This window comes from Lampris incognitus, chromosome 4 (assembly GCF_029633865.1).
Source record: "Lampris incognitus isolate fLamInc1 chromosome 4, fLamInc1.hap2, whole genome shotgun sequence".
Lineage (NCBI taxonomy): Eukaryota > Metazoa > Chordata > Actinopteri > Lampriformes > Lampridae > Lampris > Lampris incognitus.
In genome coordinates, this window is record NC_079214.1 from 5,011,151 (window position 1) to 5,083,239 (window position 72,089).

A 72,089-nucleotide genomic window follows, 5' to 3' on the forward strand; every position below is an offset into this window, starting at 1 on the left:
ACACTGGAGAGACAGCCTCCCCCAGCATAACACACTGGAGAGACAGCCCCCCCCCAGCATAACACACTGGAGAGACAGCCCCCCCCCCCAGCATAACACACTGGAGAGACAGCCCCCCCCCCCTCCAGCATAACACACAGGAGAGACAGCCCCCCCCCCCAGCATAACACACTGGAGAGACAGCCCCCTCCAGCATAACACACTGGAGAGACAGCCCCCCCCCCTCCAGCATAACACACTGGAGAGACAGCCCCCCCCCCCCCCCCCCAGGATAACACACTGGAGAGACAGCCCCCCCCCCCAGCATAACACACTGGAGAGACAGCCCCCCCCAGCATAACACACTGGAGAGACAGCCCCCCCCAGCATAACACACTGGAGAGACAGCCCCCCCCCTCCAGCATAACACACTGGAGAGACAGCCCCCCCCTCCAGCATATGACACTGGAGAGACAGCCCCCCCCCCTCCAGCATAACACACTGGAGAGACAGCCCCCCCCCCCCCCCCCCCAGGATAACACACTGGAGAGACGAGGTATAAAATGTCATCATCATGGAGTAAACCACAGCAGGACTGCAGCTGAAAACACACAGGTTTGCTGAAAGATGGTCAGCATCAATACAGGCAAGGCCACAACTTTAGTCACCTCTTTTTTCCCCCACTGTATTTATTTGTATTTTTGGTCATATTGCACTTGTTTCTTTTCCCTTTTTCTTCTTCTCAGGAGTAAGCATGTGCTATACATGTGTATGTAGCGTGTAAATTATTGTTAAAACAAGTGTAATTGTATACACATATCTCCTTCAAGTTGTAAGCTCTTTGTGTTGTGTTGAATAAATATGCTGCATAAAATATCAGTTCTAAAAAAAAAAAGGCGTTCATCTATCACCAATCCCACTTATAAACAGCCCATTTGTGCAAAACCGATGTTTGATTATTCCAAATATTTACTATCAACAAAGTACACACGAGTGGAGGCCAAAAGCCATACAAATATGCAACAGCTGTCAAAAAACTACATTTGTCCTTCATTTGTATTTTCCTTTGATTTTTTTTTTTTCATTGAAAGCGGGGCTTTGCATGAACAAGCGAGTCAATCAAAATCCACAGGTCATTTTATAATCCTTCCTGGCTGTAATATCAGCGGGCAGTAAAGCCTATTCTGCAGTCCTGCTCCCACTTAGAGGTTTTTATGATCTATCAATCACCTGGAGAAAGCTGGAGAGCAGGAGTCTCTGCCAGGGGAGGTCTGACCCGCGGCCTGGCGTGACATTCAAGAAAGGAGTGCCGCTCACCCAAGAAATCCCATTACAGCAAAGTATGATGGATACCTGCACTGCAAAAGCTCATATGTGTGGTGACATATAATTTGTTATAATTTGTAAAAGTGGCATGACCACAATCACCTTTATTGCCTGTTTCACTTTTTCAAAACTCCCGTCGCTCACACACACACACACACACACACACACACACACACACACACACACACACACACACACACACACACACACAAATCTGGCATATCCTGCACATCTTCATAGAGTATCCAGCAAAAACTGTCACTACACACATGTGTGAAGTTGGTATGTAAAGTCAGATATTTAATATAATGTAATATTTCTGCTATCCCTGCTCTTCTGTTATCACTGTCATCAACAGACCAGAAAAAAGGTAAGAATCAACTTTTTTGCTGTGTTAATATGCAAAACAGGGCATCTGGGTGGCATAGTGGTCTATTCCGTTGCCTACCAACACAGGGATCGCTGGTTCGAATCCCCGTGTTACCTCTGGCTTGATCGGGTGTCCCACTAGAGACAATTGGCCATGGTCTGCGGGTAGGAAGCCGGATGTGGGTATGTGTCCTGGTCACTGCACTAGCGCCTCCTCTGGTCGGTCAGGGTGCCTGTTTGGGGGGGGCACCGGGGGGAATAGCGTGATCCTCCCACGTGCTACGCTCCCCTGGAGAAACTCCTCACTGTCAGGTGAAAAGAAGCGGCTGGTGACTCCACATGTATGGGAGGAGGCATGTGGTAGTCTGCAGCCCTCCCCGGACCAGCAGAGGGGGTGGAGCAGCGACCAGGAGGGCTCGGAAGAGTGGGGTCATTGGCCAAGTACAGCAGGGGAGTAAAAGGGAAAAAATTAAATAAATATGCAAAAGAGAGGCGCACAGTGACACTTCTCACCCGGTAGTAAGAATCTAGGTAGGCTGTGTGGGTGTATGCACACACAACGGTGGACTGCTACACCTCTCTTGTATATCAAAAAGACAGCATCTCGTTGATAATGATCATTATTATTTGGACACCTTACCTGCAGATCACCTCCTATTTTTTCCCATCCAAGGAACTCTCCTCCGGCATTATAGACAGCAGCGAGCAGCTTCATCCCGGTGTTCTAGAAAACAACCAGAATGACAAATACTCTTTATGATTTCTGTGCCACATTACCTCTGCTTTAAGGTTTGAGTTCTCCTAATGTGTCCTCGCACTTCCATGCAAGAGTCTTTGTATGGAAATACACTTGTAAGGCAGCTTACAAGTTTATTTGACTTGTAAGGCAGCTTACAAGTTTATTTGACTTGTAAGGTGCTTTACAAGTCAAATAAACTTGACTTGTAAGGCACCTTACAAGTCAAGTTTATTTGTATAGGCCAAAAGAACACGGCAGTCCCCAAAAGGCTTTTTACACCCTGCTGAGTTTGTGAAGGTGTACTTCATTTGGACTTACAGAAGGCAATAAGATCATTAAAGACAGAATATAAGACTGTAAGAGAATATTTTAGCAAAGGTAGATTCGACATTTTTTTTTTTTACAAAAAAAACAACAAAAAAAAACAAGCTGATGACATTATAAACCCCACAGAATTTTGCCTGCTTCTGGCAGAAAAAAGTAATACACCAAGTATCTTGACTTTGATGGAAAACTGTGGAAGAATGACTTTACTGTACTGTGACAGATTATTGGTTGAGAGGTACTTCAGAGCAGTACTTCTCAACCAATAGGAATGTAAAGAACAAGAATCCTGTACCAACTGTACTTCAGGCAACACGATCAATAAGGGTGGGTGATATTGACAAAAATCAAAAACCCCTATTTTTGACTGAATACCTCAGTATTGTTAACGTGAGGAGTGTGGGTGTCTAGTGGTGCTTCCATAAGATATTTACACGTCCGTAACTACTGATAAATCTTATTTGTGATCCGCATATTTGATTTGGGCGGCACGGTGGCGCAGTGGTTAGCACGGTCGCCTCACAGCAGGAAGGTCCTGGGTTCGAGCCCCGGGGTAATCCAACCTTTGGGGGTCGTCCCGGGTCGTCCTCTGTGTGGAGTTTGCATGTTCTCCCTGTGTATGCGTGGGTTTCCTCCCACAGTCCAAAGACATGTAGGTCAGGTGACTCGGCCGTACTACATTGTCCCTAGGTGTGAATGTGTGTGTGTGTGTGTGTCGCCCCTGTGTGAAGGCCTGGCAGTCTGTCCAGGGTGTCTCCCTGTCTGCCGCCCAGTGACTGCTGGGATAGGCTCCAGCATCCCTGAGAGCAGGATAGGCGATTTGGATAATGGATGGATGGATGAATATTGATAATCTTATTTATGATGATCCACATATTTGATTTCGCAAAGATTTCATGCCGGATACCCTTCCTGATGCAACCCTCCCCTTTTATCCGGGCTTGGGACCGGCACTAAGAATGCACTGGCTTGTGCATCCTCAGTGGCTGCTGGTGGTGGTGGCTGGTGGTGGCCAAAGAGGAGGTTTATGGATGTGGTGAAGGAGGACATGCAGGTGGCTGGTGAGACAGAGGAAGATGCAGACGACAGGAAGAAATGGAAACGGATGATCCGCTGTGGCGACCCCTAACGGGAGCAGTCAAAAGTATTAGCAGTAGTAGTAGTAGCAGTAGTAGTAGTAGTAGTAAATATTGATAAATGATCAATAGTAATGTGGATACAACGACAAGCAGGTAGAGACATTCATTGTTCATTTCACTAGAACAGTGGAATAAGTTCAGAAAATGGTCTCCATCCATCCATCCATCCATTATCCGAAACGCTGATCCTGCTCTCAGGGTCGCGGGGAGGCTGCAGCCTGTCCCAGCAGTCACTGGGTGGCAGTCGGGGAGCCACCCTGGACAGGCCGCCAGGCCATCACACAGGGCTGAAGAAAATGGTCTCACGTTATGTAATGCAGCCTTTAAGACCAGCAACGACAACGTTTTAAGTTATCTACTCATATATTTTCGTAATGTGTGTGTGTGTGTGTTAGTTAGTGTAGATAGCGGGACCGAAAACTAAAGCATTTATGATCCTAATTCTTTTTGGAGGTGGTAGGTATTGTCTCAGAGTAAGGGAAAAAAATCCCAAAAAATTAAAATCATGCATAATTATGCATAAATATGCAAAATATGCATTTTTCTAAAAATGGCTAAAAACCACTTTTCTCGGCATTTCAGATGATTCTGAGCATCTTTGATTTTTTCACCTATATAAAAAAAATTTCTGGGACAAATGTTTTGGCATTATGCAAAATATAAATGCATTTTTGCAAAAATGCACTTATGATCCTCTTTTTTTTTGGAGGTGATAGGTATTGTTCCAGAGAGGACCAGAAAAATAGCAGAAAATTTAAATTATTATGCATAATTATGCAAAATACGCATTTTCTAAAAATGGCTAAAAACCACTTTCCTCGGCATTTCGGATGATTCTGATCATTTGGGGGGAGGGAGTTGGAGTGGGGGGGGGTTTAGGGGCAGGGGGAAGGTGGTTAGCTGGCAGGATGAAGAGCAGGGAGATTTAGACGGGTGGAGAACCAAACCGCTACATTGTAGCGGGGTCCTTCTAGTGTCACCATATTACCACAACCCCACAACACACCTGGTCTCACACCACCATACACACACATTACATCCACACACTGAGCAGATGTAACGGTCACATGCATTTCCAACATTTCAAAAGGTTAAACACATCTGGCAAGGACAGAGTTGCCGTGTGGCATTCCCGAGCTACCTGCACAACAGAATCAAACAGGCGTCATCTCTCCAGGACCGATAAATCATCAATAACACCAAACAGTTGATGGCATGCAGCACAAAGGTGAACAACGACACGAGCAAAACAGCGAATGCCCTCCTGAGTATAACTGTTATGTTTATCTGGACTGGGGAAAAAAACACTAATGAACAACATGCATCTCCACGTGTCCTGTGGTACCAAAGCATTTATCAATAACACTTTCCGTCAAGCCTCCAAGATTAAACCAGCGACATCCTCGTGCCACCAGGTTTCAGGTCCTTAACTTTCTTCCACGTAACATCACAAATAACAAGACAATAAACGTTTGGTTTTTCCCTGTTCTTTTGACTAGAACCCTGTTTCTTTTCTCCCCCTTTCCTGTTACATGGACAACATCGCTGCACAGTACTCAAACGTCACACTAACTGAATGATTTTACTCTGAAAAATAAACTGAGTCGTGTTTTCCCAAACCCCAGTTTGTTTGTTTGTTTGTTTTTTTCACCCCTGTCACTCAGATTCTGTCCTCTCCTTGTCAAGACCATAAATTGCAGTCGTGGACCGTGAGTGAACATCTGCCAGCCCACCGCAGAAGATGGAAGATGAAGAACATACAGATTTAACACACTGATCCAACGAGTCAAAACCCTGACGGATAAACTGCAGGAGGGAAGACCTGAACTGAACCAGAACCTGGAGGCCCAATCCAAAGAGGAAAGGTGCGGAGGGCATTTTCTGGACGTTACAGAGGCTGACAGTCGACTTTTAACAATCAAACTGCCTCAAAATGTTCAAACGGCACATCTGCATCCAGTCCCATTTGCTTAAAAAGATAACGGTGAATGTGACTCGTAACTATGATAAACCTGGACTCCCCTGGATACAGTACCACCGCTAACCAGTCCTGCAACATAGCGGAATCTGACAACTTGTGGGTGCTGCCTATGGGAAGAACTACAGCAAGTATGAGAACAACCACACCTCTTTCCCCGTCATGTGTCAGACAGTCTACCGAAGCCAGTAATACCAAACGCCTGCTTGAACAAGGACATGTAGGGTCATGGATGTGAAGCACAACTAGAATCCCTACTGCACTGCAGGAGTTAATGCCCAGAACGAGTACTGGGCCACATGGAGAAGAATGTGATATGTACACAGAATTTACACCACACTGATATACTATATCAGTTTATCTGCTTACATGTGCAAAAATAGCCTGCTTAAGAAACCAGCTGAGGCTCATCATGTTGAACGGTTTGGTACAGTTTTATCTCAAACCAGAACTAGTGTTCAAGTAAGACACCCCCCAGATATTTCACACCTCATTTTGGGAGAAAACTTCATTAACTCGTCCTATGCTGAATTCCATCCATCCATTCTCTGAACCGCTTATCCTGCTCTCAGGGATGCTGGAGCCTATCCCAGCAGTCATTGGGCGGCAGGCAGGGAGACACCCTGGACAGGACGCCAGGCCATCACAGGGCCCACACACACACACAAACACACACACACACACACACACACACACACACACACACACATATTCACAATTTAGTACGGTGATTCACCTGACCTACAGGTCTTTGGACTGTGGGAGGAAACCGGAGCCCCCAGAGGAAACCCACACAGATGCGGGGAGAACATGCAAACTCCACACAGAGAACGACCCGGGACGACCCCCAAGGTTGGACTACCCCAGGACTCGAACCCAGGACCTTCTTGCTGTGACCACAATAACCACTGCGCCACTGTGCCGCCACTATACTGAATTTAGACGACAAAATTGTGTATTATGACAATACTTGAATTTCATCCTGATACAATACCAATGAAGGAGAAACAATAATATGAATTACTGTCCAACCCTAATCACAGCCAGGCTGAAGGACGTTGATAAGATTTTAATCATGATTTATGTATGAATTAAATAATTTTTTTAGTCTTTCTTTTGATCATGTGTTAGTTGTTCAGGTTGTAACATCAGCTTTGTTTATAACGTGAGAAACTGGAACAATTCTTGTGCTAAATTTAACCCGATAAAAAGATGTCAGATATATTGTAATTAATCAAATAAGATCTAATGAATCATGGTAAGAGCCGCCCCTTGTCTGGTGGGTGTATGCACCCATACCCCCACTAATTTTGAATTAACTAAATACCAGAACCACAACTTGCAGAAACATGTTACCGTACCCAGTATTCGAATTACAGTGCGATGTCCGATGGGCCCAACCCCCCAAAAATAACAATAACTTTACAGATTGGATGGACGGACATGTCACGCATTGAAGTGGCTGATCAGCATAAAAATAATATAGCACATATCCCATTATTGTGGTGATGATGATGATGATGATGATAATAATAGAAAAAACTGTAGCTTCTTATGACTATAATAGAATAGAACTTTATTAGCCATTTCACACAAGGTAATTAGAATTTTACTTTTCACATATCTCTCCTAGATTCACACACACATAGACCCCTCTACATATGTATTTCATCAGAACATTTCATAAAACATGGGGCCTGACCTCAAAATCAAAGATTTTCGTAAAGCAAGAGTTATTAAAATCTGGGACAGAGACAGAACTCAAGCATCGCTTTACCGACACGGCCATCACACTGACATCAGCTTTATCTGTTGTGTTCACTTCATTTCCTTTGTTTGTTTGTTTTTATGTTTTTTAAACTGGTGTGGATTAGGGCTGTGTATTGGTGAGAATCTGGTGATGCGATACGTATCACGATACAGTGGTTACGATTCAGTATATCGCGATATATCGTGTTACTGTAGGAAAGGCGATAAATTGCGGTTTCATAGGCCTGTGTTCTGTGTGCTTACGCTACTTCCTGTCTCAGTTCCCGTTGTTGGGTTGGAGTGGAAGAGTCAAATGGCTGAAGTTGGATTAAAACACCGTTATCTAGCAGTCGTGGGGTTACACATAACACAAACGTTTGTCACAAATCTTTACATGTAAACAATTAAAAATCGATACAGTGGTTTTGAGAATCGATACAGTATCACAAAAGCTAATATCGCGGTACTCGAGTGTATCGATATTTTCTTACACTCCTAGTGTAGATGCATGAAAAAAGTTTAATTATCAATATTAATAGCGCCCTCTAGGAGTGCGACGGACTTGTCCCGGGCCCTATTGTAATTCGAACCCTGACCGTACCTGACAAAAATGTGTTTGGTCTGCACAGGTGAATCTCACGTGGAGAATCCAAATCTTACTCGTTTGTTTGAGCGGGTTGAAGGAGACAGAAAATGTAAGACTCGTTTGTTTGAGCGGGTTGAAGGAGACAGAAAATGTAAGACTCGTTTGTTTGAGCGGGTTGAAGGAGACAGAAAATGTAGGACTCGTTTGTTTGAGCGGGTTGAAGGAGACAGAAAATGTAAGACTCGTTTGTTTGAGTGGGTTGAAGGAGACAGAAAATGTAGGACTCGTTTGTTTGAGCGGGTTGAAGGAGACGGAAAATGTGAGACTCGTTTGTTTGAGCGGGTTGAAGGAGACGGAAAATGTAGGACTCGTTTGTTTGAGCGGGTTGAAGGAGACAGAAAATGTAGGACCCGTTTGTTTGAGCGGGTTGAAGGAGACAGAAAATGTAGGACTCGTTTGTTTGAGCGGGTTGAAGGAGACAGAAAATGTAGGACCCGTTTGTTTGAGCGGGTTGAAGGAGACAGAAAATGTAGGACTCGTTTGTTTGAGCGGGTTGAATGAGACAGAAAATGTAGGACTCGTTTGTTTGAGCGGGTTGAAGGAGACAGAAAATGTAGGACCCGTTTGTTTGAGCGGGTTGAAGGAGACAGAAAATGTAGGACTTGTTTGTTTGAGAGGGTTGAAGGAGACAGAAAATGTAGGACTCGTTTGTTTGAGCAGGTTGAAGGAGACAGAAAATGTAGGACTCGTTTGTTTGAGAGGGTTGAAGGAGACAGAAAATGTAGGACTCGTTTGTTTGAGCAGGTTGAAGGAGACAGCAAATGTAGGACTCGTTTGTTTGAGCGGGTTGAAGGAGACAGAAAATGTAGGACTCGTTTTTTGAGCGAGTTGAAGGAGACAGAAAATGTAACTCGTTTGTTTGAGCGGGTTGAAGGAGACAGAAAATGTAAGACTCGTTTGTTTGAGCGGGTTGAAGGAGACAGAAAATGTAGGACTCGTTTGTTTGAGCGGGTTGAAGGAGACAGAAAATGTAAGACTCGTTTGTTTGAGCGGGTTGAAGGAGACAGAAAATGTGGGACTCGTTTGTTTGAGCGGGTTGAAGGAGACAGAAAATGTAGGACTCGTTTTTTGAGTGAGTTGAAGGAGACAGAAAATGTAACTCGTTAGTTTGAGCAGGTTGAAGGAGACAGAAAATGTAGGACTCGTTTGTTTGAGCGGGTTGAAGGAGACAGAAAATGTAGGACTCGTTTGTTTGAGCGGGTTGAAGGAGACAGAAAATGTAAGACTCGTTTGTTTGAGCGGGTTGAAGGAGACAGAAAATGTCGGACTCGTTTGTTTGAGCGAGTTGAAGGAGACAGAAAATGTAAGACTCGTTTGTTTGAGCGGGTTGAAGGAGACAGAAAATGTAGGACTCGTTTGTTTGAGCGGGTTGAAGGAGACAGAAAATGTAGGACTCGTTTGTTTGAGCGGGTTGAAGGAGACGGAAACCGTCTCACCTGCATCTCTGTCGGTGGCTTCCTGTGACCCGCGAAACTCACCCCGGATGAGATCCCGTGGACCACACCGAGCGTAGAGGCTGAGAGAGAATAATGGCGGCGGTTCAGAAGGACATATATTTTAACAAATGTCTTACCAACGAGGGCTTTGATGTTACTAGAACAGTATTTCTACTTACATACTTTGTTAGACGCCCGCCAATATTTTCGGAGGGGTGTCAGAATATAAAAAGGCCGACAGCGGCAACGTCCGGGGAGGCCGAGGCGCTTCCAAGGTACCCCGGTGGTTTTGGCGCGTTGTTTGTACCACGTGTTCTTCTAGCATAGGCACGAGGACACGCATGTACGCCAGAAGCGCAGGGTGACGTTTCACATACGGCTGGAAAACACACGAAGAAGAGGAACGGCTAAACCGGATATGAACGGCTTCCAGGAAATGAGACGACAGAAAACATGTCGCTCGAAGGCAAGACGCTAAAACCCGAGTGTCCTGTGCAGCGAAGAAAACGGAAGGATGGGGAAAACAGAGGGGGTCCTGAAGGATGTTCTCCGATTCCAGCCTCAGGCCAAATCCTGGACAGGAAAATTTGGGAATGGTCTAAACTAATTTCTGTGAATATCTAAATACTGCGTGGAGGGGTGAGTGCAAGTATTGTGCAAGTGCAAGTAAAATCATCTTTATATATTCTACATAGAAGAACCCCGCTACAATGTAGCGGTTTGGTTCTCCACCCGTCTAAATCTCCCTCCTCTTCATCCTGCCAGCTAGCCGCCTTCCCCCTGCCCCTAAACCCCCCCCCCACACTCCAACTCCCTCCCCCCACATGCTCAGAATCATCTGAAATGCCAAGAAAAGTGGTTTTTAGCCATTTTTAGAAAATGCATATTTTGCATAATTATGCATAATTATTACAATTATATTGTAATGTTCTGCTATTTTTCTGGTCCTCTCTGGAACAATACCTACCACCTCCAAAAAAAATTAGGATCATAAGTGCATTTTTGCAAAAATGCATATTTTGCATAATGCCAAAACATTTATTTCTAAGTCCCAGGAATTTTTTTTGTATAGGTGAAAAAATCAAAGATGCTCAGAATCATCTGAAATGCCGAGAAAAGTGGTTTTTAGCCATTTTTAGAAAAATGTGTATTGTGCATATTAATGCATAATTTTAATTTTCTGGGATTTTTCCCTTACTCTCTGAGACAATACCTACCACCTCCAAAAAGAATTAGGATCCCAAATGCTTTAGTTTTCGGTCCCGCTATCTACACTAACTAACACACACACACACTAACACCACACACACACATTACGAAAATATATGAGTAGATTTGGAAGACATGCACATGTCCATATAATGCACATTTTTATGCTGTATCATCGTGTGCTAATTATGAACAGCTTTTTTTTAATCTTCTATTCATTATACAAGGGCAGAGCCCATAAAAGACACAGTGTTCTGCTACATTTCTTTTCCTCATGCTCAGCTTGCCATCATTATCTAATTTTCTGTTATCATCATCATCATCATCATCATGGTTCTGTTGTGCTGAATCAGTTTTTTTTTTTCCTGGCACTTTTAAAAGAGATGCTTCAGCAGCAGATTCCTGTGAGGTCAATGTGCTACAGCTGTCTTCTTATCCAACCAATCCTTGACCACATGAAGCATTCTTCTCGGGAGGAAAATCTAGAGTTGAAATCTGACTGCCCCGTCTCCCAAAACTAAGCATGCAATTTACATACATTATTGCATGGAGCCACCGTCCATACAACCTCAGGAAATACTTTACCAAGAGAGTGTATTTGACAGTCGGTGGTTTTAACAGGGCTAATCCTGCAGCTGTTGAATCCTGACAGGATGCAATTTAGAGCAGCATAGAGGACGGTTAAATTAAAACAGAGCTCTCATTGTAAAACTATCCAGGGGAGAGTCGTGGATTTTGGCTTGCCGCTGACCTCCAACTGCTTTAATTAAATGGGCGTCGTCCTCTCCCCCCTGAGTAATAAGCAGTGATGCTCTTCAGAGGCCTACGAGCAGTGATATCTCTACCCATAACCCTCTTTTTGTTATCACCACCAGCACCATTTTCTCCATCGCTTGAAAACTCAGCACCCTGATCGTTCCTCTACTATAGCACGAGGGCACAACCAACCCATTTAAAGTCTGACTGAAATGTAAACACTAGTATTTTCTATCTTGACTTTATAGCTATATATTTTTTGTCTCTTTCTGATGAAATATATAAGTATATAAAGGTGGAATTCAGGTTTTCCATTTATCTTTTTTAAAGCGCGCCCTCTTATAAAAAGCCAATCAGATCAAAACATGAAACCCCACCCATTCTTACTGCCAACGCTTGCTTGAGTTTGTAGATGGTCAGCTCATGACTATTAATGAAGAATAGACCGCTACTCATAGATGTTGAAATAATTGAGAACAATTATGGATAAAAGGTAAAAAAAATTGATCACAATATTTTTCATTGCAAAAAAATTTGCTTAATGTTTTATTATGCCATGGTCAAGGTTTGTAGATGCAAAAAAATCAATCCGATTACCAATCTTGTCCTGTTCCACTTGTGTGTGGTCATTTCCTCTCACAAATTGAAAGACTTAATATTTACCTTGGCTGATGATGAGGTTTAATAAATGGTTATCAACGTCTGATATTCTCTGAGCTAAAACATCTGACACAAGTGTTAATTAGGCCTCAGAAATGGTTATTTATTCAATGCCAGTGTAAGAAAAGGGTCCCTGTCCTGTAAGTAACAGTGTTCCCCTATCCCTACAGTACTATGTCTCCTGACTCACTTTCAAAGGTTTAATGGTTGGCTTAAGTAGAACCTACGGCTGCACAGACCGCTATACTCTATCAGACGTCTAAAGTCTTCATTTCTATTATCTTTTAATCAAGCTGACAGTGTCCACAGCATCAGCCGTTGTCTCACCATCCTCTCTGATGGAGCCTGACAGAAACAGGATTTGGTGTTCAGCATGTGCAGACAGGGCCACAGGGAAACACTATGGGACGTGGAGCTGAAAAGGCTTCTTCAGGAGGAGCGTCCACAAAACCCATAACTACACCTGCAGGTGAGACCCGTCGTCTCTGAGTTACATTCATGTATCCTGCACTCCTCTGCAAACTCAAGGTGACAGATTGGCTTTGCAAAAGGGAGGGGGGGAAAATCAAGCCTAGGCGACACTGACCCAGACACAAGGTGGTGCATGCTTGCGTTAAAGTGAATGGCAACTCTGGTGAAATGGTGATGAGGCTGTCACCAATTACAGCATGTGAAGTATCACTGAAGAAGCATTGCTTACGAACTGGGCAAAAAAAAACAAAAAAACCCAAGGCCCAAAGTGAATGGGACCGGTCCAGGCATGAAAGCAATAACATATATGCAATAGCAGAGGACTGAAAAGCAATGGTGAGATGCAGCTGTAGGCTGCAAGTCTCCCGTGTGAGAAGTGGATTCAGCCATAAAGTATAGGCTATAGGAATGTTCCTAGAAACGTATAATGAATGATATTCCTGAGTGTCATACCGGTTGTCAGGAACTTGTCCCTGCATATCCCATAATCCCTGACCCAAAGGCCTGAATAACGCTAAACTTTACAGAGTCGAACATTTTGTGTGTATGTTTCATAGTTCAAGATAAATTCTCTAAAACCTGACTGCATGTATAACAGGGTGCAGTGGACTTGTGTGTGCTTCCGTATGTGTTTGTCAGGTTTAACGGGCGATGTATGGTGGATGAAATTGGAAGGAAACAGTGTCGATTCTGCAGACTACAAAAGTGTTGCAGATCTGGAATGAGAAAGGAAGGTGAGGGCTGCGATGCTTTTCATTCCCTTATTTCATTCCTTAGCATCAATTTATTTTTCTTCATTTCATGCTGTATATCCCGCTTTCAAAACTTACGCTGCCTTATTATTGATTACTATAGGAAATACAACAGTTTGCACGCACAGTGCATACCCCATCTACTGACAGAGGGAGCGTGAGGGCCAGACACTGATTTAGCAGTGTGTGTGTGTGTGTGTGTGTGTGTGTGTGTGTGTGTGTGTGTGTGTGTGTGTGTGTGTGTGTGTGTGTACTTAGCATTGGTCTCATCTTCCACAGATAACCAGAGTCCAAACGGGGACTCGTCTCCTCACATTAATAATTAACTTGCGCAAGGATGAGCAAATATTTGCAATGCACTTTTAAAGCGAGGCATGCCTTCTCAAGCTGAATTTCTAATCCCCTGAAGTGAAGGGGAACCTTTACGTGATTCCTTTGCTTGTTATACTAAAAGGAGAATGCAGCAATCTCACGTTCACATTGTGCCAGAAATAAGCTTCTACTTTGATTTTAAAATGTGTTGTATTTTACACCACAGCTTGAAAGAAACAAGCATGAAACACGTTTGTTCCATCCTTTTCCTTCTGGGTTTTCTCTCTCTCTCTTGACTGTCCGCAGTCAGACTCCTCCAATCCATCACTTAACTGATGTTCCATACAAGACTCATTTGTGACATTGTCACGCCGGCCGGCCTCTCGCACATTCTCCCATTCTGGTTTTGATTAATAGGCTCCTGATTGGCTGCTGAGAGGACGGCACTGATGACTGATTGCTCCGAGGGGTGCGTCCTGTTGTCTGACTTTGTGGGGGCATATTGGAATCAAATGGAGGCCATCCAGATTGCTCTCTTTCTAATGGCGGTCTCATATAGGGGCTGTCAGCATGTGATTGTCTCCTCAGTTCGACATAATCCACACTGCCAAGCTACTAGCAATGAACACACACACACTCACACACACACACACACACACTTCATTGGCACTGATGTCAAAGACACCATAATCCCCATAATCAGAATATCAAATTCTCTGGGCTGACACCAGAGGGTTCAGGAATTGGAAACCTTGAAAAAAAATTGCTTAGAAGTAGTCATATACAATAAAAGAATATATACACTTTCATACACTCTTTCCATTTACAGCAGGGAGCCAGGGGCTGTATTCAGGTTTTTTCCACCACTCCTTTCTTCTGGTATCCAACTACCATTCATCTAATGACAGCCACCGAGCTGGAGGCAAAGAGGAAGGGAAGGAAAAGAAGTGAAAGAGTCAGACAGCTCCTGTCAATTGCTTTCACACATGAAATATCAAGTGATAAACAAATGTCAAAAGACGTCCCTCCAGAAGTTTTCTTGTATATAAATATACGTATACAAGATAAAAGCTGTAAAAAATTGTGTCTTAAGATATGTTTTTAACAGCAAATATACAGTATTTCCCGGACTCGTACTGGAGTATAAGTCGCACTCAGCAAAAAAACGCGCTGTTGTGAGGGGGGGGGGGGAACACAGGAGTCGCTTCAGTGTAGCTACACCTCACATTTAGTGTATGGTGGTACACTATTTTCAATTGAGTCACAATATTAAACAATGCCATCTAGTGGCCATGGTTGAAATGCAGTGTATTCCATCCATCCATCCATTATCCAAGCTGCTTATCCCAGTCGGGGTCGTGGGATGCTGGAGCCTATCCCAGTAGTCACTGGGCAGCAGGCGGGGAGACACCCTGGACAGGCTGCCAGGCCATCACAGGGCCAGCACACAGACATACACACATTCACACCTAGGGAAAATTTAGTACAGCCAATTCATCTGGCGTCCTGGGTACAACGTTAAACTGCAACCGTCGGGTCGTCGGCGACTAAACCGGCAACCCCACTTCAACCCTTGGGTTGTTGTGAGGAGGGTGTGCGGACACCCATCAGGACTAAAAACAAAACCTGTCAAAGGGCGGATGAGTTCCTCTGTGAACCAACGGCCATCCATACCTGAAGAGGAGATAGGGACCACCAGGTACTCCCCCTACTGAAACACAATGATGACTCAACCAGTGTTGAGGCATCAGCTGTGCTCCTACGACCTCCATAGGTTACAGAACTGATGATGATGATTCACCTGACCTACATGTCTTTGGACCGTGGGAGGAAACCGGAGCCCCCGGAGGAAACCCACGCAGACACGGGGAGAACATGCAAACTCCACACAGAGGACGACCCCCCAAGGTTGGACTACCCCGGGACTCAACCCAGGACCTTCTTGCTGTGAGGGGACCACGCTAACCACTGCGCCGCCGTGCCGCCCCTTGCAGTGTGTTCATCCCACAAAATTATTGTATAAATTGCTTTGGAACAGGGATGGGCAACTTTGATGATAGAGAGGGCCACAAAAATTCTATCCTCGCCACCAGAGGGCCAGATTGTGACCGTGCACTTCCACCAGTGGGATACTGTAACCCCATCACGCAATTAACCAATTATAGCTACTAATTTAAGGAGAAGAATAAAATATTTACCGTTAATCAAAGTTTTTATTATACCAACATTTCTATTTAATGAGCTTAACACAGAAACAAAGGGTCCACATTCCTGAGCGATATACCATTGTTTCACTGCAATGGGGTCTCAAAAATCATCATTCAATAATGGTACCAAAGTTAACATTCACACTAAGTACAACAACTAATATTCATGTTTGTAGTGCATTTCTACTCTGCCCTCCCATTCCATGACATGTTTCAAATAAACATGCATTTAGCTCAAAATGGTAAAATGGTAAAGCGCTTTCCTAGTCTACCGAACACTCGGAGCACTTTTTTACAATGTATGCCTCACATTCACCCATTCACACAAGCCAAGTCAAGTCGTGTCAATTTTATTTGTATAGCCCAATATCACAAATTACAAATTTGTCTCAAGGGGCTTTACAGCAACACAACATCCTGTCCTTAGAACCTCGCACACCCATCATACACTGATGAAGCCATTGAAAGCTATGGAAACTCACTCACAGGTGGGTCAGTATAAAGTTATGTGTTAATGACATACGTGTGGCCTCTCCTGCTGGCGTACCGGAACAGTTTCATCTCTCAGCCTGTTTCTCTCTTTTGACTTGAAGTGCTTCATTGTCAAAAGGAGCCAGTTGAGCTGGTTCGGGCATCTGTTTAGGATGCCCCCTGGGCGCCTTCCTTTGGAGGTTTTCCGGGCACGGCCAACTGGGAGGAGACCCCGGGGTCAAGGGCGTAAGTTTGGTCTCAGTATTGGTAGGGACACTGCCAAGCAGTGCCCCCCCCCCCGCCGCCTTTCCAACCCACACACAACCCACACACTGAATTATGCTGAACACGAAAATACTTTATTAAAATAAGCTAAAATTTACACGGCCACTAATTCACATTTCAGTTGAGGCCATTTCCTCTAAACTGGTCAACACAGCCTCATACTGACTAAGAACTGTATCAGCCGCTTGGCCACGCACTGTCCACCTAGTTGGACCCAGAGGTTTTAGTGTGCCCCTCTATTGCATGTCCACCCAAGATGCCTTCCAACTTCCCTGATTGGTTACTCAGAGTTCCTAGCAGGCACGGTGTTATGGGTGGGCCTGACGGTCCTAGGCCCGCCCACTTTTCACCAGGCCCACCCTACAATTTTCCTACCCCAAAAATATATATATATTATTTTTTACAAATTTTCATTTAGTCATAAATGATTCGAAATCAGCCAATAAAAGAATGATTTTGTGCTAAAACCAGCTCCTTCACGCCTCAGGGCGCCTACGCTTCCGATGGCCTTACGGTCGCTCCATCCCACTTCTGACACCAGTGTAGCGAATTCGGGGGCAACCACAGGAACTGCCGCGGCCGGGAAGCGAACCCGTATCGCCCGCACCGCAGGAGGCATCGCTAACCGCTCGACTAAAGGGTCAGACTCGCCAGCCAGCGGCCAGCGTGTGTTCTTATCCATGCGCTGCCGATGGCCTTACGGTCGCTCCATCCCTCTTCTGACACCAGTGTAGCGAATTCGGGGGGCAGTCCGAGATACCGTCACCACGGCCGGGACGCGAACCGGTATCTCCTGCATCGCAAGCGACAACGTTAACCAGTCGACTAAAGGGTCCGACCCGTTAGTCAAGGACCAACGTGTCGACTTATCCATGCACGTTACAATATTAATATGGTGGTTATTAATATGCCCTGCGGAAATGTCACTCGCGTCGCTTCTTCTGTATCTCCTGTGCTTCCGTAGCTTCCGCCTTCTCCTCACAGTGACGTATCGATGAGGCAAGTCGTGTGAAAATTGCTGTCGCGCTATTTCATTGTTTGAAAAATGAACCGCTTATGTTGTAACTTTTAATGCTTGTTGTTTTGCTGTTAATGCGATAACATTAACCAGCGGGGGGTTTTTCTATTGTAGTTTTGACGGCTAAATAATATTTCTGTGGAAGTTATAGAAGCGTCGAGAGAACGCATTGCCGCCGCCATTTTATGACGTCAGGCCGCGCTGTGTGTAATGCGGCTAAACGTGGCGGAAGCTGTTATTTTGGATGTGTAGGAGCAGAGGTGCAGAAGAGACACCAAAAAAAAGAAAAAGTGTGGTGTTTGTCATCTGCAGGTATGCCTTTTCCTTGTTGAATGTTATAATTTTCGTTGTCTCTCTTTAGTAACCTAACCCCCGTGCACCTTTTACTTTGCCCACCAGGGGGCGCTGTTTATCCCTTTGTATATTTTTCATAGTTCACTTTAAGTTTTGATGAGGAACGAGTTGAAACTGTTGTGATAATGTGGGAGTGAAATCTCGCAGTGCAATGTTGCATTGGGGAGCAGAGGCGCAGAAGAGATACCAAAAATGTGTTGTGCTTGTCTTCTGCAGAGCCAATAAATGCTGAAAACCGGTCGTTGAGAGAGTTGCCTCCTGTGCCCTATCCACATCCGTTACACATGCAAACGCACCAGTTTCAGTAACTCCTCGTTCACTTCAAGTGAACTGTCAGTGGCTCTTGTGTAAATGAGAAGCTGGCTAACATCCATCACATCTGTACGCTCGTCCAACACGAAGGAGAAGTGCTTGCAGTCATGCGTGACTTGTTTTAGATGTCCCTTGACATGATTTTGAATGTCAAACATTCTTTGTGTCTCTGCGGCGGGACAGAGAGACCTTTCAAAGTTCTTCGCCATGCTATCATCTCCAAAAGCTTTAGCCATCTCTGCTGCACATGGCTTCACTGTTTGCCATCTGACAAGGGTTTCTGTGCTTTAGCAGGGTCAAAGGAAACCGTACGAGACACCTTGAGAGAGGACTCCTGTGTAGACGTGGCGTTGGTAAAAAGGCTCTGCTGTTGGTGTATTTTTCCTTTGAGGTCAGTGATGATAGCAGCTCTGGCACCTCCGGTGTACATGCCATATTGATCTTTATACGTGGTATTATAGTGGCGACTCAGCTGAAATCCTGATTTTGTTTCCAGGCACACTAAACACATAGGTTTGCCTTTGGATTCCATAGAATATATTCTGTTTGGGGCGTCTGGGTGGCATGGCGGTCTATTCTGTTGCCTACCAACATGGGGATCACCAGTTCAAATTCCTGTGTTGTCTCCGGCTTGGTCGAGCGTCCCTACAGGCACAATTGGCAGTGTCTGCGGGTGGGAAGCTGGATGTGGGTATGTGTCCTGGTCGCTGCACTAGCGCCTCCTCTGGTAGGCCTGTTCGGGGAGGGGAGGGGAGGGACTGGGGGGAATATTTTTATTCCAAGGTGTCTCCCCGCCTGCTGCCCAGTGACTGCTGGGATAGGCTCCACTTCCCCGTGACCTTGAGAGCAGGATAAGCAGTTGGGATAATGGCTGGATGAATTATTATTTGTACATGCAGGTTGCTGGTGTGACAAGAAGATACAGAGGACAAGAAGAGATGGAAACATGCTCTGCTGTGGCGACCCCTAACGGGAGCAGCCGAAAATAGTAGTAATAGTAGTAGTATTAGTAGTACAAGAGTACCTCATTTCGTTTTTACACATATGCCTGCACATTGTTTTTAATGACAATGAAGTGAATTGAACTGAAAGAGTAAAACAAAATATTGGATTGATATCGCTATCGGCAGATAGCCAAAGCTGTGGTATCGGTATCAGTAGTGAAAAAGTGGTATCGGGACATCTCCGATGATGGCGTTAACATGAAAAAGACATGAAGACCAGAGGGAACCTTTGAACGGGCTCCAGTGTAGGCCGATACTAACGCCCAGGTACAACGGCTGAGGGATCTCAGTGACAAGTGTGTCATGACCTAAGAATTTTTTTTCTCTTCTTCTTGTGTAATTATAATTGTTGTAATTTATTTATTGTTATTTTTTTCACCTCCTTGTTTTCTGTTACTTGTCTACTGTATTACTGAGTTTTTACTGGTAATAAGTTGTACTGTTTCTGCATATTTTAACGTTTTAAAATAAAATATTCTGAAAAAAAGAGGACGAGTGCGAAAAATGAAGTACTTTGGGGCGACTTGGTTGCAGGCTTCAGGAAACGGTTTAGAAAGACGTCATGCAGGAAAAGTAGGACTGATGATCTGAGTTTTGGTGGAGACACTTTTTCATAGTTGTCCGTTTTTCGTTTCACCCACAGCTGTTCAGAATGAACGGGGCCGGACCAGCAGCCGTAAGACTGAAGGACAGGCGGCAGGCGGTCTGTCCGTCAATGTGCTGCTACAAGCTGAGGCCTGTGAACAGCAGGTACACTATACACACACACACACACACCCACATGAAGTCCTGCACTGAAAATACACACTTCCATATCCAAGCCTGCCCAGCTGAAATAGCTCTTTTTCGTTTCTGAGAAAAGCACGCAGATAAAGGCCAGAGATTGAGAGGCTGCACTTTAGACAGGCAGCCATGATTCCCTGGAGAGCTTGTTGGTGAGATTCGGTTACTCCGAAGAGACTAAAAGTAAAATTGCCCAGGAACACTGTCTAATCGCAAGCCCCCTAATGGCGGTGCCACGTAGGTCGGTCAGGCATTGCATGCCAATTACCTTCAGATGTGTAATGACAACCAGATCGCCCCTTTTGTATGTGGGAGCAGTGCATAAAAATGAATTCTGTGATTGACAAATTGACCGCTGAATGACACTGTGTTGTTTTCTGATCTTGGATTTCATTTCGTTTTCCCGTGGCACTTGGATCACGCTCCATACAACAGCACACAACTTCTCCTTCACACACACACACACACACACACACACCCTACTGTACTTGTCTTGCCACTGAGATCAGTCCACCCTCCGAAACTTTACAACCAGGAACGTCTTTCACCATTAGCGCCCCCCCCCCCCGGTTCCCAATCAGGTCCTCAGCTACCACCAGTACTGTTGGTTCTCTCGTCTACCAAATAGTTATTTACGCTTACATGTTGTTCCATCAGTTAAGCCAGTGTTTCTCAACCCCGTCCTCAAGGACCCCCTATCCTGCAGACTTTCTTTGCAACCCTGAATAGGTACCTGTTTTTAGTTATTCAACCATCAGCAATGAATGTCAGAGTTTGCACACCTTGCATAATTAAGTGCTATGAGAGGATTGGTTGAGTAAGTACAAGCAGGGCTACCTATGCAGGGTTACAATGAAAATCTGCAGGATAGGGGGTCCTTGAGGACTGGTTTGAGAAACACTGAATTAAGCTACCGAGCAGAACTGGAAACCAGCGGTAGAGGATCTGATTGAGACCCACTGATATGCACCCATCAGTATTTCATATGCTCATACACAAAATGTTCCGTGCAGCTCATCCCCATGTTAGCACCACACCCAGCTTCACTGTTAGTCTTTTCTATGGTTTTCCATTCTCGGGTGCTGTGCCTGGTCTCTTTGGTGAACTGTGATGTCAGCACCAAGAAGACAGCCTGTGTGGGAGATGCATTCGAGTCTATGAAGCAGCAACTCCTTCTGCTGGAGGGATGGGAAAAGTGCATCCCAGAGTTTTGGAGCCTTCCAATAGATGATCGGGTATGCAGAGGATAGGCATTATGGTTTATATCAGACATAAGCAAACCATGTGTCACATGGAGTGCTATGAGTATGCAAGTTTTTCCTCCAAACCATTAAACCACCTGATTTCACTGATGAACACACCTTCAGCCAAAGTGGACAGACTGATGGTGTCATGACTGGTTGGAAGGAAAACCTGGATACTCTCGGTCCTCCATGGCACATGGTTGTCCAAGTGTGGAACAGATGACCAGCACCTGTCCTCACAGACTACAATAATAAGCCAGAGCAATAACAGCAATCAGTCGGTGTCTCCGTTTTTTGTTTTTTTTGTTTTTTCGCTGCAAATGATATTTTGGTTGAGTCGACTGGCATTTTTCAACCGGTCGACGTCAAGCATGTCGGTATGCGGGTCGCCCTGTTATGAGCCTACTCCGGAGAACATCTCATCCTTGGGGTGGTGAGATGCTCTCTTCTTTATGACCACCTCATCCTTTTAGATGAGACAGACATCATCTGACATTAGGTGTGCACGCTTTCACCTAACAGAGAAAACCTGTGCATTTTAAGGTTTGCTTTTGTCTAAAATTTCATTTCTGGCATATTGTGGTGTAAAACGCGACTGTTCTGAAAGTATACATAATACAACCCATATTTTTGCTGTATTGTCTATCAGAGGAATGACTCGTGTATGATTACGGAATGATACAGAAGTGCGGCAGGCTAAGCTAACTGCTAGCCTATGCAGACCGGCAGTTCTGATAACACCGAGGGCGGTCTGGCAGCGGCCTCGCCTAGCCTTGACTGTGTTTTTAATGTCGTCATGTGGAGTGAAGGGAGGTGTGTCTAAGGTGTCTGGCTGGGAGAGCTGCCGTTGGATCGGCTGAGGGAGCCTGGTCTGCTGTGTCCTGTGGGCCCAAGGACCATGGCCCTGACTAGAGCTGCGCCCAAAGAGGAAACAGGGCGGTCTGACAGGACACGGAAGCGGGGCAGGCTAAGCTAACTGCTAGCCTATGCAGACCGGCTGTTCTGATAACACCGAGGGCAGTCTGGCGGCGGCCTCGCCTAGCCTTGACTGTGTTTTTAGTGTCGTCGTGTGGAGCGCGGGGAGGTGTGTCAAAGGTGTCTGGCTGGGAGAGCTGCCGTTGGATCGGCTGAGGAAGCCTGGTCTGCCATGTCCTGTGGGCCCAAGGACCATGGCCCTGACTGGAGCTGCGCCCAAAGAAGAAACACAGAGGGCGGTCTGACAGGACACGGAAGCGGGGCAGGCTAAGCTAACTGCTAGCCTATGCAGACCGGCTGTTCTGATAACACCGAGGGCAGTCTGGCGGCGGCCTCGCCTAGCCTTGACTGTGTTTTTAGTGTCGTCGTGTGGAGCGCGGGGAGGTGTGTCAAAGGTGTCTGGCTGGGAGAGCTGCCGTTGGATCGGCTGAGGAAGCCTGGTCTGCCATGTCCTGTGGGCCCAAGGACCATGGCCCTGACTGGAGCTGCGCCCAAAGAAGAAACACAGAGGGCGGTCTGACAGGACGCGGAAGCGGGGTAGGCTAAGCTAACTGCTAGCCCTTGCAGACCGGCAGTTCCGACAGTCATCCTGGCTGGCGTTCATTCTCTTGGACAGTGATTTTTTTTTGTTTAGTTTAGATATATGTGTTAGTTTGGATGTGTGTGTTCTTGTAGTTTTTGAGTGTGTTTTTGTCTTTGTGTTGCACTGCTGTGGGTTGGGGGGAAACGATGTTTCGTTTCATTTCATGTGCACAAGAGCATGAAATGAAACGACAAAGTGTTTCTGATTCTGATAATGTTCATTGAGCAGGTAATGACTGTGATCCCAGTGGGAGGCGCAGAGGTAGAGGTGTGCTGAGTGGTTTTTCGGATCTAGGAGGAGCTGATTAAACCTTTAAGAGTTGGACATCACCAATAAGGAGTTTGTCTGCCTTAAGACCACCGTCTTCATTGTTCCGGGTCAGTCGATACACACACACACGAACACACGCACACCCCATCTATTCAACCAGATCAATGATGGCAACTTCGTCAAGAATGTTCTTGCTTTACACTTTTTTCTCCTTGGCTTCTTCCTGGTTATGGACCTTGGCACCCTGCAGTTTATTCTGGGCAGTCGGAGGTATTAGTAATGGGAGAGTGTGGCGAGGTTCTGGACACCAGCAGCTGCCTGCTGGACTTTATGGTACATTTGGCTGGGCTGCGATTCCAGCAGCAGAGCCAGGGAAGATGGGAAGACAGCCTGACGACTGATCGGTGAAAGTGACTCAGTGGCAGCAGATTCACATTGAAAGCTTGTCTAAAGACCAGAACCATCCAGAAATAAACACATGTGATGGAGAGTGGCCTTCATGACCTCCGAACAACCTAAAAAGGGAAACGATCAACATTTTGAATATTATCTCTGCAAATATGTTGTAGAGATAACACCCCATAAGCAGCCATAATCTGAAACTCAGTAACGGACAGTCTGGGAATTGCTGTCTTTATTTGGCATTCACTAAAATAGCGGTATGTAGCATTGTTATACAAATTTCATTATACAATGTAATCTTTTGATGTCTCCCACTAAGGGTAGTGACAACTGGGAAGTGTTGGAAGTTCTCACGTTCATGGATTGTCCATCAGTGATGTCATTTGCAGGCATAATGTCAGTAATACATAAACTACTACTACTACTACTACTTTCGGCTGCTCCCATTAGGGTTCGCCATAGCGGATCATCCGTTTCCATTTCTTCCTGTGTTCTGCATTTTCCTCTGTCACACCAGCCACCTGCATGTCCTCCCTCACCACATCCATAAACCTCCTCTTTGGCCTTCCTCTTCTCCTCTTCCCTGGCAGCTCCATATTCAGCATCCTTCTCCCAATATACCCAGCATCTCTCTTCCACACATGTCCAAACCATCTCAATCTCGCCTCTCTTGCTTTGTCTCCAAACCGTCCAACCTGAGCTGTCCCTCTAATATACTCGTTCCTAATCCTGTTCTTCTTCATCACTCCCAATGAAAATCTTATCATCTTCATCTCTGCCACCTCCAGCTCCTCCTCCTGTTTTTTCATCAGTGCCACTGTCTCCAAACCATATAACATAGCTGGTCTCACAACCATCTTGTGAACCTTCTCTTTAACTCCTGCTGGTACCCTTCTGTCACAAATCACTCCTGACACTCTTCTCCACCCACTCCACCCTGCCTGCACTCTCTTCTTCACCTCTATCCTGCACTCCCCGTTACTTTGGACAGTTGACCCCAAATATTTAAACTCATATGCCTTCGTCACCTCCACTCCTTGCATCCTGACCATTCCATGTATGTATATATATATATGTACGTATGTGTGTGTGTGTGTGTGTGTGTGTGTGTGTGTGTGTGTGTGTGTGTGTGTGTGTATATATATACACTCACTGGCCACTTTATTAGGTACACCTTGCTAGTACCGGGTTGGACCCCCTTTTGCCTTCAGAACTGCCTTAATCCTTCGTGGCATAGATTCAACAAGGTACTGGAAACATTCCTCAGAGAGTTTGGTCCATATTGACATGATAGCATCACGCAGTTGCTGCAGATTTGTCGGCTGCACATCCACGATGCGAATCTCCCGGTCCACCACATCCCAAAGGTGCTCTATTTGATTGAAATCTGGTGACTGTGGAGGCCATTTGAGTACAGTGAACTCATTGTCATGTTCAAGAAACCAGTCTGAGATGATTCGAGCTTTATGACATGGCGCGTTATCCTGCTGGAAGTAGCCATCAGAAGATGGGAACACTGTGGTCATAAAGGGATGGACATGGTCAGCAGCAATACTCAGGTAGGCTGTGGCGTTGACACGATGCTCAATTGGTACTAAGGGGCCCAAAGTGTGCCAAGAAAATATCCCCCACACCATTACACCACCACCAGCAGCCTGAACCGTTGATACAAGGCAGGATGGATCCATGCTTTCATGTTGTTGACGCCAAATTCTGACCCTACCATCCGAATGTCGCAGCAGAAATCGAGACTCATCAGACCAGGCAACGTTTTTCCAATCTTCTATTGTCCAATTTTGGTGAGCCTGTGCGAATTGTAGCCTCAGTTTCCTGTTCTTAGCTGACAGGAGTGGCACCCGGTGTGGTCTTCTGCTGCTGTAGCCCATCTGCCTCAAGGTTCGACGTGTTGTGCATTCAGAGATGCTCTTCTGCATACCTCGGTTGTAATGAGTGGTTATTTGAGTTACTGTTGCCTTTCTATCCGCTCGAACCAGTCTGGCCATTCTCCTCTGACCTCTGGCATCAACAAGGCATTTTCGCCCACAGAACTGCCGCTCACTGGATATTTTCTCTTTTTCGGGCCATTCTCTGTAAACCCTAGAGATGGTTGTGCGTGAAAATCCCAGTAGATCAGCAGTTTCTGAAATACTCAGACCAGCCCGTCTGGCACCAACAACCATGCCACGTTCAAAGTCACTTAAATCACCTTTCTTCCCCATCTGATGCTCGGTTTGAACTGCAGCAGATCGTCTTGACCATGTCTACATGCCTAAATGCATTGAATTGCTGCCATGTGATTGGCTGATTAGAAATTTGTGTTAACGAGCAGTTTGACAGGTGTGCCTAATAAAGTGGCCAGTGAGTGTATATATCAGCTAGTGCGCATCGCACGAAACAGGCCTGTACTTCAATGTATTAAAACTTTTTTTCCTGTATCTGTGTTGATATTCTGCTCCTCATTAGTTGAGCACGTATAACACAATGACGGTTTCGAGAAAAAACACTATACATATATATATATATATATCAACACAGATAGAGGAAAAAAAGTTTTAATACATTAAAGTACAGGCCTGTTTCGTGCGACACACACTATCTGCCCTCGGAGGCAGTGGAGGGTCTTTGCATTCCCATAGTGCCTCGCCCCCGCCAAGCCATGGACCATCTGGAGAACCTGGGGACGAAGCACACGGGGCACCAATAACTGCAAGAGGCCACTCCCTTGTCCGGGAGCTTGCCACCTCAGGTACACCAACCCTTCATGGAGCTCAAAGTTGCCCCACTGCGAATGGTAGGCCCCCACCTTGGGCCCCAGCACTGGCACCTCCGTCCACTTGGGGCACCGCCCTTTCTCAAACCAGCCCTTCACCAGTGCAAGGGCCACGTCTGCCTCCTGCTGCTATGTGGTCAACGGGAACAACCTGTCCTCATAACTGGCAGTCTGGACGGCCGCCACCGTCAGCGTCATCTGGCCCCGCTCCTCCTGCCGCTGGCAACAGTGGCACTCCAATACTGCACTGGGGCTCCGAGCATGCTGAGTGGCATTTGCTTATTTCATTTGAATGGCAGCTCCTGTGTCCCATACAAGGCATGACCCCAGGATTGCTCCTTTAATCTGCCCCCCCCCCCCCGTGGTTGCCGAACAGTGGCTTCCCGAAACAAGGTCATCATTGAAAACACAAGTCTGAGTCACGGTCCTACAGTCAGTCTGTAAAATGGTTGTCTACCCAGTCCAAGTCGAACCCCCAAACAAACAATAATCACAACATGAGCACATCATCCAAACACATAAATTACAACAATTCAACCTGAACATTAACATTCCCATGAGCCCCTGTGCTCCCTCAGCACAGAGCCGTCGACAGTCAGTGACCACCTCCCCTATTGCTACAATATTTTCTTACACTTTGTAAAATAACTTTTAGCTCCCTAAAGTTCGTATATTTTTTGCACAAGTGTACTTTAAAAATATGCATTTGAAGTGTACCATTTTTTGTAAGCGTTCCTTTGTTTTCCTCTATGGTGAAGTTTCATTCTCCCCCTTTCTCTCTCCCACTCTCAGATTATTCGGACTTGCAGTGCCCTCAGGTGGTTCGGCGTCTGCATTTCCAGGCTCAGGTGTTACTCGATCACTTAACCAGCGAGTGGCGTGGTCACTTCGGGGAGCTGCTGCTGATGCTGTGTCCTCTACAGAGTGTCGCCGAGAACAGGGTGGAAAGTCTCCAGCTAGCGAGACTGTTGGGAGAAGCCCGTGTGCACAGTTTGCTGCTGGAAATGCTGCTGGGAGAGCAGGCGGCTGCAGGACAGAAACCAACGACGGGTAGGGATGACTGCTAAATACCTCTGTAAGGTTTAAACTGCTTTCACTCAAAATAAGCACTGAAATATGCATTGCTTTAAAGAGAGACTACACCCTGTACAACTTTTATGAGTTTACCATCTAAAGGTGAAGTGCAGGGCTGGTCTTGGGATCAAACAAGGAGATGTGGCATAAAGTGAAGAAAGAGGTGGCGAAGGCAAAGGAAAAGGTGTACAGTGAGTCGTATGAGGGGTTGGACACTAAGGAAGGAAAAGGGGAGTTTTAACGATTGGCTAGACAGAGGGACCGAGCTGGGAAGGATGTGCAGCAGGTTAGGGCGATCAAGGATTGAGATGGAAATGTGCTGACAAGCAAAGGAGAGTGTGCTGAGAAGGTGGAAGGAGTACTTTGAGGGGCTGATGAATGAAGAAAATGAGAAAGAGAGACGGTTGGATGATGTGGGGATAGTGAATCAGGAAGTGCGGTGGATTAGCAAGGAGGAAGTGAGGGCAGCTATGAAGAGTGGAAAGGAGGTTGGTCCAGATGACATACCTGTGGAGGCATGGAGATGTTTAGGAGAGATAACGGTGGAGTTTTTAACTAGATTGTTTAACACAATCTTGGAAAGTGAGAGGATGCCTGAGGAGTGGAGAAGAAGCATACTGGTACCGATTTTCACGAATAAGGGCGATGTGCGGAACTGTAGTAACAGAGGTGTAAAGTTGATCAGCCACAGCATGAAGATATGGGAAAGAGTAATAGAAGCTAGGTTAAGAGGAGAGGTGATGATTAGCGAGCAGCAGTATGGTTTCATGCCACGAAAGAGCACTACAGATGTGATCTTTGCTTTGAGAATGTTGATGGAGAAGTATAGAGAAGGTCAGAAGGCATTTTACTGTGTCTTTGTGGATTTAGGGAAAGCATATGACGGTGTCGAGAGAGGAGGTGTGGTATTGTATGAGGAAGTTGGGAGTGGCAAAGAAGTATGTAAGTGGGTGAGGAAATGTATGAGGAAGTGTGACAGCAGTGAGGTGTGCAGTTGGAATGACAGATGGGTTCAAGGTGGAGGTGGGATTACATCAAGGATCGGCTCTGAGCCCTTTCTTGTTTGCAATGGTGATGGACAGGTTGACGGACGAGATCAGGCAGGAGTCCCCAAAGACTATGATGTTCACAGATGACATTATGATCTGTAGCAAGAGTAGGGAGCAGGTTGAGGAGAGCCTGGAGAGTTGGAGGTATCCACTGGAGAGAAGAGGAATGAAACTCAGTAGGAGCAAGACGGAATACATATGTATGAACAAGAGGGAGAACAGTGGAATTGTGAGGATGCAAGGAGTAGAGGTGACCAAGGTGTATGAGTTTAAATACTTGGGCTCAACTGTTCAAAGTAATGGGGACTATCTGGGTAGCGTAGGGGTCTATTCCGTTGCCTACCAACACGGGGCTCGCTGGATCACATCCCCGTGTTTCCTCCGTCTTGGTCGGGCGTTGCTACAGACACAATTGGCCATGTGTGGGTGGGAAGCCAGATGTGGGTATGTATCCTGGTCGCTGCACTAGCACCTCCTCTGGTCGGTCGGGGCAACTGTTTTGGGGGGGGGGATAGCGTGATCCTCCCACACGCTACATCCCCCTGGTGAAACTCCACTTTCAGGTGAAAAGAAGTGGCTGGTGACTCCACATGTATCGGAGGAGACGTGGTAGTCTGCAGCCCTCTGTGGATCAGCAGAGGGGGTGGAACAGCAAGCGGGACAGCTCGGAAGAGTGGGGTAATTGTCCAAAATTTGATTGGGGAGAGAATGTGCATCAGACTGATGAACTCCTCAGCTTTCCTGAGGTCATCGTCTGTGACCTTTTCAAGTCTGACATGAAATTATTAAAATATTATAATGTATATATTTTACATTAAGTTACAACATTATTTGTGTTTATCGTGAGTCATGAACTTTCATCATGCTGACATGAACTCATTTTTTTAAGTCAGACATTATTATGTTTGCTTAGACTATTCATTAACATCTACTAGGTCTCTATGAGTAATTGTGAAATCCAATGAGCCTTTTGGCTCGTGGGTCCAAGAAGGCTGTTTGTATGGCTGGATACTGCGCCACAAATCTTTCGACCCTGACAGAGAGTTCCATTGTGTCCCCACATCCAGGACAATGGAGTGGTCAGGCAGGCCTGAAACATATAAAGGACCCATTGAAATTAATTTAAATATATTTAGTCCTGCCTGAATGATACTGAAACAATGGGGCTTAGTTTCTTACCCAGGATACACTGCCTCTCCTGGAACACGGTCTTCACGTTGGATGATCTCTTGATCCACACAATGGCATCCAGGATCCTTGCCGTCCACTTGGAGATGGTTTGGATGATATAGACCTTTTATGCTCCAAGGTTGAGAGTATGCGCGAACATCCAAGCTTTATGATTTGGAGCTCTCACATAGCCACGTCCATATCTGCAGTACTATCTACTGTTATGGCTACAACCTTCTCTCTTATACCAAATTCTGTAAGGACTTCTCTGATATTCTCAGCCAAAACAGGACCACTCTGAGACTCATACACTGCCTGGGTCTTTAGGACTTTCTGTCTCAGTTGGGCTTCATTTACATAATGGAGTGTGATTGTGATATAGTGATCCTGTGTGATACTTATCAGTGGTTATGGCTACTTTTGATACACTGGCAAGCTCACAGATGATGTTTTTCTTCTCAACTTCATACCAAGTAGGTATGAGGAAGTTTAATAATGTTCCTCTGGAAGGGGGTGGTAACTAGGGTTAAGGGCTGTGGTCATCTCCCTACAATTGATAATATTAACAACCATAAGCAATACAAAATTCGTTATCTCTGGTTATCAGGACAGCGCACACTAAGTTCAAACTTGGGCTACCTAGCAGTTAGAGGTTTATGCTGTGCAAGCTATAAATTCCCACTTCCAGTGTGAGAAGATGGTGGTGTGAATTCACGTTAGTGATGGCCTCACCCAGTACCATCCATGCGGTGTCTTTGTCCACGTCTGTGTTTAAGTTTTGTCTTCGTTTGGTGGCTGGGAGAGCTGGTGCTGGATCAGCTGGGAGAGCTTGGTCTGCTGCGTCCTGTGGACCCAGCTCCATGGCCCTGCCTGGAGCTGTGACCAAGGAGGTAACACCGAGGGAAGTCTGACAGGATGCGGAAGCGAGGCAGGCTAAGCTAACTGCTAGCCCATGCAGACCGGCAGTTCCGATAACACCGAGGGCGGTCTGGTGACCGCCTCGCCTGGTGTTGACTGTGGTGTTTTTGATGTTGTTGTGTCGAGTGCGGGGAGTGTCGAGGGTGTCTAGCTGGGAGAGCTGGCATTGGATCGGCTGGGGGAGCCTGGTCTGCTCTGTCCGGTGGGCCCAAGGACCACGGCCCTGCCTGGAGCTGCGCCTGAGGAGGACGAGCCGAGGGTGAGCTGACAGGACGCGGAAGCAGGGCAGGCTAAGCTAACTGCTAGCCCATGCAGACTGGCAGTTCCAACAGTCATCCTGGCTGGTGTTGGTTCCCTTGTACAGTGATTTTTTATTTTTTTCATTTGGATATATGTGTTAGTTTGGATATGTGTGTTCTTGAAGTTTTTGGATATGTGTTTTTGTCTTTGTGTGGCACTGCTGTGGGGGACGATATTTCACAGACAAATAAAGTGTTCCTGATTCCTGATTCCTATTGGCTGCCGAGCATACCTAAGCAAACTGGACTCCACTATAGTGAAGGGCTGTAAATCTTTCACAGTAAACTTGGCGACAGCCCTGTGACATTCTGCGGTTTTATCCTGTGTCATTTTCCCTCGTCTAGCAATGGAGAATAGGATGGACTTGGGTGTCTGACTTTTGGTATCCACTGACGAAGCTGTGGCTGCTGCTTGACTGGAGCCGTCTGTGGGATTATTTAGGGACATAAATTAGAAGTGCTTAAAACCGATACTGTGTCCTGAGTTAATAACTACAGACTTATTTGTATAACAATAATGAGTGTGTCGTTGACTTGATGAGGTTGAGACTTTTAGTTTAGCAAAACCCAATGTCACAGGAACCGGGAGGCTGCGCTGAAGTGGTAGGTGCAGCTGCTTTGTTAAGGCAGTCAAACACGCTGCACTACTTCAGATTTATAAAATGTTGTATTTGTGTTCCATGAGGTTGCTGGTTTCACCCCCTTTACACGCAACTACCATTTTACATATTTTGCATTTAGCTGCATTTTCATTAAATCTAGTAAAGTGAGGCCACACTTTTGAATGTTTAGCCGTGTCAGCCATGACTGGAGAGCCCAGAATTTAAATATGCAGTTACACAACGTCAAACGTAATCGCCTGATGCCAGCAGCTTCATCATCAATCGTTGGGGGACCGTTAGGAATTTGAAAATGCCAACTATGTTAGAATGAATTAACATAAATACCGATAGCAGCACCATTTGTCCAGAATCTTATCAATATTTCAGTACTGACCAGTCAGGAACCGGTACCAATTTAGCACCTGTTCTCGATACCCATTGTTAGTTTTATTAGCTGCAGCTAATAAACATTTTGAAGGGGGATGGGGGGCAGGTTGGATCACAGACTCAGAGGAGGGGGGCTGGTGATCAACGTATATGTTTACATTTCCAGCACGCTGCCCTCTACAGCCAACAGTACTGTGACAGTGACATTTCTTGCTTGGATTGTACACTAAAGGCAGTAGTTGTGTAGACTTAACTTTTTCTCATGGCAGAGAAATTCAGACTATGTTTGGTCATTCAGAAATGCAACTGTGGTTCCAATTCATTGTATTCTTTTCTCATCGGGCAACATGTGCTTCTTTTATTAATATTGACAAGCTAATTTGCTATCCTTCCTCCATATCTGATGGGGGGGCACCAGATTCCAGTGGGGGGCAGTGCCACCCCTGGCTCCCACCGAGCGCCATCCCTGGTGTTTATCCTGCTATGCTAAGATCACTTGGTACCAAGAGCAGCCCAGCACTTATAGATGACTTTCAACCTTTAGATGGTCCCAAACTATGGCAACAGGCATGGGCGCAAGTCCATGAATACTGGGTTGGCATCCAGCGCTTCACCGTAAAATTTTGCCAAATCAGTACCTATGTGGATTGACAAGACCATACTGGATCGGTCAAGGCCTGCATTAACAACGGCCACCATTGGTGCCGTGCCCTCACAGGGTCCTGATGGAAACTGTAAAATCTGCTGTGGCGACCCCTGAGAAACAGGGAAAGGGCTGAAAGAAGAAGAAGAAGATGGCAGCAAACTCCAAAAGAGGCTTGCACAGCTTTAAGTTCACAGCTTTCAACCTTAAATGACTTGAGGTTTTACTTTCTGCCAGTGTAACTGGTACCATTACCTCAGTGTTACTGTCTAGGCTGGTCAGAATCGCTTGTGTAAACAAGTCGATTCTGTGTTGCTACACTGCTGACTCATGTCAGTTTTGAATTGGTTTAGTTTTGGTGTTAATACGTGTGTTGGCATTGGAAGGCATCAAATCTTCACGTGTCAAATGCCGGTGGTGATGTCTGTCTGTCTCACACGGGTCTCCCAGTGGCTTCCCTGATGCCCACACAGACTGACACTGAGGTGTACAAATACACAGACACTAGTGCCAGAATACACACAGTGTCTAGTCCTCAGAAGCACCGTCACACACACAGCATGGTGGTGGACACACAATAACCTGACATTAAATCCACACATACACACACCTACACAGGGGCACACACACACACACACACACACACATATACCTGTTCTTTAATTAGTGATAACCATGTACTCTAGTAATGTCTGCCGAACCCTTCAGTTTGTTTTTTATATTGTAACGAATTTGTAGTTCCATTTCAACCATGTATCCAAAATAATACTTATCAAATAATACTTATGTGTTGAGGACAATTCCAGTTTATGAGCAGTCAACTCACACACACACACACACATACACTGCAGAAACACACGTAGAGCTAGCTAGACAGACAGACAGACAGATAGATAGATAGATAGATAGATAGATAGATAGATAGATAGATAGATAGATAGATAGATAGAACATATTTTAATCTCACAAGTTGAATATAGAAAAGAAAATAACACAAATTGTTAGATTATCCTCATATCACATTGTCATGAAGTGACACCTACAAAGTAACCACAACATTCAGTAAAACATAAAGACCATATCTAAGTTAAAATTATCAAGTCAAGTTTTATCTACTACTACTACTACTACTACTACTACTTTCAGCTGCTCCCGTTAGGGGTCGCCACAGCGGATCATCCGTTTCCATCGCTTCCTGTCCTCTGCATCTTCCTCTGTCACACCAGCCACCTGCATGTCCTCCCTCACCACATCCATAAACCTCCTCTTTGGCCTTCCTCTTCTCCTCTTCCCTGGCAGCTCCATATTCAGCATCCTTCTCCTAGCATACCCAAGTCAAGCTTTATCCATTATCCCGAAATCACAGTTTAGTCCCAGACGGCTTTACAGTCACGTTACATTCTCCAACAGATGAAAATAGAAAAGGCAGTAGCGTACTGTGAGGTTTCAATCAGGGCCTTCAGAAACACACTGCCTCCCCCACACACACACACACACACATGCGCACGCGCGCACACACACACACACGCAGATACAGCCACATACAAAAAATACACTACCACGCACTATTGCATCAACACCAACAAGACAGATGATCTTCAACAACCACAGCGCACACCACTGTGCACTACAGCAGCTTTTGCAGCATCACGATCTTCCTTTATGTCACCCAGCAACCAGATTGCACACACACACCACATGGCACAAAAACAACAAACACGTTTCCACAGTTTCAGGAATCAGGAACACTTTATTTGTCATTTCACTTCATGCAATTGCGTGCATGAAGTGAAAGGACATGCTGTTTCCCCCAGCCCACAGCAGTGCAACACAAAGACAAAAACACATCCAAAAACTACAAGAACACACATACCCAAACTAACACATATATCCAAACTAAACAAAAAAATCACTGTTCAAGGGAACGAACACCAGCCAGGATGACAGGCAGGGGCCGTGGTCCCCAGGCCCATCGGACAAAGCAGACCAAGCTCTCCCAGCCGATCCAGCACCAGCTCCCCCAGCCAGACACCTTGACACACCTCCCCACACTCCACACGATGACATCAAAAACACCACAGTCAACGCCAGGTGAGGCTGCCGTCAGACCGCCCTCGGTGTTCTCGGAGCTGCCGGTCCGCATGGGCTAGCAGTTAGCTTAGCCTGCCCCTCTCTCTCAGCCAATCCAGCGCCAGCTCTCCCTGCCATCAAATGAAGACAAAACTTAGACGTGGACAAAGACACTGCATGGACGGTACTGGGTGAGGCCACCGCAAATGTGAATTCACGCCACCATCTTCTCACATCGGAAGCAGTGATGTAGTGTTCACCAGTCACTCGCGCAACTTCAGCAAATTCAATAAAGTATAGCCACCATATTATCAGTGCACCACTTTCAATACAATAAGAAACATTTGCACACCAGTCTGGAGTTGAAATTCCACTTCACTTGAGAGACTCGTGGAAGCCTTCTCTTACAAAATCCATCTAGTTATTTAGTCTGTGCAAAAACGTGTAAAAAATGCAGACAGTCCTACCAGATTCACAAAAAAACATGAAGTAGATCTGCAACAAGATCGTCAGTAGCTCTGAATGCGGTGGCAATTGCGCTTAGTTCGCTCGCAACCTGCCAAAAGCTCAAGTGCGAAGTTGATGACGTCACCGGGGCTAGCACCGATACATCGCAGGGCCACTAGGGTGGTCTGTCACCACATGTCAACTTTTGATTGGCTGATGATACAGTCAATCAAAGTTGTAATCAGTTTGCAGCTTCAGGCTTCAAGGAAAGGCTAGCAATACAAACGAGTGCTGGTCGAAGGAGCTGTGATGCATTCATTCCATTCATGCAATCATCTTCAGCCGCTTCTCCGGGGTCAGTTCACGGTGGCAGCAAGCTAAGTAGGGCACTCCAGACGTCCCTCTCCCCAGCAACACCCTCCAGCTCCTCCTGGGGGATCCCAAGGCATTCCCAGGCCAGATTGGACATGTAGTCCCTCCTGCGAGTTCTGGGTCTACCCCGGGGTCTCCTCCCAGTTGGCCGTGCCCGGTAAACCTCCAAAGGAAGGCGTCCAGGAGGCATCCTAATCAGATGCCCGAACCACCTCAATTGGCTCCTATGGATGCGAAGGAGCAGCGGCTGTACTCCAAGCTCTCTCTGGATGTCCGAGCTCCTCACCCTATCTCTAAGGCTGAGCCCAGACACCCTACTGAGGAAACTCATTTCAGCCGCTTGTATACGCCATCTCACCCTTTCGCTCACTACCCAAAGCTCATGACCATAGGTGAGGGTTGGAACGAAGATTGACTGGTAAACTGAGAGCTTTGCCTTCCGGCTCAGCTCCCTCTTCACCACAACGGTCCAGTACAACGTCCACATTACTGGTGATGCTGCACCAATCCACCTGTCAATCTCCCACTCCATCCTACCTTCACTTGTGAACAAGACCCCAAGATCTCCTTCATTTCAGGCAACAACTCATCCCCAACCCGGAGGGAGCAATCCACCATTTTCTGGTAGCGAACCATGGCCTCATGGCTGTGATGCGTTTAGATGACAGGAAATCCCTGCTCAGTTCCATGAGAAAATAAATAATTTAATTAATTCAGCCACATTTGTGGACTGTGTTGTTAAATGTGTGTTTTGTTTTGTTTTTGTTTTATTGCTTTGTTCTCCCTGTTTTTGTATGTTTTTGGTGGTGTCGTTTTTGGGAAATTTTGGATGTTTTTTTTGTGTTGTGCTGCTGTGGGCTGGGAGAAATTAAATTACATTTCTTTGTGTATGTAAGTACATGTAAGAAATGACAAATTTTTCCTGATCCTGGTTTCAGGCACACTTCAATTTAACTATGAAAAACAAATGATGACAGGGCCAGCAGAGAAGGCCTTGATGGCCCTGGCAGCCCACCACTCAGAATAGGTGCCCATGTACAACACCACAATGTATGATTTGGACTTGACGTGGTTAAAATGTCGGTTTTGGTACAGTTATTAAAGAGAGACAGACTGTGTGGGAGACAGATGGATCGAGACAGAGTTCTGTGAGTAAATGCTGCTTTTTATTCTGGTTTAAGGTGCTAAGTGTGTTAGTATTTACATTTATATGACTAGAATTTCAAAATTAAGTCTTTTTCACCGGTATGGAGGCCCGACACCGAATTACCAGCAGATGGCGCACAAAGCCTGTTAAAATATTTTTTCCTTCTCCTTAAATCTTTGTGATCAATCGTCTTCAAGTCATGTTGGTTGTGGTCAACTATCATTTTGTAGATGTGAACAGAAAAACAGCCAAGGTTTTTTTTATGCTAAATTGAGCTTATAAGAGCAAGGGTGGACTCGGAGTGTTTAATGTTAATTGAGTGTTTGATTGTGAAAGAGGAAAAATGTTTAGTTCTCGGAAAGGCACTGTTGAGTGTAATTAAACCACAAACCAGGTCGGGACATGTCAAAACATTACATATAAAGCTCTCAGCTGGACGGTAATTACAGATTCAAAGATATTATCCGTCCTTAAAGTCCAGCTTTATACTTGGTGTTTTGATGTCTTGTGACACGGATGACTGAGATGAATTTACACAGCAGTGGAAACACTTGTATGGGAATCAGGAATCAGGAATGAGGAACACTTTATTTGTCGTTTCACTTCATGCACTTGCGTACATGAAATGAAACAAAATGCCGTTTCCCCCAGCCCACAGCAGTACAACACAAAGACAAAAACACATCCAAAAACTACAAGAACACACATCCAGACTAACACATATGTCAAACTAAACAAAAAATAACTCAGGGGCAACAAACGCCAGCCAGGATGAATGTCGGAACCGCCGGTCTGCATGGGCTAGCAGTTAGCTTAGCCCGCCCCGCTTCAGCATCCTGTCAGACCGCCCTCGGCGTTTCCTCCTCCGGCGCAGCTCCAAGCAGGGGCCGTGGCCCCTGGGCCCACCGGACAAAGCAGACCAGGCTCTCGCAGCCGATCCAGCACCAGCTCCCCCAGCCATCAAACGAAGACAAAACTTAGATGTGGACAAAGACACTGCATGGACGGAACTGGGTGAGGCCGCCGCAAATGTGAATTCGCACAGCCATCTCCCCACACTGGAAGCGGAACCAGTATGGTATGGACCTGCTGTTCAAAGAATCAAGTAAATAAAAACTAATTAAGACGATATGTGGCCCTGTCAGAGAACATACCCTGATAGGAGAGTATTGATTTGTGGTTTACTGTGTCCACACCACAGTAAACCACAACCAAAGACGTGTAGGTCAGGTGAATCGGCCATACTGAATTGTCCCTAGGTATGAATGTGTGTGGGTGTGTGTGTGTGTATGTTGGCCCTGCGTGGTGGTCTGGCGGCCTGTCCAGGGTGTCTCCCCGCCTGCCGCCCAGTGACTGCTGGGACAGACTCCAGCATCCCCGCGATCCTGAGCGCAGGATAAACGGTTCAGATAATGGATGGATGGATGAATGGATGGATGGATGTGTCCACACCAAGTCCTGTCTCGGGTTCCTGTGTTTGGGGTGGAGCTGATTGGCGAGTGCCTGTGGAAAGTAATAAGTGTGAGGAGCTGGTGGGAGAGACGAGGGGATTAACCAGGAGGGAGGCCTCGCTCCATGACTCATTATGAAAGGTCGGCTCTCTCTATAACGTTTGTTTATTTCCATACCCAAATGACCAAATCCATACAGAAACAGAGCGCAATACATCCTTTATATTCCCCTCCATCGGTGATGGAAACCATACTGTCTCCACAGCACTGGAAACAATCTGAAAAGGCATTCATTGGCAATCATCTGTTCTTAATGCAAATGATCAGCGGAATAAAACGAGCAGTCTGTTCTCATTTCCATCAAGGCCGGTAATATGAGCTACTATAGTGTACCCCGCCATTGTCCAAAGTTACGTAACATTACGTAACCAAAGTAATCTAAATCTATTTTTGTTAAGTGGCACAGTAAAGAGCTGGTGGAGGTCTGTGGAGTTTACATTACTGAGATGGAGAGAGGTTTGTGTCATGGTGTCAGAGAACACCGCACGGAACACAGCTACGCAAGTGGGCTCATAAAAAGAAGAGGTTTGTTTTGGAGACACGAGTTTATCACGGCAGGGTTTCTTCGAAAGCACTTTGGCTGGACACAAAGTTAGTTTCCAGGTATAAAGAGGGACAGCTAGCAGTGGCAGCTAGTGCTAAAAATGTTTTGGGGGGGGGGCGTAATTTACCTTGGTGCAGCACACTTGACAGCTGTTTTAATGTCCACACAGTTATTAAGAAGGACAATGTAGCCTATAGCTTTTATCAGGGTTGGTAGACGGTGGATGATTGACAGTTGAGACGAGGCGTCGTGGTGGGTGTGAACAGGATTGACAGCCACGAGAATTGTCCAATCACATTAGATCAAAAAACATTAAAACAATACCAATTAACTGCCAGTAAAAGTGGGAGTGTCTGGGGCAGCACAGAACTGCGCCCCCTGGAAAATCTGAAGAAACCAATCAGACAGCAGCCTCAGGTCACCTGCTCGCCACAAGTTTGAGGGCTTACTTAAGTTATGGTTTGGCCGGCGCCCCTCACCCAGGAAGTATATGTATTCAGACAGGAAGTATATGTATTCAGACAGGAAGCTACCAAACACCATTTGGAACCAACATTTAATGGCTGCTGACAGGCGCTCACAGACTGACAAACACCTTTATTTCATCATTATTTGCATTATACAACTAAACTATTAAGTAGACTTTCATCTCTTGATGTTTGAAGGGGACGGCGCCCCAGCGCCCTAGACGGGCCAGCCGCCACCGGTGTATTGTACCTTTCACCTCACTGATCAGAAGCAGGCTGTAGTGGCCATGATGAGGCCTTTACACAGAAGAGAAGATGGTATCTTGTGTCAGTAACTCTCCGTGTGCACAGAGAGTTACTGACATGTATGTATATAATACAATCATACTGTACACACACACACAGCCATTCAGAGTCCTGTCAACCACAGCGGTGTAAAATATAAACACTGCAAGGCATTTTCTCTTGTTTTAAGTCTCATAACGCCCATCTCAACCTATTTCTAGTAAAACGTTCTTCTTTCTGTTTCAGCCCACTGGCAGATGATATCGCCTGTTTCAGGCGCACTTGTTTCACGATTATGTGACTTGTTATAAGGAATTTTCACTAACCAGAGAAAGAAATCTTAACACAATAAACCTGATTTGAGTCTCTTTTTCTTTTTCTTTTTTTTTTGGAGTAAGTCTTGAAAAAACTTATCATTAAAGAAGTGCAGTTTTATGGAACAAGTAGTATTATCTGTCAGTCAGGTTCAAATGTACTAGTAATATCTGGAAATAAGCATTAGGAGACTTAAAATCCTTTGATAGGCTTGTTTTCCTGCAGTGGATGAATTATCATGTACAAATACATCATGCAGTTAGTGCAATGTGTATGCAGCAGTGCAAGATGCAACTCAGTATAAGTAAATTATGGTGTACAGATGAAAATATTGTTCAGCAATTGCACAGTAGACACAATAGACACAACTACAGCAAGTCGCCGCTGCCGGGAGAATTGCTGATATTTGAACACGCAGACATACTTTCTTTCATTCAGGAATGGGGCAAGATGCTGACTGGTGGATTTAGAATTTACATAAGTGTCCTCTCTCACCTGTTGGGCCTGTGGGCTGCAGCCTCCCTGCTTCCTGTATTACAGGTGGTCTTCACCACATCACTCCGACCTGCATGGAAAAAGAGGAAGGGGAGCTTCATTAAGAGAGAGACTGTTCTGCCCATGCAGCACATACTGGGTCTTTCACTTTCACCTGTCACCTCCTCTGATGCCGAGCCAGCGTCTGTGGTTTGTTGTTGCCAGGTCTACTGATGTCTGCTGCCTGACGCTGGGCTTTGGCCGAGTCTGAGCTTCAGTTTAAGAGATCTGCCTCGACCTGCGTCTGCCCGTCCTTAGCAGGACAGGGAGTACTGAGACGTGAAGTCTTTCGGCTATTTCCTCCCATAGATTTGTGGAAATGGGAGGACGACTGGACAGCTTGCATCATCGGCCTTCCTTCTGCGAACACATGTATGGTTTATGGATCTGTCGCAAGAGTGGAAAACCCCAGAACAAGATGTAAAACTCGTCTGCGTTTATTATGCAGTTTCTTCCCCCCCCCCCTTTCTCCCCAGTTGTACTCAGCCAATTACCCCACTCTTCCGAGCCGTCCCGGTCGCTGCTCCACCCCCTCCGCCGATCCGGGGAGGGCTGCAGACTACCACATGCCTCCTCCGATACACGTGGAGTCACCAGCCGCTTCTTTTCACCTGACTGAGGAGTTTCGCCAGGGGGACGTAGCACATGGGAGGATCACGCTATTCCCCCCAGTTCCATCTCCCCTGAACAGGCGCCCCAACCTACCAGAGGAGGCACTAGTGCAGCGACCAGGACACATACCCACATCCGGCTTCCCATCCACAGACATGGCCAACTGTGTCTGTACTGTAGGGATGACTAATCAAGCCAGAGGTAACACGGGGATTTGAACCGGCGACCCCCATGTTGGTAGGAACAGACTGCCATGCCACCCAGGCGCCCCCTGTTTATGCAGTTTCTATTGAATATTTTAACTCTCTAGGCCAGGACTCTTTTAAAAAAGGCTTTAAAATCGTATTTGGACTAGATGGTTGAATAAAAGTAAGATATGTAAATACCAAAGTGATCCCATATGATCACACTGTGCCCACACATCTGGTCAGAGCTGGGGACGGTTTGGACTGTACAGACTGGGAGTGCATAGTTAATAGTAGAGACAGTGAATCTGTGATGTGAATCTTCATTTTTCATTCTCCCCAACAGTTCACGTAGTATTATTCATAATGAAGTTTACAGCACCTTATTTTTGTGGGGACACCCTGGGACCCTATGACGGACCCCGTGGTTGTCCCTGGACCCTAGTTTGGATTTCCCGAGCCGTAAGTTAAATCGTGTCATCACAAATCATGACATTAGTCAGTGTTTGACCCATAAAAAAAACAATGTACAGTACAACACTGACACCCTACAATGCAGTATGAACTCCAGCAGAATCACAATCATCTTTATTGGCTGAGTATGCTTTCACATACAAGGAATTTGACTCCGGAAGAATGGTGCTCAATGTACTTCCACGGAATAACAATCTTCAGGAATATACTTATATCCTAAGGAATAATGTTAATAAATATTATATAATATAATGTAGCATAATGTTAGTGGGGTGGCTTGGTGGCGAAGTGGTTAGAAGAAGGTCCTGGGTTCGAGCCCTGGTGTTGTCTAACATTGGGAGTCGTCCTTTGTGTGGAGTTTGCATGTTCTCCCCGTGTCTGTGTGGGTTTCCTCCGGGTGCTCCGGTTTCCTCCCACAGTCCAAAGACATGTAGGTCAGGTGAATCGGCCGTACTAAATTGTCCCTAGGTGTGAATGTGTGTATGTGTGTGTGTGTGTGTGGGGGGGGTGGGGTGGGGGGGCCCTGTGATGGCCTGGCGGCCTGTCCAGGGTGTCTCCCCGCCTGCCACCTAGTGACTGCTGGGATAGACTCCAGCATCCCCACGACCCTGAGAGCAGGATAAGCAGTTTGGATAATGGATGGATGGATGAAATAATATTATTTATATTGATATAATTAATTAATAATACAACGATGTAATATTTATAATATAATATGCTTATATCTTCGGGAATATACAACGAATGACTATATATAGGTGAAACCGTTTCTGTGAACTGCAAACAGGATATAAATAGTGCAGCGCTGGAAGCAATACTGTATATGTGCATGAAAATATTAAAGTACACATGCAGGTCACAAATTACAAAGATGTATTGTCCTGCAAACAGGAAGCACAAAATAACTGCAGAAAGAATAACAGGAGATGCAGATGCAGGTTTAAATTGCTGATCTTGGATTGATGGCTCTGGTTTGGGGTTTACGTTACTGTTAGTGTAATAGAAAAGTCACGTCACCCACTCGGTCTATTAAAACAGGCTTTTAAAAGTGAGGCAGTGGCTAATGGACTCTCTCATGCTCAGGTTTCATTGTTTGTCAGTATTAAAGAGGTTCAGCGTGGCGGCACGGCTGTGTCAGTGCTGGTTTGGTTCCTAGGGGCTCCTTGTGATGGACCTCCATTGATCCATAACTCAGAGATCCGTGTTACAGTGAATGCTCACTTTATCCAGTCAACATCCTCCTCCGGAAGCTGAGCGAGAGCCAGGACTCCTGTCTTTGTGGAGACACAGCAGACCGCTTTCTGGGCCTTGAACCAGCTCATATCATCAAAGAGAGAGACCTGAAACAGGATGAAAACCTGGACCACCGTTATCCACCCTTCTGGCCTGCAAGCTCTTCCTCTGTCCTGATGGAGTGCTGTGGGTGGACCGGTGGATACACAGCATCACAACATACGCTCCTCATTATAGTTCCACTCCCCACGTCTCAGACCGGCTGTCTGTGCTGAGCGTTCTGGACCCACAGACTGCCAAACACTTTAAAAGTTGCTCGGCTATCTACGGGCATGTCAGTTTACCTCAAGTGAAAAGTGACACTGGTTTGTCTCAGTTGGCTCTGCTAAATTAAAGGTGGATTTAAAGCTGGACTGTGTTGTGATAGTGTGGGTAAGCCGGTGGAAAATATGAACAACGTCACCGAGACCAGATGGCTAATTCCCACCAACCCAGAAACCTTGTCACCACCAAATGAAGCTCCCATCTCTTCACTTTATGGGAGTACCCTGCAGCTGCTTCGCACGGATTTTACCGTCACTTTTCCCAAAAGCCACACTTAAATAGCATTCAGTAGGGAATTTCGCAAAGTCCTTTGGCTTCCTTTCCAGAAAGACAAAAAAACAAAAACTCAGAATGAAATGATAGAGCAGCATTGTGGTTGGGCCTATTTTCTAATCAGCAGGATAGTATTGTTAGATCCCTCGAAGCCCACAAAGGACAACAGCAAACATGTCGGTGTCAGTATGCAGAGGGTAACGGTTGCCCTGACAGATGCTTGAGAAGAACAACAGGCCGGATAGAGTGACCAACAGAGCCACAATGCAGGAGAGGAAAACGAAGATGAGGGGACCAACCAACTTGCAACCCAAAAATCTGAAAATCTCAGCAACCAAGATCGAGGCACATGATTTTGTTGACGTCACCTCTCGTCTCTGTTAGCTAGCATGGCAGGAAACATGGCCTTCTGCATGTCCAACACACACCACACTGCTGGTGTGCTACCCCGAAAATCCCCTCTCATCAGGGAGTAGACCTTTTTCACAAACACCATGAATTGAAACAAAATGCCGTTCCCCACAGCAGTACAACACAAAGACAAAAAACACATCCAAACTACAAGAACACACAGATCCAAACTAACACATATATCAAAACCAGGTTTTCCTGGCTCAAATCGAGGCGGAGGTGGTACCATCCTGATCATGCGCACACACGTGCATGTGTACCGTGCCTTTAGCTGGCTCAAACAAACACTTTTTCTTCTCCAAGCAACATATTTTAGGAGTTCTAATAATTGTATGACTGAAAAAGAATGACAATTATCACATTAAAGCATATTTACAAAAAAATAAAGGTGCCCTGTTCAACATTAAATTAAATACAACATAAATGTGGGGCATCACGGTGGCGCAGTGGTTGGTACAGTCGCCTCACAGCAAGGAGGTCCTGGGTTTGAGCCCCGGGGTAGTCCAGCCTTGGGGGTCGTCCCGGGTCGTCCTCTGTGTGGAGTTTGCATGTTCTCCACCGTGTCTGTGTGGGTTTCCTCCAGGTGCTCCGGTTTCCTCCCACAGTCCAAAGACATGTAGGTCAGGTGAATCAAAGACATGTAGGTCAGGTGACTCAAAGACATGTAGGTCAGGTGACTCAAAGACATGTAGGTCAGGTGAATCAAAGACATGTAGGTCAGGTGACTCAAAGACATGTGGGTCAGGTGAATCAAAGACATGTGGGTCAGGTGAATCAAAGACGTGGGTCAGGTGAATCAAAGACATGTAGGTCAAGTGAATCAAAGACGTGGGTCAGGTGAATCAAAGACATGTAGGTCAGGTGAATCAAAGACATGTGGGTCAGGTGACTCAAAGACGTGGGTCAGGTGAATCAAAGACATGTGGGTCAGGTGAATCAAAGACATGTAGGTCAGGTGAATCAAAGACGTGGGTCAGGTGACTCAAAGACATGTGGGTCAGGTGAATCAAAGACATGTAGGTCAGGTGACTCAAAGACATGTGGGTCAGGTGAATCAAAGACATGTAGGTCAGGTGACTCAAAGACATGTGGGTCAGGTGAATCAAAGACATGTAGGTCAGGTGAATCAAAGACATTTAGGTCAGGTGAATCAAAGACATGTGGGTCAGGTGACTCAAAGACATGTGGGTCAGGTGAATCAAAAACGTGGGTCAGGTGAATCAAAGACATGTAGGTCAAGTGAATCAAAGACATGTAGGTCAGGTGAATCAAAGACATGTAGGTCAGGTGAATCAAAGACACGTAGGTCAGGTGAATCAAAGACACGTAGGTCAGGTGAATCAAAGACACGTAGGTCAGGTGAATCGGCCGTACTAAACTGTCCCTAGGTATCAATGTGTGTGTGTGTGTGAGTGTCGGCCCTGTGCGATGGCCTGGCGGCCTGTCCAGGGTGTCTCCCCGCCTGCCGCCCAATGACTCCTGGGATAGGCTCCAGCATCCCCGCGACCCTGAGAGCAGCATAAGCGGTTCGGATAATGGATGGATGGACAACATAAATGCTAACATGTTAATTTAAACACGTAGCAGCAAAGATGTTTAAAATTAAATGACATAGAACATCAGCTATTGTTTTCATTTAAAGTTCACATGGGCCCTCTTGCAGTGTAGTGGAACATAAATACAACATAAAAGCGTTTGCTTTAACTTTACACTTTTCACAACTAGAAAAGTGCAGCTTTGGCAGTTTTGGCAGCGCCTTTGCAGCCGCACTGTGCTGATTACGATACAGCGCCACCACATCGGCGACGGCGTAATGCCACAGCTGCAGTTAAACATGACATCCACCGGGTGCAACGCTCGCTAGAAAATAGTGCTGTTCATTAAGACCCCCGTTGAGAGCTGGAGACGGGACGGGATTTGACGGAGGCGGCCGGCTCGTAATTCTCTATGCAGGAAAAACCCTGAAACCCAAACAGAAAAGTCACTGTCCAAGGGAACGAACGCCAGCCAGGATGACTGTCGGAACCGCCAGTCTGCATGGGCCGGCAGTTAGCTTAGCCCGCCCCGCTTCCGCGTCCTGTCAGACCGCCCTCGGCGTTTCCTCGTCGGGCGCAGCTCCAGGCAGGGGCCGTGGTCCCCGGGCCCACCGGACGAGGCAGACCCAGCTCTCCCAGCCACACACCCTCGACACACCTCCTCCCAGCCACACGACCACATCAGAAACGCCACAGTCAGCGCCAGGTGAGGCCGCTCTCGGTGTGATCGGAACCGCAGGTCTGCACGGGCCGGCAGTTAGCTTAGCCCGCCCCGCAGACGTGGACAACGACACCGCATGCACGGTACTGGGTGACTTCCTCTTTGTCCTAGCGGGGTAAAGATTGCCCCCCCTCCCCCTCCCTATTGCCCACAGTGCTGATAAACAAACTGTCTGTCGCCTTCCATAGTGTGTTTGATCGCTTGTGTTGTGTTTCAACACAGCGTAAAACACAATACCGGTGTTGTCATCAGTTACCCGCCTTTATAGTTCTGTTGTCAGCCAACTGCACAACTATAGAAAGGGATTTGATCATATTACTTGTTTGTTGTTGTTGCTCATTTGTGGCCCACCTTGCCAGATGCCCAGTGAACACCAATGTACCATGTACTAATACCATGTACTAATACTACACCTGTGTACCATGTACTAATACCACACCTATACCATAATAGATAAGATAAGATACTTTATTGTCATTTTGTACACAACGAAATTTCGTTTGGTGACTCTCAGACCAGCAACACTAGACAAGGTAAATGATTTAAAAAAAAACAAGGACTAACCACATTTAGTATAAATAAGTGAGGTAGCAAAAACGATGATAAGACAATTAAAGATAGCAGCGGCTTTTAAAGTTCAAAATAGTGCATGGGGTTATTGCACATAGTTGTCCATATTGCAGCGGCTTTAGTACCAGTTAGTCCTCAGCAGCTAGAGGCAGATGTGAGTGTGTGTGTGTGTGTGTGTGTGTGTGTGTGTGTGTGTGTGTGTGTGTGTGTGTGTGTGTGTGTGTGTGTGTGTATTTATACCACACCTACTATGTACCATGTCTTTATACCACACCTATATACCATGTACTAATACCACTTCTATGTACCATGTACTAATACCACACCTATATACCATGTACTAATACTATACCTGTGTAACATGTACTAATACTACAATTATGTACCATGTAGTAATGCCACACATATGTACCATGTACTAATGTCACACCTATATACCATGTGCTCATGCTACACCTGTGTACCATGTACTAATGCCACACATATGTACGATGTACTAATACCATATGTACTGTGTACTAATACCACACCTATGTACCATGTATGAACCGCCCTTTGTTTTGCAACATTCATTGAAGACGGACTGTCACCATCATGCTGAACTTTAACGTGACCACGTATCCAAACTAGGCCTTGTGCATAACTCATATTTATTAAATACTTCACACCTCTGTTTTAAGCCAGCAAGGAGAGAAGGAACACGTCTCAGTCCCTCTTCTGGGTATTTTCATGGCTCTCTCAGGTAGTGCAGACCGACAACAGTCTTCTTTGTGTTATGGATTTATGAGAGGAAACCAGCCTAAATATAGCCCTGCAGAGGGTTGCGTTCTCCGTGGCCTGAATTTCAATCAGGGATCCTGTACAGAGAGACGGATGCAGATTCAGAAGCACTCAAGGTCCAACTGGCAGTTCAGCCTTGGGTGGATTGATCCGACTAAAGCCAGTATATTGGTTATTACATTCGCTTTTAATCAATATTAGGAAATCGTCATCCTGCAGTGGATATGCCACAAATCAATCAATTTTATTTTAAGTGCAGAAACACCATGCAGAATGGTCCCAATACACTTTACAATTAAAAATAATGCATAGGACAAACCATACAGCAATCAAATAAAATAATAAAAATGAAGACAACCACGTTAAAAAGATCAGCGTTAAAGGAATGTTAAAAAGGTATTGGACCTGACCAAGTTCAAGGGTAGGCTGTAATGTAGTGAATAAAGGTAGGTTTTCAGTCTTAATTTGAACATTTCAACTGAACGCGCTGCTTTCACATGTAATGGGAGGCCATTCCAGCGATAATGGGCATGGTAGGCAAATGCTCTGAAGGCAAGTGATTTTTTTGTTAACTGAAGGAATTACCAGGACACCAGCATCAAGTGAGTGTAGAGGGCATGCTGGTGTATATGGTGTAACTAGCTCAGATAGGTAAGGTGGTGCAAGTCCATGTAAGGTTTTATAAGGTAAATCAGTTCTAGCTTGCACTGGTAACTAGTGAAGAGATGCCAGAATGGGTTTTATATGGTCAATTTTTCTTTCTGGCTGTTCGTTTGTTTTGTTTTTTTGTCCAGATTCTAGCTGCAGTATTCTGAACAAGCTGAAGACTTCTAGTAGTATGACTAGGAAGGCAAGAGAAAAGGACATTACAATAACTAAAATGAAAAAAATGCTGTCTTGGTAATAGTCTTGATATCAGACTGGAATGTCAGACAAGAATAAAAAATCACTCCAAGATTTTTGATGGTCAAGCATTCAGAAATAATACAGCCATCAATGTTAACACTCAAATTCTCATACAAATACCCATATCTGGCTGGTCTAACAACTAATAACTCTTTTTTTATCAGCATTTAACAGCAAAACGTTAATTTTCATCCGTATATATATATATATATATATATATATATATATATATATATATATATATATATATATATATATATACATTTCTGATTTTTCCCTTTTTATCTTAATTTAGTTGCCAATCGACCCCTATTTTAGTTCAAACACCCACCCTCGTACTGCATGTGTTCGCCAACTGCATCTCTCCGGCCAGCAGTCTCGAAGGAGACATTTTGCCGTTTTCGTGACAAGGCGACTCCAGACTGAACCACTGCTTTTACCCACACACATACAGAGACGCATTATGTGACAAACACAAGCCGACTCCGCCCCCCTCCTGAAGACAGCGTTGCCAATTATTGCTGCTTCGTCGAGTCCGGCCATAGTCGGATCTGACGAGACTGGGGCGCGAACCCCGGTCCCCAGTGGGCAACTGCATCAACACAAAGCCGATGCTTAGACCGCTACATCACCGCGGATCCAATTCATCCGTGTTTTTATGTATGATAGACATGCCACTAAATTTAGGAGTTGGGGAGGGTCATTTGGCTTTACAGGTGCATATAACTGTGTATTGTCAGCATAGCAATGAAAATTAATACCATATTCGCAAATGATGTCACCAAGGCAAAGCATGCACATAGAAAAAAGCATAGGGCCAAGGACCGATCCCTGGGGTACACCAAACTTCAGATATTGTATTGTTATAACTTACACGTTGAGTTCTATTCGATAAATATGAATGAAACCATGAAAGCACCATCCCCTGGATACCAGTATGCTTCTTCAAGCAGCTTAGAAGTATGCTATGGTCCATGTTGTCGAAAGCTGCAGAAGTAGTAGCGGTGATGTTAAGTCAGAATCAGTCCTAATTAGTAGATTATTGACCACTCCGGTCAAGGCAGTTTCAGTAGAATGGTGGGACCTAAAACCAGATGGAAATTTATCAAAAAGATTGTTGTTGGATAAGCAGGGATTAAGTTGATCAGCAACAGCCCTCTCAAGTAATTTCAACATAAAAGGAAGATTGGAAATTGGTCTTTAATGGTTCAGAATTTGCGGATCAATATTCGTTTTTTTAAGCAGCAATTTAATAATGGCAGTTTTAAAAGCTGAGGGCACAGAGCCCATGGAAAGTGACATTGATAATATCACAATTAGGACTATTTAAAATAGGAAGCAGTTCCTTGAAAAGATTAGACAGTATAGGGTCTAATAATATGCAGGTTGTAGGTTTGGAAGCAGTTACCAGGCTTGCAAAGGCCTCAAGGGAAATTATTTCCAACCATGAAAGGGTGCAGTTGGTCACAGTGCCTGCATCCATCAAAGAATTGGAGAGTTCATAGCCATCATTCTGAGAGGAGTATGGACCATTGATTTATCTCTAATTGAGTCAATCTTATCTGTGAAGAATTTCAGAAAATCATCAGCATTGAAAGAAAACATATTAGCAGGGATATTCGGTGTGAATTTAGCAGCAGTACCAAACAGAAACCATGGATTGCTTTTAGTAATGTTAATCAAGTGAGAAAAATCAGTGTCCTTGCAGCTGAAAGTGCACGTTTAGACCTCTTAAAATTCTCAACCCAGGCAAGGTGAAAAATCTCTTGTCTTATACCACCTGCGCTAAAGCTTTCTACAGATCTTATTGAGTGTACATGTGTCATGTGAAAACCATGGCAGTGATTTCATCTGAGTGCGTTTTCTGGTTGTAAGAGGAGTGACAGACCCAAGCATTCTGAACAAGGCACTACTCAGATTATCTGCGAGATTATTAAGGGAATCAGAATTTGCACTGCAGGAGTCAAGTATATCAGGGGAACACTCAGCCAGTATAGATCTAGCAGTGATGTTAATACAGCAGTAAGTATGTTTATCGGGCTCTGAACACTTACTTGGAATACAGAGCGAAAGATTGAAAAAAAACCCACAATGATCATAAACTGGAACCTGTAAATAGATGAAACATCAACATCAATACTCAGTAATCATCAGTTGGGGGATAGCGGTATGAACTCGCATTTGCGGTGGCCTCACCCAGTGCCGACTATGCAGTGTCTTTGTCCACGTCTACGTCTGAGTTTGTGTCATCATGTGAAGAATTATGTCTGTGATCGTCAATTTCATTTGATGGCAGGGAGAGCTGGTGTTGGATCAGCTGGGAGAGCTTGGTCTGCTGCCTGCTGTGGGCTGAGAGACCACGGTGCTGCCTGAAGCTGCGCCTGAAGAAGAAACACTGAGGGCGGTCTGACAGGACGCGGAAGCGGGGCAGGCTAAGCCAACTGCTAGCCCATCCAGACCGGCAGTTCCGATAACACCGAAGGCGGTCTAGCGGCAGCCTCGCCTAGCATCTACTGTGCAGTGTTTTTGTCTGTTTCTGCATGTGTGTCATCGTGTGGAGTGCGGGGGAGATGTGTCAAAGGTGTCTGGCTGGGAGAGCTGGTGTTGGATCGGCTGGGGGAGCCTTGTCTCCTGCATCCTGTAGGCCTAGGGACTATGGCCCTTGCCTGGAGCTGCACCCTAGGGGAAAACACCGCGGGCGGTCTGAAAGGATGCAGAAGCGGGGCGGGTTAGGCCGACTGCTGGCCCGTGTAGACCGGCAGTTCCAACAGTCGTCCTGGCTGGCGTTGATGCTCTAGACAGTGAAATTTTTGGATTGTGTTTTAAATTCACTGAATGGACTTTGTTGTTGACTCTTTTTTTTGTTGTTGTTGTTGTTCTCTCTGTTTTTGTATGTTTCTGGTGGTGTCATTTTGTTTTCGATATGTTTTTATGTCTTTTGTGTTACACTGCTGTGGGCTGGGAGAAACGAAATTTTGTCTCTTTTGTGTATGCAAGTACATGAATGAGATGACAATAAATTGTTCCTGACTCCTACCCTTTGAAAAAATCAGGTCCAGTGTATTTCCACTCATCTTCTCAATGATGAAAAAGTGGTGATTGCGTAGGCCTGCCTTCTCTCTTCATATGAAGCAGACTACAAGAAAGCTAAATTTAAGTCGGAGAATATATCAAGCCCATTTCACACTTGCTGACATTTTCAGGAAATATAAAAAGTTTATGAAAACAATTTCCACGTACTTTCAAGCAATTCGTCTTTAGAGTTACAGGCAGCAAGTGGGAAACACGAGCAAATGCTTTAAACATAACGAGGGCTGCACTATGGTTTCGTGCCCGAAAAGAAAGACATTTCTCTCAGTCAACTATGAGCTGGAGTTTTGTGATTCTGACAAGAACCAAGTGGTCCAAATGTACACTTAAAGGCGACATTTAAACACAATCTGATCTTGAACATCTGTAGGCAAACTTTTATGGATCGTTTTACTGGTGGCCCCGGTCTCCATTTTGTTCATATAAAGTTTCATGAGGTCACTTCAGACATAAGGCTAAAGCAAGGGGGGGGGTCGTGTTTCAGTGACCTCTCACATCACCATACATGACTTCAACTGGCAATTTTGGAAAAGGAAGAGATGAAGGCTTCCAAGTAAGACCTAGTCATGATTTAGCACGACAAGCTACAATTTTTCATTTCTATTTGAAGAAAAAAAAAACTGCCCCCAGATGACCACTGTAATGTTGTCATTTTGCTCTTTTATACTAAATGCATTGCCTCAAGGTGTTTTAAGCTGTGATTAATGTTTCTGCCATGAAGCCTAAAACGTCTTTACGGAGGCATTTCAAATAAAGAGATCGGACTACTGATATTGACAGGTCTGGCCTTATTTTACATGCTTCCTGCGACGTCTAAGATCATCACTTAAAAACACATTGATGGTAAAAGTGATGATCTCTGGAAAATAGTGCTCCCTGCATGAATGGTTCAAATGTTATTTCCTATGGCATGTGTCTCAGGCGTGTGTCTCAGTTAGTCCACAGAGTCTGTCAAATGAAAGATTGGGGTCAGTGGCTGAGACAACACATTAATCTTGTCCGTCTCATAGAATGTGTATTTTGTTATATTCTGTATTTCTCCGTCATGGTTGTGCAGCTGTGGTTCTTGCATTATGACTCACTCTTGTACATTTCTTGCACTCTTGTACATTTACAGTTTCACAAATTGCAAATGAAGATGGCATATTTAAGTTCACGGGCAATATTTTCCTTGCAAACAATAAAAACTAGATATTTTTCTCCAAAATTCCTAGGAAAAGCTCATGAATCAATAAAGTTTTAACACCCCATGTTGATACTACATGCCTCCAGTGAAAGGGCAGTTGTTAACCTAGAGGTCATAGTAAAATGGGCAGATGTCACTAACAGCCATCCTATAGATAGGCGGTGAATGAGATTCACTTCATGATCCTTCTGCAGCCCTGGTCAGACTGCTTTTAAAGCATAGTAATTTTTTTACAACCCAGGTCTTAATATCATAGTTTCTGTTTCCGTCATACATTTCAGTCATGACTTCATTTTACTCACCAGCTTCATTTTGTATATTTTGAACATTTTGGTCCCCCATCCCAGTGTGAGCCCTGCATCTCTCCTCCAGACCGTTACGATCGTCAACCTGAGGGGTGTGGAGAATTCTTGACCCAGTCCTCCCTCATCGTCAGGCACCAGCCCCTTCCTTCCCTCAGACAAGGCCAGAGTTGCCTACCTAATCACACACCTAACGGCTCAGGTGCTCACAGGGGCTACCTCACTATGGAACCGAAAGACGCCGGCCTGTGACAGCGCGGAAACCTTCATGCAGGAGCTCTCCAAGGTGTTCGACACGTCGAGGATCGGGTAAGAATATGAGGCAGGGACATGCCTATCATCCCACCGGCAGAGTGACCACATGGTGGCAGAATACATCATCTGATTCCATACTCTGCCAAGTGCAACCGGATGGGAGGAGACTCCTTTGCCGTCCACTTCATCCAGGGCTTGTCAGAGTCCATGAAGGACAAGCTCACTGCCAGAGACCTCGCAGACGACCTGGATACCCTCATTGACATGTCCATAAAGGTTAACAATCGCATCCGGGAACAACCGCGGAAGTGGAGATGGTTTCAGCCACCGCTCAAGCCGTCCAGACACTTGCGTCATCAAAGTAGCCCTGAAGGCGGCTGTAGAGCCCAGAAGCTATCCCCGCTGAGGAAGGGGCCAATGTAACTGGGAGGATCACGTCTTACCTGAGCAGAGAGGCTGCCTCTACTGTGGGGAACCCGGTTACCATCTCACTGTCCGAAGCTGTTGGTAAACACACGGCCTTGCCGGTGATTGGGAGGACTCTAGCGAGCCAGGGCGCACCCCCGACCTGGCTGGACACAGGACATTCATCCCCACATCATATCGGCCCTCATTGACTCTGGAGCAGCGGGTAATCTTTTACATGTCAACCTGGCCCATCAGTGGAAGTTCCCTTTTTGATATTAAAGTCTCCTATCTATGTCACTGCCCTGGACAGTAGATCTCTCGAGCCGGGCCATATTACACAGCTCAACATCCCAATTCAGTTCCAGGTATGAAAGAAACCACACAGAAATCATACAACTGTACTTAGTTCAATTTCTCGATTCCTGCCTTGTTCTCGATCATCCTTGGCTGGTTTACCCATAACCCCCTAATTGATAGGCAGTCTAGCAAAATACTTCGCTGGGGTACTACCTGCGATGCTCACACTCAACTCACTCCATCACTCCCTGTCCAGTCCTTCATCACAGCATCTGGCTCTCAGTCCCAGAACGCCCCTATGGAGGCCAAATCTCCAGCTAGTTCCTCCGGTTTACTCAGATACAGGCCCTTTTACAGTTGGTAAACAGTAATCACATGATTTATTATGCGTGCGCATTTTGGCGGCGAAAAATGGCGGAAGTGCAGTCGTACCTACAGTTGCTTAATCCGAAAGATCGCAAATGCTACCTCAATAAATTAACTTTAAGTGATGGCACCCGACTTCCCAATCCATATTCAATAAGGGAATGGGTGGATGACGTGACAAAATTGATTTTTTTAACGGTCTTTTCCCCGATGGAATGCGGTAGAAATTAATACCTTTGGTTTTGCTAGACCTGTTCTGGCAACCCACAACACAACATGACATTTTAAAAATGTAAATATCAATCTATCAAAAATCCACTAGCACTCTGCATTGACTGGAGATGGAGAAGTTGGCTCTTTTGCTGCCAAAATGCGCGCGCATATTATGCGTGGTGTAGGTCATAAAAGGGTCTATAGGGAGGTTTTGTGCAAACAGTGGGCCAGCATACTGCCTCCTCACGGACCCTGTGATTGTACCATCGACTTCCTCCAGGTAACCATTTCTTCTCACAGCCCAAAACCCTCGCCATGACCACCTGTATTGAGGAGCCAAGAATCTTAAGCTGGATGCACTATCCCGGCAGTTTGACCCCACCGATGTGAGATGAGCACCCGACGCCATCATTCCCAGTTCTCTCATTGTGGCCCCAGTGACATTGAACATTAAGGAGGCAGTAAGAGCGGCTCTAAGTCGTGAGCCCGATCACAGAGATGGACCCCCAATTGCCTCCATGTGCCGAAGACCATGCATCCCTGGCTTCTCCAATGGGCCCATGCCTCATACCTCACAAGCCACCCCAGATCCACCAGAACTCTGGAGTTTCTGAGAAGACTCTGGTGGTCGGCAGCGGAGATGGACACACACTCTTTCATTGCTGCTTGCTCCAGGCGCAAGCTGCACCCAGAAGTAAAACCCCCGTCAATCTTCGGCTGGCCTACTCTTCACCCTCACCCATTCCCAAACATCTCTGGTCCCACATTGCCCTAGACTTCGTGTCAGGACTCCCGGCATCAGATGGTTTCACCACTATTCTGACTGTTGTGGACTGCTTTTCCAAAGCCACCCATTTTATTCACTTTACCAAACTTCCTTCTGCTCAGGAGATGGCCAAATCAGTGGCCCAACCTGTCTACTGTCTCCACAATCTGCCCCAGGACATCGTGTCAGACTAGGGTCCTCAAGTTTGCCTCCAAGTTCTGGAGGACTTTCACCTCTCATCGTGGTGCCTCCGTCAGTCTGTCCTCTTGTTTCCATCCCAAGTCAAATGAGCAGACAGAATGCATCAACCAGGACCTGGAGGGGATACTGAGGTGCTACGCCTCTTCCTATCATGCATTGTGGAGTCATCACCTAGAGTGGGCCGAATACACCCATAACACCCTTCTCTGCTACTCCACTTTACTGCCCCCCTTCCAGTGCCAGTATAGGTGCCGACACCCCTATTTCCTAAGCAGGAGGATGAGACAGGTGCTCTCCACACAGGCTCATGTCAAGCGCTGTCAGCGCACATGGACTGTGGTGCACAGGGCTCTCCAACAGGCCTCAGCAAGAGCGCAGCGCCAGGCCAACCTTAAACACTGTCCAGCGCCTGTGTTCTGCCGGGGTCAGTGGGTGTGGCTGTCCACCCTCAACCTCTCCCTCTGGCTGGAGTCCCAGAAACTGGTTCCCCGCTTCATCAGACCTTTCAAGGTCGTATGCCAGATTAACCTGGTGACCTACCGGCTTCAACTGCCTTGCTCTGTGCGGGTCAACCCCACATTCCATGTCTCTCTGCTGAAACTGTCTCCAATCCCCTGGCCTCCTCCACTCGACCCCCCCCCCCCCACAGTGGACTGTGAGGGGTACTGTCTGGAGGAAAGATTGTGTGTTCCCCATCTCAACATCCTAAACCCAAGTCTCATCAGGGACTAAGTCCCTGATGAGACTTGGGTAGTCACTACCACAGTCTTTACCCCAACACACTTGCTAGGTTGGCTGGAGCCACCCGTTGGGGGGAGGGGGTGTCTCTGTCAGGACTGTGGCATCCACTACCCAGGGATACACTAGATGACTCCCTTTACCCTTTCGTCATGCCCAGTAATGAATCACAATGTAATATTGTCACCTGGTACACCTGTATTCATTAGAGTTAATATGGCACACCTGGTTCCCCTGTTATTTAATCCCCTCACTTCAGTCACTCCCATGCTCAGTTTTCACAGCTCATTTGCATCGATTATTATGCCGTTCGTGGCTATGCTTACGCCACCCTTTTCTTGCTGTGCAAGTATTTTCCTTTTAGTTTGAATAGCTTCTTTAAGACCCTCTCCCCCTTTGTTTATATGTTTTTCAAAGTTTAGGTAGGCTTAGTTGATTTGTAAACTACTTCTTGTTTGTTCCTGATTTTGTTTCTCAGGTCAAGTAAACACTGAATGATTGTTTAAAGTCTCGTTTATGTCTACTGTTTTCTGCACTTGGGTCCAGCCCCAAACCGAGACCATAACTCCAAGCAGGATGGTGTGGCTAGAATAGTAAAGAGCATAGACTTCCCTGTGTTCCTATCAGGTTCTCACTGAAGGCTGGCTCACACATGAACTGGTCTGGTAGTTGATGGCAGGGTACGTCAGCCTCCAATGCTGGCCTAGTTTGCCTCATATATGGACGGCTATACGCTTTTGTAGGTAGTGAATCAAATTCTGTCAAGACAGAGTCAGTTTCTTTTTCAGTTCCGAGTCAGTTTTGTACTCATACTCTGATCACATATGAGGAATTTGACTTTGGTATGTTGCTCTCAGTTACACATATACATGTATGATACAACAAGTTTCAATTAAGGGAGCGCTCGGGTTACGATAACGACTTCAAAAATAGAAATGAAGACATTATAAACTAATATGAATATAAAGGTTAGGTAAAATTGAGTGTAAACAGAAGTCCAGATCCAAGCAGGGCCATTTGAGGTAAAACAGAATTGAGGAGTGTTATAAGAAGGCTATGATAAGATCAGTTACTGTAAGACATGACGCATGTAGTATTGCACTGAAGTAAATAGTACTGCACAATAGTAAATAATATTGCACGCATCCTACAAATAAAATGGTACAGATCCTGTTCCATGGATTATTGCTCAGGTTAGTAATTGTAGTTGGTAGGTTCAGGAATTAAAATAGGATGAAAGAATATCATAAATATAACCGAGATCAGGATGCGTTATCGCTCCCTAATGCACAAAGGAGGAAAATCAAAAGACTTTCCACTAATGCTTGCATGCAGTTAAAAGTGTAAACCTGTGTTATGCAGCTCTGAATGATGGCTGCTGTTTGAGATTTTTGTCCAGACTTGCCTTTTTAACTTACATGGTTTGTTTGTCTGGGGGAATTCTGAGCGAGAGAGTCTGGAGGAGTTCAAACAGGAAGAGGTGACTCGGGGACACGGGAACAGCTGTGTTTACTAGGACACAGCACAGATTTCTTTTGCAGCCCTATTTTTTTCCTTCTTATTTGCTTTTCAGCAAATCCACGATCTATAATTTCATCCAGACTTGTTACTTGTCCTGTGAAGAAGCTGCAACCAAAGACGGGGCCGTCCATCCTGTGATAGACAGTCAGCCCCACAACTTTACAGCTGTGCACACACACACAGACACACACACACACACACACACACACACACACAGACACACACACACACACACACCAGTAGCAGGTTGCTCGCTGCTGTGTGTGTCGCTGGGACAGCTGATTATATAAAGAAACCAACCCCAAAGCCCCTCAGATTTAACCTTCCCCAGCAAGCCTCTGTCCACACAGACAGCATGTATGGTTTTCCATAGCAGGACAAGAAAAGACACCGTTTAACACAATCTGAACAAGAACTCAAGCAAAGAGAAAGAGAGCCATTTCTTCATGTGTCCTTTGATGCATAAAGTCTTCCAGTATATTAACCAGTCCCCCCCCCCCCCCCAATCAATGTAATGTCCATCCATCTATTATCCAAACTGCTTGTCCTGCTCTCAGGGCTGCAGGGATGCCGGAGCCTATCCCAACAATCATGGAGCGGCAGGCGGGGAGACACCCTGGACAGGCCGCCAGGCCATCACAGGGCCCACACACACGTTCACACCTAGGGACAGTTTAGTACGGCTGATTCACCTGACCTACATGTGTTTGGACTGTGGGAGGAAACCGGAGCCCCCAGAGGAAACCCACGCAGACACAGGGAGAACATGCAAGCTCCACACAGAGGACGACCTGGGACGACCTCCAAGGTTGGACTACCCCGGGGATCGAACCCAGGACCTTTTTTCCTGTGCAGCGACCGTGCTAACCACTGCACCACCATGCCACCCCATAATTTTCCCACATGAAGATTATTTAAGTCCAAATACCGTTCCACCATGACTGATGATCATTTGGAGGCCTGCTTGAGACTAGCTACCAGCAGCTACTGTCCGGATTGTGTACTGAACCCCCCTCGCTGCATGTCAGCAGAATTAGGTAGGGAATGCAACATGTTCATTTATAAAATGGGTAGGGAGGTATTTTGTTTTTGTCACCATATGCTGAGATTTTGATGGAGCTGGTTCCTAAATTTCAGGAATGCAGACAGGGCAAGATAGAGTCAAATGAAAGGCGAAGTTGTTGGCCTTTTCCTGACGCTTGACTGATGATTCGCAAAAATCTGAAAGGTTAAATATAATATGAATAATCCACCGCCTTTGTGTGCCATTTGAAGGTCTTTGCTGGTTAATCCCTCCAGGTCCATTATTTAGGGTGAGGATTAGAGAGGCGCGTCAAATGGATGTGAAAAGGGAATTTCTACAGTGTGTCGAGCAAAACTATTTCAGCAACTCAACCAAAGTCAGATTTTCGACTTGGATTTTGATGGCTCCATGTTTTGATTGCCAGCAATGTCTGAAGTAAGTCTTTCACAAACTGCCTCGTAAAAAACTGTCTGGTTAACTTCTGAACCCGGATCGCAAAGGACAACCCAGCACATCCCACCAGCAATAACAATTAGTCTGACCTTCAAGTTCAAGTCAACTTTGACTTTATTGTCATAGACATATAAAAAGTACCATGTAACTTCAGTTGCAATGAAATGCATGTGCCCTGGCTCTCTCAGCCCTTAAAACGATATATAAGGAAATAATAATTAATAACAAAAACAATAAATTAGAAATCAGAAATCCCACAAAATAATAAATCACGTTATGTAAGGAGCCTACTGTTCACTGATCTGGAGGTAAAATCTGTGGGGCGGCTGCTCGGAGCTCTGATGCTCTGTAAGCGTTGTCCTGAGGGAAGCAGATCAGACCATGTGCTGGGTTCCTTCTGCAGCGGTTGGTGTACATGTCCTGGAGCTGTGGCAGTGCCGTTCCTATGATGTCTGAACCCGTTTTTACTAGCCTTCTCAGTTGTTTGTGGTCCTGTTCAGTCAGGCTGCCAAACCACACCGGTATGCTTCCAGTAAGGATGCTCTCTGTGGTGGTCTGGTAGACACTGACCAAGGTTTTTATGGACATTCTGAATTTTTTTAAGATGTCTCAGAAAGTGTAGTCTCTGTTGTACCTTCTTAAGGACACAGCTGGTGTTTAGACACCAGGACAAGGGAGTCGGAGATCCGAATGCCTGAAAATCTGAAGTTCTTCATAATTTCAACAGACGCCATTGATGTAAACTGGTATCTGAACCGTTTTGGACTTCCTAAAAGCAGCAACTTTCTCTTTTGTTTTCGCAGCATTTAGAGAGAGGTTGTGTTCTTGACCCCATATGGGCCCCATATGGTCCCTCTCTTCTCTGGGCCCCATATGGCCCCTCACCTCCCTTCTATAGGCATCTTCATTGTTGTCATTTATCAGTCCAATTCCCGTGGTGTCATCTGTGAACTTCACTATGCTGTTATGATATTTGGCAGCACAGTCACGTGAGAACAGACTGTAGAGTAAGGGACTAAGACAACATCCCTGCCGTGCTGCTGTGTGGACAACTATGGTAGATGAGTAGCTGGTACCTGCTCTCACTGTCTGAGGCCTGCCTGTCAGGATGTCATGAAACCACTTACAGATGGAATAACATAGACCGGGGTCCCTAAGCCTTAACACCAATTTAGATGGTACAATGGTATTAAATGGTGGCGCAGTGGTTGACGCGGTCACCTCACAGCAAGAAGGTCCTGGGTTCGAGCCCCGGGGTAGTCCAACCTTGGGGGTCGTCCCGGGTCATCCTCTTTGTGGAGTTTGCATGTTCTCCCCCGTGTCTGTGCGGGTCAGTTGAATCGGACATACTAAATTGCCCCTAGGTATGAATGTGTTTGTGTGTGTGTGTGTGTGTGTGTGTGTGTGGGCCCTGTGTGATGGTCTGGCGGCCTGTCCAGGGTGTCTCCCCGCCTGCCACCCAATGACTGCTAGGATAGGCTCCAGTATCCCCACGACCCTGAGAGCAGGATAAGCGGTTCAGATAATGGATGGATGGATGGATAATGGATGGATGGATGGATGGATGGATGGTATTAAATGCAGGGCTTTAGTCAATAAACAACTTTCTGACATAGGTGTTTTTTTCCTTCAAGGTGTGTTACCACAGTATGCAGAGCCAACGACACAGCGTCTTCCACAGATCTATTTGACCGATGAGCAAACGGTAGCGGATCAAGGTTGGCAGGAATGTTAAGATTTCGTGTTAAGATTTATGTGTGTCTTCACTTATTTTTCAAAGCTCTCTTTTAGACTGAAAAGGTCACTTAGATGAGTATCTGTCAGTAAGTGTGTCCAGACAAGCTGATTCAACCTTCTTTGATTTTCTCACCTGGATTATTGAGCATGCATCAAGACAAACGGTAGTAGTTGTAAACACCACAACACCAAGACTTACAATAAGCACTCAACAATTTGTCCTTGGCAGAAAAGTAGAACAAACGTGGGGGAATGTAAAATACTACATTATCGCAGGCACACTGGCCTGTTTGCTGCCTTAATTTCCACGTACCATAAATACCGTCTGATAGTCATTCACTGGGAGGGAGGATGATCTATGGCTCACAGATAGAGAACAGAATGTGGGACAGCAGAGTCCACAAACACACTGAGTGAAGTAATTTTCCCTTTCCTGGAGAGAGATTGCGGCTTTGGAGCAATGGAAAGAGGAAAAGGAGGAGGATGATCATGACAGCGGCTCAAAAATGGGAGGCAGTGTGGGAGATCATGAAGAAAGCAGGAAGATAGATTCACCAAACCGGCGTATGTGGAAAGCCGCTCCTCCCTTTGACACAACCTGCCCAGCTTTTTGAAAACAGCAGGATATATTAAGAAGGTCTGCAAACTCCAACAAGCATTTTACAACATCTTGATTAAAAGATCAGAACTTGTGATAATAAAGTCATAAAACTTCATCTTCAGTCGACAGGTTTTACTTTTTTTTGGGGGGGGGGGAAGAGTTCGTCCCGGTCGCTGCTCCACCCTCTCTGCCGATCCAGGGAGGGCTGCAGACTACCACATGCCTCCTCCAATACATGTGGGGTCGCCAGCCGCTTCTTTTCACCTGACAGTGAGGAGTTTCACCAGGGGAGAAGTAGCGCGTGGGAGGATCACGCTATTCCTCCCAGTTCCCCCGAACAGGTGCCCCGACCGACCAGAGGAGGCGCTAGTGCAGCGACCAGGACACACACCCACATCCGGCTTCCCACCCGCAGACACGGCCGATAGGCTCGGTGCATTAATGTCGCCCTGCGGCAGCGCGACATGTCTGTTTGCATAAGAACTTCCGGTACAACCGGATGCTTGCTTTCTACTGAATAATTAGTTAGCCGCTACCTTATTTGTCCGAAATCTTAATTTCGTCCGAAAAGTCAATGAAGCAAACAGGGGCGTTCAAGTGTTAATGCCATGGATCAGGCTCCACTGAGCACTGTTGTGTGCTGCAGTGTTCGAATTCGGCGCGCTGGAATTCTCCTTCAAGTTTCCATTCATTCCCTAGTAGCTGCGAGGAAAGCGCTAAGTGGCTAGCCAAGATTCGGAGGGCTGCATTTACCACCACCAAGAGTACAAAAGTGTGTCGTCGGCCTTTCGAACCGGGGGATTTCGCTGTGCCAGCTACATGCGTGTTAAGGAGGCTCGAGAAAGGAGCTGTCCCCACTCTTTGTGTGGAGGGAGTACTCCAGACCCGTGCCCAGACTAAGTGTGTAAGTGCCAGCTCTGGGCTCCTCTGATAATGCAGCTGCCTGCAAGAGCGTGACTGTTTTGTGGCTTCTAATCCTGCCGCTTTGGATGACGCCCTGGCCCAAAACAAGCCAATGAGGAAACAAACAGAAGTGCTGCAGAAACAACTCGAGACCGGCCAGCTACTGTCCAAATTCAGCCTGAGGCGATTTGCAGGTTCCAATGAGTTGGTTTTACACCAGGTATGTCTGATTTGTATCATTTCATTTAACTGCCCCTGCCAAATTAGCTCACCTGTTCAGTCTGCTCACCCCCACCATGCCTCTCTCACACACACCCACACGTAGTAGATTGCAGTAAGTACTGGGCTACGCTTTAACAGCTGTACAAACGATACAATGTGAAACTACCATGTCATGTATTATGGCTTGTGTCCAAAGGTTTGCTGCCTATGAGCATTTCGTGTGCTTCTGGCGCTTGATCGAGATGTACATCTTCAACCCCTTTCCTTTTTTTTGCTTGTCTGAGCTACCGAGGAAGTACTCACGATGCGATGTACATAGATGACCATGATTTTAGCGAGGTCATGCAAACAGCGAGTGTAAAACAAAGCCATCTCTTCTTTCAACAAACCAGACCGGAAGTTCTTGTGCAAGTACTCGTACATCGGAAGTCGACCGACGCCATCTTACGCACCCAGGCTATTGTGTCTGTAGGGACGCCCGACCAAGCCGGAGGTAACACGGAGATTCGAACCGGCGATCCCCGTGTTGGTAGGCAGTGGAACAGACCGCCGCGCTACCCGGACGCCCCCTATCGACAGGTTTTTGACTTGAATTTGCCAACGGAAACCAACTCAAATAGGCTGAAATGGAAAAGTTTGAAACGAAACGTGCCAAGAGTGAAGTTGTGTATGGACCTCTATATTTAACTGTTGCTGCAAAAAGAAAAGCTATGTCTTATTTTTTCTTTCTCCTTTCAAAACTTCTAACAACAAACGTGTAAAAAGTAGCATGACTTAACTCAAAAACCCATAAGCAATATAAACACACGTACGGACAGCCAGCTGCCAATGTCAGTCAACCACAAATTAAGTTCTCTCAGATATCTGTCATTTCTCTTTCCATCTTAAGTTTTATTGACCTTGTCTTAAACTTTCAATAGCCATTAGCCATGTGAAATTGATATTAATGGAAAAAATGTGTGCATCCATTATTGTCATTTTAAATGAGAAATGTGTGATAAAAAATAATTTCATCTTTGGTAAACAGTGCATAACACAAACTAAAACTGAACCTCCTGCCTTAAGTCCTGCAGGACTGTACTACACCTTTATCCAATCCTCTTGCCATTTTTTGTTAAGTATGAGAGAATTGGTATGTGGGCTGCATGAACGGATAGGAAATAGAATCAAGAATCAATCAGTTCTATCATGTACTTGAGTATACACAAAATAAATGAAATTTCATTTCCCCCAGCCCACAGCAGTGCAACAAACAGTTAGCAACACAGTCCAAAAATTCCACTGTCCAGAGAACGAAAGCCAGCCAGGATGACTGTTGGAACTTCCGGTCTGCATGGGCTAGCAGTTAGCTTAGCCTGCCCCACTTCTGTGTCCTGTCAGACCTCCCTCGGTGTTATCAGAACTGCCAGTCTGCACGGGCTAGCAGTTAGCTTAACCTGCCCCGTTTCTGCGTCCTGTCAGACTGCCCTCGGTGCTTCCTCTTCAGGCACAGCTCCGAGCAGAGCCGTGGTCCCTAGGCCCTCAGGACGCCACACACCAATCTCTCTCAGCCGATCCAACACCAGCTCTCCCAGCCATCAAACGGGAAAAAACATCGAATATCAAAATAGGAACAACACACGATGACACAACTTAGACAAAGACATGGACAAAGATACTGCATAGTTGGTAGTGAAGCCGCTGCAAACGTGAGTTCGCGCTGCCATCTTCCAGAAATAGAGAACCTGCACTCACCATTCTAGAGTTTTAATGCAGATTGTCCCCAGTAAAAACATTTCTCCCTAAGCCATCATCAGTATTTACTAGTTCGGCATCAGTAACAGAAAGATTCTAGGCATCTCACATAGAGACCATGTTACGAATGAAGAGGTGAGAAGAAGATTTACACAAGCCATTCGAACACATGAAAACTTGTTGACAATCGTCAAAAACAGAAAACTGAAATGTTATGGTCACACCTCGAGAAGTTCCGGCCTTGCCAAGACCAACCTGCAAAGCACAGTGAGGGGCGGGCGAAGACGAGGAAGACAGAAGAAGCGATGGCTATGTAACATCAGAGAGTGGAGAGGCCTTGACTTGACTGTCAGAGGGCAGTTGTGGACAGACAGTTTGCGAGGACCGGTTGCGGATTGAATAGCGGTGCCCCAACGACCTCTCGAGAGGTTACGGGATAGGTGAGGTTAGGTGAGGGTCAGTAACAGTGTTTTCATTAGCGTTAAAAATGTTTATGTTGGGAATCTTTGTCATCTCGTTAACTGTGAAGGGCTCAGAGCCAACTGCATTTACCACGTCTAATGTGTTACCCCTCAAATTCTTTTTTGTTAGAGATTCCAGCTGAAAGACAACCAAATATACATCATATGGCCAAAAGTACGTGGACACCCCTTTTAATGAGTGGATTTAGATATTTCAGCCACATCCATTGCTGGTAAATGCATAAAATCCAGCACAGAGCCAGGTAGTCTCCATAGACAAACATTGGTTGTAGAATGGGTCGTGCTGCAGAGCTCAATTACTTACATAGGATGCCACCTTTACAGCAAGTTAGTTGGTCAAATGTCTGCCCTGCTAGATCTGCCCCGGTCAACTGTAAGTAGTATGTTATTGTGAAGTGGAAATGTCTCGGAACAACAACAGCTCAGCCGTGAAGTGGCCACACAAGAAAACAGAACAGGACCGCCGAGTGCTGAAGCGTAGCACATAAAAATCATCTCTCGGTTGCAACCAAGTTCCAGACTGCCTCTGGATGCAACGTCAGCACAAGAACTGTTCATCGAGGGCTTCATGAAATGGGTTTCCCTGGCCGGGCAACCGCACACGAGCCTAAGATCACCATGCACAATGCCAAGCATCAGCTGGAGTGGTGTAAAGCACACCGCCATTGGACTGTGGAGCAGTGGAAACGTTCTCTGGAGTGATGAATCAAGCTTCACTATCTGGGTATATCTGATATCACTATGTTAGTGTTGTTCTTACAGCGTCATAATTAATGTTTCTCCAGGATCATCATTGCAACTGACCAATCACATTGTGCTGTTGTGCCTTTGCGACTTGGGGGGAAAGACGGTTGTAGGATTAGGTATGGGTTAGCTATTGGTTAAGATAAGTGTTAGGTTAAAGTTAGGGTTAGGTTGACGTTACGTTAGGTTAACTTTGGTATTTTTCCAGTCTTTTCCCCTGTGTTGCAAAGGCACAACATCACAACAATGTGATTGGTTGGTTGCAGTGATGGTCCTGGAGGAACATCAATTATGATGTCATGTGAACAACACCAACATGGCAATATCAGATTGTGCTCACTGTCTGGCAGTCTGACGGACCAATCTCGGTTTGGCAGATGCCAGGACAACACTACCTGCCCAAATGCACATTGCCAGCTGTAAGGTTTGGTGGAGGAGGAATGATGGTCTGGGGCTGTTTTTCATGGTTTGGGCTAGGCCCCTTAGTTCCAGTGAAGGGAAAGTTCCAGTGAAGGGAAATCTTAATGCTACAGCATACCATGACATTCTAGAGAATTCTTTGCTTCCAACTTTGTGGCAACAGTTTGGGGAAGGCCCTTTCCTGTTTCAGCATGACGATGGCCCTGTGCACAAAGTGAGGTCCATAAATACATGGTTTGCAGAGTTTGGTTTGGAAGAACTTGACTGGATTGCACAGAGCCCTGACCTCAACCCCAGCCAACACCTTTTGGATGAATTGGAACGCCGACTGTGAGCCAGGCCTTCTCCCGAACATCAGTGTCTGACCTCACTAATGCTCTTGTGGCTGAATGGGAGTGAATCCCAGCAGCCATTTTCCAAAATCTAGTGAAAAGCCTTCCCAGAAGAGAGGAAGCTGTTATAGCAGCAAAGGGGGACCAACTCCATATTAATGCCCATGGTTTTGGGATGAGACATTCAGCAAGCACAAATGGATGTGCTCGAGTGTCCATATACTTTTGGCCATGTAGTGAACTTTCTTTGGTTGCTACCTTACCAACCAGCATCTCCATTTACAGTCTATGAAAGTCTACAGTCTGTTTTTTTTATTATTTAATTATTATTATTATTTGTTTTTACTTTATTCGGGTGTTTTTTTCCACTAAGAAAAAGTTGACTGAGAAACATGGAACTGTATCTACATATGAGTATTCAAAAAGAGAGTTACAATGACCATTCATTGGTCTTTGGGGAGTAACAGGGTGGAATGAAAGGTTAGTGTGTTCACATTCACATAATAGCTACACAGAGTCCGCATATGCACATGGAGTTTGTCATGTCTACAGTCCCATTTAGGCCGGCTGAGGATTCATCAGGGCCGATGGAATGCCAGCAACACACAAAGCGGCTATCACAAATCTATTGAGTTCCATAAACCAGCTAAACTGGCAATTATTAAATGTTCAGCTCATTCTAAAGATGCTTCATTTATCAGCAGCGGTAACATCGCTGCAGATGAAGCAGCTAAAGGTACAACATTATCTTCGCCATCCCTTCCAGTACAGGCAGTCCTGCTGGATTCTGAAACTCTCAAACCTGCCTGCTCATTGAAACCTCTGGCAGAGGCGCAAGCCTGTGCATCGCTCTACAAGACTTAGGTCTGGGAATGAACGGGGGCGCGCAAAGATCCCATCTCTGGTATCTGGCGCAACCATCAGGGTCTGCTCGTTGCCCCTTTGTCCTTGTTATACCCATTGATCTTGTCTACCTATGGTCAGTCCCATTGTGCAAGGGGGGAGGTGAAAATGACACTACAAACTGACTGGTGGTCACCATATTTAATGCCCATAGTTGATCACACATTACAGACCTGCATGATATGTGCAAAATTTAACAACAGAAAAAAATCCCATACTCCGCAGATAGGACACATACCGACCCAGACTGGACCATTTAAATACATAATGATAGACTTTTCTGATATGACAGAAAGAAAGGAAAGGAGAAGATACTGTCTCATCATCATAGACAGATTTAGCAGATGGGTCGAGGCATGCCCAACTCTTGCTGATGCTGAAACAGTAGCGAAATTCTTGTGCACAGAAGTGATACCCAGATTTGTCATACCTGAACAGATATCATCAGACAACAGTAAACACTTTGCTAATGTTGTCATCAAAAAATAACTAAGATGCTAGGGATCACACAGAAGCTGGGGTGTGTCTATCATCCCCATCCACAAGGAATGGTGGAAAGGGCAAATGGGACCTTGAAGAACAAAATGGCAAAAATATGTGCGGGGTCCAAACTAAATTGGGTGCAAGCCCTGCCACTCGCACTAATGAGCATGAGAATGCATACTAACAGAATTACGCTTCTAACACCGCATGAAAGGCTTACAGGTTGACCCATGACTGCTCCATATGCCAGGGTACCATACAAAGGCCCACTTTTGGAACAATTAGAACAGGAAATGGAGGAATATCTGAAATGTCTAACCCATATCCACCAAGATTTGTCTTCCCAGATTGCAAAAACAACCCACAAACCAGATCCAAACCAGGCAGACACAGAAAGGGTCAAACCGGGAGACCGGGTGTTTGTGCAGGTGTTCAGGAGAAAGTGGAACCAACCAAGATGGAGGGGACCCCACAAGGTCATCCTAGCCACCAACACAGCGGTAAAATTTGAAGGAAGGCCCAATCGGTACCACTTCAGCAACTACTCCCCAGCTCCACAACCTGCCAAGACCATGAAAGACATCATCCACCCCCTGAGAGATAGCTGCAAGAATGAAGCTGCTCAAAGCGGGAGGGAGGCCACGGACAGAAAGGAGAAAAATATAGCGACAGCAACCCTTCAGGATGTATAAAGTGTACTTCAAGCCAAGCGCTCGTGGAGGCTCCCCATTGATATCCCTAATAATATTGATCACGTACCCCCAGGTAATAAGTGCAGGCACTCACAGAACTAAAAGATTGGTCTACATCCAGAAGTGAAAAACCATTGAGACCGAGTTACCTACAGAAAACAATGCCTGGTATCAGTGTAGGCCATAAGCTAATTAATCACTAATTCAAGCTGTTTGGTATGTGCCCATCTGTCCCGTGGGGTGGACACGTATATCCCAGCCATGCTATGGCCCTTAAAAGTTTCAGAAACACTGGAGACCTTGCTGTCCTTCATGGTTCCCCACGACTCAACATTAGGAGGAAGCTCAGGAAACCTCACTGAATACATTGAACCGCTGAATATAACTGTTGTAGACTACTCTGGGGCAGCAGTCAGATTTTGGAACAGTTCAACCACAGCTGATGAATCTGTCATCCTGGCTGAAGAAATCTACCAGCCAGTGCTGACCTCCCACCCAAGTACTGAAAAGAAAGGCTCTGTGTGCTTTCACAGACATCGCACCACATACATGTTCCTAGGACGGTCCCAATGCAGTGAGGCAGTTGAAGCCACATGTGGAGGCCTGGCCAGATGGTAAAATAAAACTGAGTGCAAGAAGAGCCTTCAACCCTTCACGGTCGCACTAAATATCACCAAAGTCCACAGCACAGGGTGTAATGGGACAGGCAACCCTGAATTAACCATGCCCTCTAGTAATGGCTACGGCAGTTTGTGCCATCACGTCTGGGTGTGTGGGCACAACGCCTATCAGGCAGTCCAACCTGGGTGGTGTGGAACATGCTACCTGGCCACCTGGCTATTCCCACATGTTAGAATAATGGACAATCTCACGCACTACATGCATAAGTACACACATTACTACAGGCCATCCACATCCCAGTCTAAAGGAGCACAACAACAGGCCCATATCAGTGCTGAGAAGAAGTTTGGCATGGGAATTTTCCCGTGGTATGGGACTATCGCCAACACCCATGAAATTGATAGACTCTCCTTAGACCTTGAGAATTTAAGAGCCCTAGTAACAGAGGGCTTTGAAGAACTCTCTCCCACTATCCAAGGTATGCGGAACACTGCTCTCCAAAACCAACTGGCATTGGAATTGCTCCTGGCATCTGAAGGAAGGTTCTGACACATCATCGGAAGTGAGGGATGTACCTACATCCCAGCTATCAGCCCCAACATGTCTTATGTGGTCTCACACCTAGGTGGATTTTTGGATAGTATGAAACACACTGACACTGCCACTCCACTCCAGTGTCCCAGCGGGACACTGCTTGGCATCCTCCTCATCACATTTATATATTCAAATATCTTATAGATCCATATAATTTTGTTATCCTGTTTCAATGTTATGTCCCTCCTTCCTATCCTTGTATCACTCTGATGTGTGACTAATGTTTCTTCTTGTCTCTTCTCCCATGCTTGTGAACAGTGGGATGTTGAGTCTCCCCTGTGTGCATGCGTAGTGTGTCCTCTTGTCAGGTCTACATGATGATGGTGATCGTGTGCCTCAGGTCCTGGGCTGTTCCAGTGGCATCTGGACACTGCTTGGCATCATCCTCATCATATTCTCCATCCATCCACCCACACAGACACGGAGAGAACATGCAAACTCCACACAGAGGACGACCCGGGACGACCCCCAAGGTTGGACTACCCCGGGGCTCGAATCCAGGATCTTTGTGCTGTGAGGCCACCGCGCTAACCACCTTGCCGTCCATATTCTTCATCCATCCATCCATCCATTATCCAAACCACTTATCCTGCTCACAGGGTGGCGGGGATGCTGGAGCCTATCCCAGCAGTCATTGGGCGGCAGGCGGGGGGACACCCTGGACAGGCCGCCAGGCCATCACGGGGCCCATATTCTTCACATATTTTATAATTCCATTTTGATTCTGTTATCCTCTTTCAATGTTGTATTGTGTAAACACAACATCCATTGCACGTTGTCCGTCTTGGGAGAGAGGTCCCTCCTCCGTTGCTCTCCCTGAGGTTTCTTCCTATTTTCTCCGTTATAGGGTTTTTTTTAGGGAGTTGTTCCTTATCCAATTTAAGGGTCTAAGAACAGGATGTTGTATTACTGTGAAGCCCCCTGAGGCAAATTTGTAACGTGTGATGATGGGCTATACAAATAAAATTGACTTGAGTTAACTTGTATTTGGATGTAGAGGCTGTGGCGACAAATTTGCTCAGGCAGGACAATAAAGAATCTATTTCCGTTGCGTAATTATCTTACCAATTCTATATCAAATTTTATTATAGCTGTCAGATGGGGGGGGCAAACATGAGATCTGGGAAGACGGCCTCTTGGCTTGGCGTTGTGGCTCTGCGTTATGAGGCCCAACAGGACAGCCGAGAGTTCCTGTCAGCATCCCCACCTCCCCCTGCTGCTCACCATATTCCCTGCAAAACACACCATTTAAGGATCTGGGAGTAAACTGGTTCAGTCAGACGTCAAAAGTCCAACCGCCGCTCCCAAAACATAATTTATGGTTTTATCGTTGGAGACGCGAAGGTTCCCCTTCTGCTCCCCCTTTGCCCATACTTGATCTGATATATAACTATGCACATGTGCAAGACAAATAAAGGCTTCCACCCACTGTCATAATTAGTGACTCTAAACTGCTGTTTAGAAAAAAAAAGAAGCCTCTGGTTTATGTTTTACACCATGATAACATACTGGATGGCTCTGTTAACAGAAAGCAGTGCATGGCAAATGAAATCCAGATACAGCTGTGCAGATATTCCTTTACAGTGAAAAGCTGCAATGCAATAATCATCAGACTCAGAAACGCTTTGTTTGTTGTTTCATTTCATGCACTTGCACACATGAAATAAACCCAAGCATCTTTTCCCCCGGCCCACAGCAGTGCAACACAAACACAAAAACACATCCAAAAACTACAAGAACACATACTATATATCCAAACTAACACACATGTCCAGCAACAAAAATCAGTGTCCAGGAGAACGAACGCCAGCCAGGATGACTGTCGGCACTGCCGGTCTGCATGGGCTAGCAGTTAGCTTAGCCTGCTCCGCTTCCACGTCGGTGTTTCCTCTTCAGGCGCAGCTCCGATCAGAGCCGTGGTCCTTGGGCCCACCGGACGCTGCAGACCAGGCTCCCTCAGCCGATCCAAAGCCAGCTCTCCCAGCCAGACACCTTCGACACACCTCCCCTCACTCCACACGACAACACTAAAAACACTGTCAAGGCTAGGCGAGGCCGCCGCCAGACCACCCTCGGTGGTATCGGAACTGCCGGTCTGCATGGGCTAGCAGTTAGCTTAGCCTGCCCCGCTTCCACGTCCCGTCAGACCGCCCTCGGTGTAACCCCCCGGGCTCGGCTCCGGGCAGGGTCGTGGCCCCTGGGCCCACAGGACGCAGCAGACCAAGCTCCCCCAGCCATCAAACGAAGACAAATCAAACTTAGGCGCAGACGTGGACAAAGACACTGCATGGTACTGGGTGAGGCCGCCGCAAACATAAGTTCGCGCCGCCATCTTCCCACACGATACTGGGTGAGGCCGCTGCAAACGTGAATTTGCGCTGCCATCTTCCCACACAGAAGCGGCATAATCATAATCCTAA

At 45.9% G+C, this 72,089-nt stretch overlaps 1 protein-coding gene across 1 annotated transcript; it reads left to right on the forward strand.

Annotated features, from left to right (window-relative positions):
* Nucleotides 1–5,864: 5,864 nt before the first annotated feature.
* On the forward strand, nt 5,865–53,272 carry hnf4b (hepatic nuclear factor 4, beta). The gene is given in 10 exon segments (XM_056278783.1): nt 5,865–5,957; nt 12,604–12,779; nt 13,421–13,515; nt 20,140–20,251; nt 21,364–21,514; nt 21,894–22,004; nt 23,310–23,395; nt 23,397–23,458; nt 27,316–27,573; nt 53,094–53,272. Coding segments are annotated over 10 exon segments (1,323 nt in total).
* Nucleotides 53,273–72,089: the final 18,817 nt, after the last annotated feature.